The following is a 72089-nucleotide window of genomic DNA, read 5'->3' on the forward strand; positions in this document are numbered from 1 at the left end:
AGGCACAACAATCGATACACCCACTCTGAAGAGACCTTATGCAAATCTAAAGTTGTTTCCTTCACCTTCCTGATACTGAAGCGTAGAATCCATAAGGATATAGAAATATCGAGAGTCCCGACACTCTCCAATGAAGATCTCATTTTCTAACCAGATACAAATCCTGAAAGTTCCTAATTGCTAGATATAAATCTTGAATCCATTAGAACCGTTTTCGAGAGTCATCCATTTTACTCAAATCTCAATTGCACCACCCAAACGGACTGAACGACATGTGCCCCATTAGCATACTAACATCCAAGGGAGTAACCCCACCTTAATGCAACCAAATAAATTCCTGCTCTATGCACATTACACCCTTTACGAATAACAACTCAATCATTCAATATTTCCCATATACCCACAAAACATAATACAACCCGTATATAGAAATTTCTTTACTCGAGTCATCCTTGATCTAAGCCTCTGTAAGCCATAACTGATTCACCAGTGTACCTCAAACCGAAACCAATACAACACATAATCGTGAAATCAACTTATCAATCGCAGACTCCCCCGCTTGGATCAAAGCCATAGATCAAAACACATAATAACTCATGATGCCCATACTTTATTACTGCGAGAAAACTGTGGTGAGATTCCACTAAATTCTCTATAAGCTCATGAAATACAAACCATCTAATATCTCAAATCATCTGCAAATCTCGTATTCTCCCTTGTAATAGTCAAGCCAACTCTCATAAGCGATCTACACTCAGGTTGCAACACATATAATTCACTGGTAAAAGAGAACTTGTTACAAGACAACATAGGGATCACACAACCTCAGGACACCCCGCAGAAGATGACCCACCTGCTGAGCCTCAAACTGACATCTTTCTATACTCTTCCATAGTCTTAACTATTACGCAATCACTTAATCTTCCCGTGTCTGAACTCATATCACGACATGAAAATCTACTTCACTTCTCAACTAAACCACATGAAAAGGTCCTTCAACACGCCCATAACTCGAGACTATACGTCATATCAAGACAGAAACCAAATACCCAATAATCCTTTCTACACCTCACGCAAACCCTTCTCGCCAAATTCAACCCATATGAACACACCTCGCAACCACATCATACTCATCACGTAGTCATCTAGCCACAAACTCTACTAATAGGGACAGTACCGGACAGATAAATCCAAAAACACGTGCTCACACAACTGAAATCCTCGAGCTCGAGCTACAGTCAAAACCCAGCCTCAAGTCCTCCAGACTGGCCTATCATCAGCACACAGAAATCATATCTCGCACCTCATCCATATAATCACAAGCCGTCGATGCACAACTGATACTGAGCGCTCATGTGCGCATATGAATGCATGGAAAAAATTCAAAGAGTTACGCTTCAAGCTGAATCAATGTCACACGATAAGGAAAGAAATATGGAAAGTATATCCTAAATGCCCTGTAGCCTCTCGAAGATAGGTATGGATGTCATCATACTGATCTGCAAGACTCAACTAGACACTTACTCATAACTTGTAGAACCTATGAGCCTAGAGCTCTGATACCAATCTGTCATGACCCAAAATCGACTAGTCGTGATGCCACCTAACCCTAACCCACTAGGTAAGCCAATTTAACAATTATCCATTTCCAATTAAATTAATAAAATAATTAAATGGAAGAAATTATCTAAAACCTATACATTTCCCAAGGACTGGTAGTACAAATCATGAGCTTCTAAGAATAGAGTTTACAAAGCTGATATGAAGTAAGTACATCTTCTGGTTGAAAAGTACATAAACAGAGTTTTATTAATTCTACGACTACCATGAACAAGAGGCAACTACAACAGCAACGCATGTACATCTTCAAATCCAGCTCTCATCGAACACAACAACCTCAGTAGCCAACATATGCACGCAATGTACAGAAGAATAGTATCAGTACAACCGACCCCATCTACTGAGTAAGTAACAAGCCTAACCTTAAGTTAAAAGTAGTGGCGAGCTGGAATATGGCCGGGTCCAATACCAATAATCGACAATAATTCATAACAACGTAAAGCATTTACATAAGGAAGTAACCCAAAGATAAGATACTCGGCTTTTTCACAGTTTTTCGAAAATAGTTCCGCTTTTTAAGAATATTGGTGAAAACTCAAATCCTTTACCGAAATCGTCGAAAAATATGAGATAGTTTGAAAACTATAGTTTTTCCAAAATAAAATAAGACGTTTCATTTTCTTTACAGATGGCAAGTGTGAAATACCTCTATATGCCCACATATCAATATGTATGAAAAGTCATGAATGACGTGATATCGTACAACATGAGGAAAATGCATCCTTATGCATGTATGTCATGTGTGCATGCCAATGACATGTATCCCAGAGATGAATCATGTACTCACACTCTCAGAGTACTTAATCTCATTGTCTCACAATTTCCACTCATCATGCTCAACCACTAGGTACTGTATATGGCCCATACGATCCAGGGAAGATCCATCCCAGAATATATACATCACTGACCATCAGTTACTCAGTACCGAGGAAGGCCAATCCGGCCCTATGGAGAAGATCCATCTCCAGGTATATAAATGCTTCGGACAAGATCTATGTCCAGGGAAGATCCATCCCTCAATATAATCAACTACGCTCACTGGGGTGTGTATAGACTTCGTAGGGGCTCCTACAGCCCAAGCGCTATCATAAGCCAGATCCAGGCATAAATCAACATAATATGCTGCGGCGTGCGGCCCGATCCCATAACTGTCACTTATAATCAAGCTCTCAGCCTCACTCAGTCATCAATCTGTCCAGTCTCACTCACGAGCTCACAATGTCATGAAACTAGCCCGACAACAATGATATGAGGCATCAACAACAATAACTGATACTGAGATAGGATATGAATGCAACAATATGATTGAGTGCGAAATATCAATGAAATCAGTGAGATAACAGCAAGAAACGACCACTATGGGTCCTAACAATATTAGCATAAAGCCTAAACATGATATCTAGCATGATTGACAGCTCCGTTACTTTATCACATGGTGAAAATGCAGATATCAACAAATAGGGCCACCAAACAGTGCCATGAATAACAACAAAGTCACAATTCACAGGGTACACGCCCACACGCCTATCACCTAGCATGTGCGTCACCTCAACATCACTCACGTAGCACGTAATTCGGGGTTTCATACCCTCAACATTAAGTTTAGAAGAGTTACTTACTTCGAACAAGTCAATTTCAATACCGAGCAAGCCAAGCGATACTCCAAAAATGCCATCACTCGTGTAGCGACCTCTGAACGGCTCAAAACTAGCTAAAAGCAACCAAATACATCAAATAAAGCCCAAGAAAACAATTCCAAATGATAAAGATCGAATCCTTAATCAAAACCCAAAACCGGCCAAAAATCACACCCTGGACCACGCCTCGAAGCCTGACAAAACTCACAAAATCCGACAACTCATTCAATTGCGAGTTCAACCATACTACTTTCACTCAAATCCGACTCCAAATCGGTGTTCAAAACTCAAAAAATCATATTATGAAACGTTAAGCCAAAACCCCCAATTTCCTCTTTAAAACTCATCAACCAAAAACTAAAATTGAAGGTAGATTCATGGAATATAACCAAAATCGAGTAGAGAACACTTACCACAATCCTTGTGATGAAATTTGCTCCAAAAATCGCTCCATTCAGAAGTCCATGGATCAATATGTGATAAAAATGACCAACCCTCGAACTTATAACATTCTGCCCAGCGATCCCGCATTTGCGGACAAATTGTCACATCTGCGACCACCGCTTCTGTGGTAAATCGTCGTTTCTGTGAAACAGCCTAACTTAGCAATACCTCTCACTTGTGGTCCTTAAGTCGCTTCTGCGATCGTGCTTCTGCACACTTGAACCGCATCTGCGGTTGCGCAGGTGCGTCCAAGCACCCGTACCTGTGATCCTCACGCCAAGCTTCCTTTCTCGCTTCTGCAATGACACTGCCACTTTTGCGGCTCAGCACCTGCGCCCAACACTCCGCAGGTGCGGTCATACAAGAACCAGAAAATCTTCAGCAATTCCACATGGAATGAAAATGATCTGAACCTCGTCTGAAACTCACCCGAGCCGCTCAGGACCCCGTCTAAATATACCAACAAGTCTCATAACACAACACGGACCTACACGAGGCCTCTGAACAGACATAACAACATCAAAACGATGAATCACACCTCAATTCGAAATCAATGAACTTGAAACTTCAAACTTTCACTACTGATGCCGAAACCTATCAAATCACGTCCGATTGACCTCAATTTTTGCACACAAGTCACATTTGACATTACGGACCTGCTCTAACTTCCAAAATCAGAATCCAGTCCAGATATCAAAAAGTCCACTCCCGGTCAAACTTTTTAAAATTTTAACTTTCACCATTTCAAGCCAAATTCTACTGCGGACCTCCAAATCACAATTCGGACGCGCTCCTAAGTCTAAAATCACCCAACAGAGCTAACGGAACCATCAGAAATCCAATTCGAGGTCAAATACTAAAAAGTCGAACTTGGTCCAACCTTTCAAATTTAAAACTTTTAGCTGAGAATCATTCTTCCAAATCAATTCCGAATAACCTGAAAATCAAAACCGACGATTCACATAAGTCACAATACATCATACGGAGCTACTCATTCCCTCAAACAATCGAGCGAAGTGCAACTGCTCAAAACGACCGGTCGGTCGTTACAAACGTGAAACAACTTCATGCAAGTGTGATTCTAAAGATGAATCTGGACAAGTTTCTGGTTTTTTGATAAAGCTGCTGAGAGGAGAGGAGGAGATCTTTTTTCACGAATGAGGTTGCAGATCACGCGATTAATGCGTGATGCAGGTTTTATATCTTTTGTCATGGGTGTAATTGTCATATTATTACGGATGGCACAAATATAGGGCACATCTGCAAATTCCGTGATCAGATTACCGGGCTAGCCGGATTCCGGTGCATCGATAGCCAAAAAAGGACTGACTCCGTCTGGAACAACCCTTGCCCTAGCCAACCTGTCCCATCTCTTATTGGACCGGACTAAACCGGGCTATTAGTGGGCCGGCCAAACCCGATTACCACCTTTAATTATAAGGATAAGATGCTAAAGCTAGACGGCTTCAAAAGCAAACTACTTCCTAGACACAGACGGATTTAAAACGAGTTATATAGTTTTAGTTAAATTCATTAGATTAGGTTCTCCTCAAATAATGCATACATGTTCAAAACAACACGAAATTATATGTTTAATAACATCATATTCATTCTGAATTTATTAACTTTAAATTCAGAATTTGTCTCTACTTGCAAATTATTGGTTGGAAAATTGAAGGGTAAGCTACTAAATTATTGGCTCTCAATCCATCGATCAACTACTGCAATAATCTACTATTGTCAAATGAACGAATTGAAGTAAACTTAAATGGATCAAAACAAGTAAAATAATAATAATCCACCCTGTCAAAAGTTTACATTAGTCAAAAATTTCACTAAATGGATTATAACCTAATTCATTATTCAAAAAAAAAAAACATTTTTACATTTGTTTGTTCCCATTTTATAAATTGTTTAAACAATAAACCAGAAAAAGTTATTTTTTCCAGTTTAGGGACCAAAAATGTGTGGAAGTATAAAGAAAGAAAATATAAATAACAAACTATTCTACTAGATGCGTCAGGGATAACTCAAGGCAAGCCATCAATCAATATATTCTATTCCAAAACGCCAAGTCTCTAGTTGCTTATCATCTTTTGGCTTTTCCCAAAATAAATATTCTTATTACACAAGTTAAGAAGATTTCCACTTCATAGTCCGTACGGCATCTAAAAACTTCACCAAGATAATCCTTTCAACAATGGTAAATTATATCCAAAAATCTTAACATGAACATAAATGACTAGTAAGTCAATAGTTGTGTGTTACGAACTTCAACAAAATTTCATAGTACTGTTTGACCCAAAATTTAGATTCGATTCAATCAATTAGATTTAAATAACGTACAGTCGATCTCAGCCAATATTAATATCCAAAAAATATGTAACCGATTTTGTAGTAGATAATACGTATGTTTGACTATATGGCAATAAATGTGGACAACACTAACAATATTCAATGACTCAAAAGGAGGATGATAACATTAAATAATAATAACTAGCAATGAATGACATTTAAGTAAATAAAAACATGTGAGTCACCCGAAAAAGGGTGAGATCTGTGGATATTCCTTCTGAAAGTGATGAATGATTGATGAGCTTTCGAATATTCAAGTTGTTTTTGGATCAAGTGGAAAAGTTATGTAAGAATCCTAGTAAAAAAGTATTTCTTGTTTGCTTGCAATAAAGCAAGATTCTCTCTATAAAGTCAATGTGTTTTCTTACAAGTCAATATCTCTTCCCTCCTCTTCTTGTGTCTCTTTCTATTTATAGGGAACATATATCTAGAATACCCTAATAGTACAGGTACAGAGAATAACCACTAGAATAGTCTCATCTGATGTCTTACTCTAAAATTAGCCATTATTCACTTTATTTACGGTGAGTGCTCAACCTCGGCCCTAATCTTCGCTGACTCTTCGATCTCGATCTTTGTTGACTCTTCGACCTTGGTTTTCAATAACTTCACCGGCTCTTCCCTTCACTTCTTAAGAGATCGGTTCGATGTCAGGCATACCTTTTTCAAAATCGTACTGGCGACACGTGGCAATCCGCGAATGCCTCTTTGATGTTAACATGATTTGATCATGCCAAAGGTAATTTTTGACCAATACAAGTACAAGCTTACTGACTAGTAGAAAAGCAAGAAACCTATCAAAAATTATCTGACTACAAACTTCTACTTATCCCAAACCTGCCTCCCAAAAAGAATTACCAACCGTGTCAGTTCCCCCCCAAAAAAAGGCAAAGATCACTTGATCACTTTTAGCCGGCAATTGAAACTGTTTATATTTGATACCGTAAAAGTATATTATATATTTTTCGTACATAAGATAATATATATATATATATACATACTATATTAAAAGCACGAAGGCCTTAGTGAAATGTTGTTCGCCTTTTTTACCCTTTAAAAATAAAGTTTACACTAGACATAATAGTCATTTAATAATTTTTTCATAATATTTAGGATATTGAAAATAAAAAACAACTAATATTTTAATTACTAAATTTTTCCATATTTGAAATATATAGGAAAAATATGTAATATTTGGAAACATAATTAAAGAATCTCGTATGGTACACTTGATGTAGGCGCTTATTTGAGTTCCTACCATATAATTAAAACATAATTAGCATAAAAATACTAAAACTTTAAAATTATAAAATTTAAAGGTTAAATAAAATGTTGAAATAAATATTAAGAGTTCAAAAAAAATCAATTAGATCACTTCGATAGCCGGCGGAAACACCAAAACTCAAAGTCATATTTCTCATTTATTGAGCAAGCTAAATATGATCAATATTTATTATTTTCAGTAACTTATATTTTCAAAAAAAAATTAATTTTATAATGAAAGCATATTATTTTTATACTGAATTAGATTTCGCGCATATCATAAGACTAGTAATACATAAATTCCCGTAATGCATGTATTACTTAATACCGTCAACCATACACTATCACTAATTATGCAAGATAACTTCTTCTTCTTTTATGTAGGCAACCAAATACTGCATTATTCCAAATATCAACCAAACGATCCTTTAACGTATTGGGAAGTTTTGGCCAACCAAATCGTCCGAATGTTCCAATTTTTGAAGGAACTTCTAATCACAATACATATCTTTAAGACAAACAACATCCAACTTGAGACTTCTAGAGAATCATTTGGCTAGTTTAGGAGGAGTCTATGAATTTTAGATTGTTTATTATCTGCAAAAAAAAAAAAATCACATAATATGATAGTCAAGTAGTCAGTTCAATTTAAACGTTCATAATTACGAGTTACAAGGAACCCTAAGTTAGCATATCTGTCAAGATAAAGTGGAATTCCTCTGATTCAAAGAGGTGATGATAAGTCGATAAGTCTATCTCAGATTACATGGAACTCCCCGGTTTTCATCTAAAGCAAGTCGTATTTAAGCCAACCAAACATGAGAAAATTAATACTACTTATTTTCATTTTATCCTTGAGCCGAGGGACTCTAGAAACTGTCTATCTTCACAGGTAGGGATAAGGTACATATTACCCTCCACAGACCCCACTTGTGGAACTATACTGGGTATGTTATTGTAGTAAACACGGGAAAATTGGAAAAAAATTCCACCCTAAGATTTTTATAGTTTTAATTGCAAACATGATGAAATTTTTCGGGAAACATGTGCATGCTGTGATGCTGAGATGATATAAAACTTATTTTTGTTCTCTGCTTTTCCTTTTGTGGCTCCTTCGGGAAAAAAGATTTCTTTCCGCACAGCAATCAGTTTCTGTGCCCATAAAAAGACAACTATCAGATATTATATCACTCAGTGTTTCCACAATATCAGCATTACTAAATTCAAACCTCACAAAGAAATTTTGAAAGACATACCTTAATCAGCACTATGTGTCTCACTGTCGGCGCCAATATAAACATTTTTTTGATCTTTGATCAGCTGCAGTTTCTCAATCTCCTCATCTTTCTGAGATATCGTATCCTTAAGAGAGACAACCTGGAAGATCAAAAATTACAAGAGACTCCAATTCACACCCTACAAAGTAAAGTTAGTCTGCATATCATGTCTCTCATTTTTCTTGCAAACGCAAAACCAAATGGATAGGCATAACATATAGGAGAATAGAGCTGCATAACTCATACGTCGATTGGCTTGTTTTCTCAGCCTTAACCATTTAGGTAATATGATGGAGCATAAAATAGTTTTTCATTTCTAGCACAGAAATTGAAAATATTTAATAAGTATTTCAAGTTAAAAGAATACCTGCTCCATTAAATCTCTTACATCTCTGCCCTCTTTACTACTTCGAGCAGCACCTAACTCTACTCCAGATACTCTTTCAGCAAATTTTAACGTGCTCATGGTTTCTGAATATGAACCAACTTCAGGATTTAACTGCACAAACATAAGTGTCTTGGCTTGGCCACCTGTACAATAAAATCAAATAATAAGTGTGCAACCGCCGAGCACATTAAGTTGCTGCCATGTGACCAGGAGGTCACAAGTTAGAGCCGTGGAAACAGCCTCTTGCAGAAATGCAGGGTAAGGCTGCGTACAATAGACCCTTGTGGTCCGGTCTTTCCCCGAACCCTACTCATAACAGGATCTTAGTGCATCGGGCTGCTCTTAACAGCCAAGGACATCAAGTTGTTGCCATGTGACCAGGATGTCATGGGTTCGAGTCGTGCAAACAGCCTCTTGCAAAAATGCAGGGTAAGACTGCGTATAATAGACCCTTGTGATCCGGCCCTTCCCCCGACCCTGTGCATAGCGGGAAATTAATGCACCGGACTGCCCTTAACAGCCGAGCACATTAACTGTTGAAATATCTCCAATACTACTTGCTTACAATTCATAAGTACCTAATGAAGTCTGAAGGAGTTGAGTCAGCTTGCTGTTTCTGTAAGGGACATGAGCATTTTTTTGTGCCAAAGCAGAAATGACATCTCCTAGGGAAGATAACGACTTATTTATATGTTGTGCCTCTTTCAGTCTATCTCCTGTCACCTCAGAGCGGTCTACTCTTTCACTTCCAGCGAGATCCACCAAATTAAGACTACTACGCATGGATGAACCACTCTTTATATCCATCCCACGAACATGAACAGTGACAACGCTGTGCACGTATTTTAGTTAATTTATTAGTGTATACTATAGAAAAAGCCCCCATCATAAAATGAAAAAAGAGAAGATATGTACTTTAAACTACAAAGTATAGAGATGAACTCTTAAAAGTTGTTATAGGTAACCTGTGTGATCGACTGCTTCTTTCATTTAGGGCAGTGGAACCTTTTGCTCGATTTCTTAATCCAATATCCATCAAATCTAAGACATCAGAGGTCCTGTTTACTGGATGCATGCTCGCTTCAGGAACAACTAAACCGTTAGGTTGGGAGGCGGATACTATCCCAAGTGTGTGCAAATCAAGGAAAACAGTTAACGAAAATCATGTTATATGCAAGTCGGAGATGGTCTTCTGGTAATTATTGTAAATGTAAGACAAAGCAGTATCAGCAAAGAGGAAGGAAGGATATTTCTTTTGTGAACTATCACTTGAGAGTAAGTCACGAACTTGTTCGTTATATATTTCTATCATTTGAACTGTAATTTCATATGTGAAGGTGCTCCCTCTCATTTGAGAAATTCTGAAAAGATCATTTAAAGCTCGATAATTGACACCCAAATTCTCCTCAGTCGCTTTGTCTGGGCCAGTCTGGAGGTCAATTTAATTTGACATCAGGAAAGTGAAACAAATATATACACATATCTAACAAAATTATATACAGAAGTTCTTACCATGGTGTATGTTTTTCCTGATCCAGTCTGACCATAGGCAAATATACATACATTATATCCATCAAGCACAGACTGTATCAAGGGCTGAATATCCGAATAAACCTCAGCTGTAAAGAGTTGGAACGGTGAATTCATTTTAGAGTTCATTATATATGCTGAACCGAGATAAAAGAATTACTAATTAAGATCCGCAATTATATGGAGGAATGTGAAAACCTTGTGTTGCAGCTGGACTGTAGACCTTATTAAACTTGAAAGACCTACGGCCTTCCTTTCCTTGTTTGGAAGGATTTACAACAATAAGCTCCCCATTTTCTCCAATGTATTCAACAACTGATTGTTTTTCCTTTTGTCCACGAAGGAATGGCCTAATCCGACAATATACTCTGATATTTCCTAATTGAAAAATAACCATAAGTAAATAAAAAGGACAGGTAATAAATTTCAGTCCTCAATATTATCGCACCTTTTAGCTCCTGCACCTCATTGTGCAGTTTGCGATTCTCAGCAAGGACTGTGGAGTAGTGTGCAGCTGCATGTCCTAGTGCTCTAACTTTTTCACCTGCAATTGAAATTTGGTTCCATAAGGAAAATCCATTTAAGTCAATATTAAAACTAGTGCTGATATCTTATACTTGTAATGCAATCAATAAACGACGTTATTATAACACTTCAAGCAGCTGAACTGACCTAGTTGATTGAATTCCTCTGCATAGCTCTTTTGTGTTTTTACAACTTCTTGCCTTATTGACTGAGAAGAAAACCTTAGTTCCTGAACATTCATCGAGGTTCAAGTCACACGTGCTACAACACTGACATTTCAGAAAAAGATAGAAATAAAAGAGATCAAGCATACACGAAGTGCGCCTAGCTGGAATTCTGTAAATATTTGGTAGATATGCTCCTTTTTGGTCCAATCCTGAGATTTTTCTTGAGAAAATGTCTCAAGTTCCTTTATCCTATTTCTTGATTCTGTCAAAAGGCTCGTCGCCTCCTTCAACTTCTCCTCGAGCTCTTTTTGGGCTTCTGTAGCCTTTTTGTCCATTTCTAGGGTGTGTTGTTCATATGATTTCTTAGATATTTCCATTTCTTGCTTCAAAGCTGCGATTTCTTGCTTATGATCTTCCTTCTCTTTCAACTCGTACGATTTCTTAGTTATTTCCATTTCTTGCTTCAAAGCTACGATTTCTTGCTTATGATCTTCCTTCTCTTTCAACTCATACGATTTCTTAGCTATTTCCATTTCTTGCTTCAAAGCTGCAATTTCTTGTCTATGATCTTCCTTCTCTTTCAATTCATATGATTTCTTAGCTATTTCCATTTCTTGCTTCAAAGCTTCGATTTCCTGTTTGTGATTTTCCTTCTCTTTCAATTCATATGATTTCTTTACTATTTCTAGTTCTTGCTTCAAAGCTGCGATTTCTTTTCTATGATCTTCCTTCTCTTTCAATTCATACGATTTCTTAACTATTTCCAGCTCTTGCTTCAAAGCTGCGATTTCATGACCGTGATCATCCTTCTCTTTCAATTCATAGGATTTCTTAGCTATTTCCAGCTCTTGCTTCAATGCTGCAATTTGATCATCCTTCTCTGTCAATTTAGGCACATCCTGCTCCTCGTTTTTCTTTTTCTCCTCCATTTTGTTTTTCTCATTCTGCATGTGATTTCAAAAAACAAGGAATAGTAAAATTAAAGATTGTTGAAAAGAATGGTGACAGCTGAAATTTTTTAGGAGTATCTAGTCTTTGACATCATATTCTTTGCAATCAATAACAAATTTTACTTGACACAATTAACGAACAAATTCTAGGAGAAACTTGTAATCATAAGCAAAGAGATTGTTAATCTAAGCAAGTAATGATAATGTCCGCAACCTCTGCACCATCCCACAAGCAAAAGCCAACAAATGGGAGAAAGCATAGGTGGTTTAATGCCCAGGATATCAGTTTTGTATGATTTATAGAGTTAAATGTCACGGGCTTAACTTTTTCCGTACGCTAGCGGCACCAAACTGCCCGTGCGGCATCTGTACTCACCCCGCACTACAGGCAATCCTTTCCTTTTCCCAGGTCTTCTAGCACGATCCTGTGCCTGTGGTGGAGCTTGCCCAAGGGGCTTACTCCAACTGTGCCGCCCATATGATGTCTAGGCTCATAGCCTTGACTAGCTGTGGCGCTTCTCATCTGTTGGATCTTATCCATGCGCACACCTGGGGTTGGCAAAGGACACATACGTCCTCGCCTAGCATTGAGCAACGCTCTCCCGTGAACTGTCTAATGCTCAAGCTTGGAACTCGCCTCGTGCATCCGCACCCAGCTTGTGCTTCGCCAGAGTAGGACAACCTTTAATCCTTGGCCTTTGTCATGTGCATCTTTCGTAGCATGCCTGCCTTTGTCTTATGGCATCACCAATCATAGCCCTCGCGACATACTTCCATCCCGCATAGTGCAGTGTCGCCCCACAACTGCACGTCTAGGCCTACGGACCTTTGCTCGCCTAGCTGAACCCAAGCTAAGCTCACAAGTCGACACATGAGGCCCCTGAGAAAGGTGCGTCAAGTATCCAATCGGCACGGAGGTCTTCATCCATCATTTCAATAGCCCGCAGGGCATAACCGTCCCACATGTCAAGCCTCCAGTACCCGTTTGGTGCCCAACGCGAGCCCTAAGGCGTCGCGCCGTCCATAGAGTTCCCAAACTCGTATGGATACCTTAGACACTCCTTTGAGATGTCCAGGCAGGCCCTTGAGGTTCTTCCCCAAGGTAGCTCACTTGGTGCGGCTGACTGGCAGCACGCACGGGAGAGGCAGGCTGAGCTTCAACACCTATACCCCCCTTATATATGCTTAAAATTAAAAAGCCCAAGATTCAACAATCGTTTAGTTCTGGCCAGAGAATCATAATGGCTCTCCTTCGAGCATATATAAGGGCATACTAGGAACAAGGCCTACGACCGAGATGCCTAGATTCCCGCTAAGTCTCTTGGCACACTTAGGATATGCAACACAACATGTCCTGATGGTTGTTGCCTCATACATAGTCCTTTTGCCGGATGTTCCTTCACAATACTTTGTCAGTGCACGCCGCCTACGCGACTGACATTCGTCCTGGTACATTGTAGCACGCAGAACTCATGGATGACATTACCCCCAAAATGCAGGGTGTGACATCCTCCCACACTTAATCTGTCATCGTCCCCGATGACACAACAATGCCCACGATAACCCGGAGTCTGCCCCCTCAGGGATGTGCACCGGCTCCCTTAATCTTTGTGGGTCGGACTTCCTCAAAGTCCTTCTCAAAATGGAGTCGTGCCCCTTGCACTTCTCCCCCAAGTATCTTCCAAGCGTGCCTCTGCACTTCACCTCTTATCGGTGTTCGCTCGGAAAGTGCCTCCGCACTTGCACCCTCTGGTGTCTAACTTTGTGGCGACCCACACTAGTCAACCACACCATGACCCTCACGGCCTTCATACGTCCGAAGCTCTTCTCTCAATGGTAAGCACATCAGCGTGCTTAGACGTAGCTCGCGCAGTTCAGCAACTCGCGCAGCCCTTTTCTCGCCCTCATTGCCTTGGAAAGTTTAGTTCACTTCAGGACTCACAATTCTGTACCAGCGCCTCTGCATAGGCGGATCCTCCCACACTCAAGGTGGAGGATACTTCTTAATGTACCTGCCCCCTTTTGGCATATCAGCTCGCTCTTTGGGACGTACTCTTGGTGAGTATGGCATTCTCAAAGTTATAGCCTCGCCGCATTCAAGAACAAAGCTCTTTGTTTTCCAACTGTCACTTCCTCAGCAAGTACCCAATGCTCCCGGTAGTACCTCGTACTCACTCTATAGACAAGAACCCTCTCGGTTCTGCTAGCACGGCTTCCCGGTTCGGTGTGCCTCGCACATGGCCCCATCTCAATGGTCCTCGATCATTCGCTGTACTCCTTTCTAGAATGACACCTTCTAACTTGGAATCCTGCTCAATTCAGGAGCTTCGATATTTCCTTCGAATTCGTCTCCTCACCTTGGCAATTCAGCACAATGCCTCTCCATCAAATGGTTCGGCTCTTTTCCACAATCTTGGTGGCTGACTCCACCCCATTGTGACACACATGCACTCCCGCTAAGAAGCCTAGTATAGGTCCTTCTTTGTGGTTGTTAAGGGACTCTCCTGCCATTCATCGCAACCCTTGATATGGCTAGGTACATCTCAATGCCCTTAGGCAGTCCGCAAGTCTATCCCTCGGGAAAGACGCTCAACTGATGCGTTGCTCGCATCCTCGGCAAGATCTCTGCACGATCATGCCCTTTGTTTATAGTCTATGGCTCACACTCTTTGCAATATGGCTGCACGACCTGGCAAACATGGCCCTTTCCTGACCACCCGACTCATCGGCAAATCATCATATTCAACTGAAGCACAGACTTACGAAAGAAACTGGGCTTGTCCATTTCCTTCGTCAAAATGGCCAACAGCTCCAACTTGCTGCTTAACATGAACAAAAACGCCTCAACCTGACAAGCTTCCAATGCTACTGAACCCTCATGGTTCAAACGGTATTCAACCCGCGCAAGGAACACTTTCAGTCCGTTTGACATTCCTTACCATGCCTTGCTTAGCAAAGCTGCTAACCAACTGTTGACAGAGTTTCTGACACACTGTCGGATCATCACAATCAAGACAATTGAGCTTCTGCTAATCGTCTGTCCCTTCTTGTGGAACTATCTCAACAGCATCGCACAATGGCTCTCTTTTCAAACCAAATGTGCCTATATAGATTCCTCTGAAAACAGCACCCGCTGTACGGAAAACATCCCTTACGATATCTCAATCAAATTAGGATGCCCTAAAATCACCTCCCAAGACACAGACGATGGCGGAAACAGCGACTATGAAATGGCCTGATTCTGTAGATCGAAGTTCATGGCTGACAATGCACATTCTAGCTATAACTCACGCAACCGATCCCTTCTTAGACTAGTAGTATCGGGTTCTCGATCTCTGGTGGCATATGAACATCAATCTCTGCTTCAATATGATCTCCACACTGACATCCAAAATGCACTTGCCATCTCAACTTCTGCTTAGATATCATTTGTCATGGCAGAATATGGCCTAACATTGCTCTGATACCACGTGTCATGGGCTTACCTTTTTCCGTAAACTAGCGGCACCAAACTGCTCGTGCGGCGCCTGTAGTCACCCCGCACTACAGGCAAGCCTTTCCTTTTCTCAGGTTTTCTAGCACGATCCTGTGCCTGTGGAGCTTGCCCAAGGGGCTTACTCCAACTGTGCCGCCCGTATGATGTCTAGGCTCATAGCCTTGACTAGCTGTGGTGCTTCTCATCTGTTGGATCTTATCCATGCGCACACCTGGGGTTGGCTAAGGACACATACGTCCTCGCCTAGCACTGAGCAACGCTCTCACGTGCACAGTCTAATCCTCAAGCTTGGCACTCGCCTCGTGCATCCGCATCCAGCTTGTGCTTCGCCAGAGTAGGACAACCTTTAATCCTTGGCCTTTGTCATGTGCATCTTTCGTAGCATGCCTGCCTTTGTCTTATGGCATCACCAATCATAGCCCTCGCGACATACTTCCATCCCGCATAGTGCAGTGTCGCCCCACAACTGCACGTCTAGGCCTACGGACCTTTGCTCGCCTAGCTGAACCCAAGCTAAGCTCACAAGTCGACACATGAGGCCCCTGAAGAAAGGTGCGTCAAGTATCCAATCGGCACGGAGGTCTTCATCCATCATTTCAATAGCCCGCAGGGCATAACCGTCCCACATGTCAAGCCTCCAGTACCCGTTTGGTGCCCAACGCGAGCCCTAAGGCGTCGCGCCGTCCATAGAGTTCCCAAACTCGTATGGATACCTTAGACACTCCTTTGAGATGTCCAGGTAGGCCCTTGAGGTTCTTCCCCAAGGTAGCTCACTTGGTGCGGCTGACTGGCAGCACGCACGGGGGAGGCAGGCTGAGCTTCAACACCTATACCCCCCTTATATATGCTTAAAATTAAAAAGCCCAAGATTCAGCAATCGTCTAGTTCTGGCTAGAGAATCAGAATGGCTCTCCTTCGCGCATATATAAGGGCATACTAGGAACAAGGCCTACGGCCGAGATGCCTAGATTCCCGCTAAGTCTCTTGGCACACTTAGGACATGCAACACAACATGTCTTGATGGTTGTTGCCTCATACATAGTCCTTTTGCCGGATGTTCCTTCACAATACTTTGTCAGTGCACGCCGCCTACGCGACTGACATTCGTCCTGGTGCATTGTAGCACGCAGAACTCATGGATGACATGACCCCCAAAATGCAGGGTGTGACATAAAGCACACAAAAGAGGAGGAAATAAAAGGCAGAGAATGCAAACGTATAGCCCAACATACTGAATATTGAGATAGCAATGCGGCAGAGGAAGCCAAGGAAGGGGAGCCTTGGCGTAACTGGTAAAGTTGCTGCCATGTGACCAGGAGGTCACGGGTTCGAGCCGTGGAAACGGCCACTTGCAGAAATGCAGGGTAAGGCTACGTACAATAGAACCTTGTGGTCCGACCCTTTCCCGGACCCCGCGCATAGCGGGAGCTTAGTGTACCGGGCTCTGCTGAAGCTGGTTCATGACAATCTGAAATGCAGAAGAGTAGAATGTGTAAAGTTAGAAACAAGGGAATAAGATAAAAGTCACAGACTTTGGAACTTTTCCTAGATGGGAAGTCCATAACTACCTGTGTCTCTTCACTAGTCCCAGTTGCAAGGGCTTCTAAGACTCTGATCCTCGACTGGTATTTCTCTTCACGAGTCTTATATAGATTGTTTTGCTGCAGACATTGAAAGAAATATTATATGAACCATATTTGCTGAAAAGAGAAATTGAGAAGACAGTAGCTATATATTATACCGTTCTAAGATGTTCCGCTTGAGTGGATATCCGACGCTCAATTTCTTGCACCACTTTTCTCAATAGGCATGCTACACGCTGACAGATTAGATAACCAACTAATGCATTTCATGTAAAACAGAAATTCTATGAATCAATATGTGTATTTCAAGCGCGCACTTGAGGTATCTCGCCATTCTTCCGCTCAATGCTTTCATCAAGAATCCCATTGACAACACTTAGAAGTGACTGTGTTGGGGCAATCTGAAAGCAATAAAAAATGAAATAAGGGAAAATAAGTATAAATTCAAATCCCAGGTATAGAATTTATCCAACTAACAAGATAGCTTCATTGACAAAAAGGGACTTGTTACTAACATCCAAACTGTTAGATTTCATCATCTCTGAAATCCTTGCAGCAGGAATTTCAGTGTGGCTCCCTTGTTTAAGCTGAAATACTTCGTGGAACTTATGTCCGACGTGATCTAATAATGCAGCTGATGGCTCTACAAAGCTCAGAAAGGAAAATTTAACAGCCTGAGAAAGGGAACATGGCTTGTGGAGTAGCGAGAGCAAACAGTAAGATCACTACTTTAACAATGGATTAACTTTTTAGTACAAAGAAGAACACAGTATGATTGACGGTTCCAAAGCAAATATCAAACAATTGTGCCATGTTTTAACATTCCATTATGTCGCATAGTACATGGTCTGTAATCTACACAGCAATTCAGCTGAAGCAGTTCAATATAGTTATGGCCCTTTTTCTCTTTAAGGGGGAGATTTTGGTTTTGGTTATTGTATTTGGGAGGAGAATGAAACAACAATACCTGCCATTACAGGACTTCTCAATGCACGCTGGAATTTTGAATCTGATCCGTTCTTCTGTCGTTCTCCTGGGGATGGAGAAGACTGAGTTCTTGAAAATTCTTCTCTGTATAAGACATCGCCACATCCAAAATTTTCTCCCAACAATTTCCATCTTCTATTTGCATCAGCTCCAGAGTTACCAGATAATACTGTGCTAGAATTGTGTCCTCCATTATTCGGCGTAAATTCTGCCTGAAGTGTTAAAAGGCACCCCACCACTATTTTCATAGAACCCTGGACAATATATCAGTGTCAGAATATCGAAAACAGAAAATAGATGGCACTTAGATTGCATAAAGGTAAAGACGGATAACACTTTTAATTTGTGCATATGGAAAAAGTTATACAACAAATATGGCCGGCAAAATTAAGACATACAAGCACTTTTGATAATCATAAGTAAACATGAAGTGATCAATATATGTTAGTTAGGACACGACCACGAGTTTATAGTCATGCTATTAACCTGTTCCAAATCTGGTGCCTGAAACCTGGGCATGCCCATTTCATCCATAGCTGACAAAAACCTTTTAATGTTTTCTGATCCCACCTCCGGAGAGTGTTCTGAACCACCACACTAGAACAAACAATACAGTTAAATCAACAAAAGAAAACCATCCTTACTCCTTCATACTGTAAAATCAAAAACGTTATAAACTACCTCTGCTCTCAGCTTATTCAATAATTGGCATAAGACGGTACCATCAACTAAGAAAGCTCGCAAATCCTCATCAGAAGCATTTATTGGGAAACGCAAGTGAGGAAGAACATTGTTTAACCATTCTACCAATTTTGCTCGTTGCCTAGCTGTAGAAACAACAAATTAGAAGAATTAGCCAGAACAAGAGTTTGATCAGAATTACATGGATTGAATGTTTTGCCCATTCAGCCTCACCATTATTACTTGACAAAGGCTCAAAGACGTCCCCACTACTGTAAACACTTGAGCTGCTCCGTCTACCATAATCTTTGGCAACGCGATCCAGAATGGAATTCATGATAGTGCAACATCTGATTCAGAAGATATCTGCATCACGGAGAAGCAGAAATGTTGGATCAATATATCTCTGGACTAATAAAGCAGAAAGAGTTGCATCTTGTTCTAAAACTTCTAAGACTAAGCCGTGCAATCCTAAAATGACTACGTATAGTCTCCAAGTGAATAAATGGATCAAGACATATAATGTGTTAATGTAATAGGGAGGAGGGGCAAAATGACAGGAAAAAGGAAAAAGAGCGAGAAAAATTTATGAGGAACAAGTATATGCATTCTACAAGTCTTTCCAAAAGCCTAATGAGACAGACAATTCAAAAGAATTCAAACTCTTGTAGTAGCTGCATTCTAGCACATAAATAAAAAATAGTTAGAAGAACCAAAACCAAATACTGATTACTCTACATTAACTGATGCAAGCTGGGTGAAAAAACCGACTAGATGAATTTGCAGAATTCAAAAATTAAAATGAGTTGGTCACACAATCTAACATGATATAGAGTCGGAGTTCCTGGACTCGAGTCTCGTCACCAAACATAAGCCAAAAAAAAAAAAAAAGTATCACGCAGTTGGCGGAAGAAAAAATGACTCGGGGCAACTTGTGAGGTGTACATGATAGGACCAAACCTATTGTTGTATGTGAAAGTAGACAAAACAAAAGAAAGAAAAATCAAAAAGAGATGAAAATATGATGTAAGCGCTTACATCGACATTCTTATGATGTAAGCGCTTACCTCGACATTCTTATGATGTAAGCGCTTACCTCTGCAGGGCATTCAAATGCCTATAAATAGGGGTCTACATTTTCATTTGTAGATCATCCCAAAACTTCTTCTTTCTCTCTTCAATTAATAAACAGCTATTCTTTGTGTGGCCGTGGAGTAGGCAAAAATTACCGAACCACGTAAATCTTGTCCTGTCTTGTGCAATTTATTGCTTTTCTCTCTTAAATATATGTTTCTTTCTATTAAATTGACACGCTTCCCAATAACTGGTATCAGAGCACAGACAGTGTATTTCTGGTAGAAAAATACAGTATTGGTGTAGGTACTATTCACAAGAATAGTGCGACATTATTGATCATCGTTACTATTCACAAGCACCATCGGAAGAAAGGAAGGTTAAGATTGACAAGTTCAATGACAAAGATTTTGGATTCTGGAAAATGCAAATATAGGACTATTTGTACCAGAAAAAATTACACTTACCTCTGACCGAGGTGAAACCGGAGACTATGTCCAAAGCGGATTGGGATCTATTAGATCGCCAAGCTCTTGGTGTGATTCGTTTGACGCTAACACGAAATGTGGCGTTTAACATCATTAACGAGAAGACCACTACAGGCCTGATGAAGGCGTTATCAAATATGTACGAGAAGCCATCTGCTTCAAATAAAGTCTATTTGATGCGTCGATTGTTCAACTTAAAGATGACAGAAGGTGGATCAGTCACGGAACATATCAATGAGTTTAATATAATATTAACTCAGTTGAGTTCTGTTAATATAACAATTGATGACGAAATCAGGGCATTGATTCTACTATCATCTCTACCGGAGAGTTGGTCTGCAACAGTAACTACAGTTAGCAGTTCATCAGGAAGTACCAAACTCAAATTGAAGGATATTAGAGACTTGGTTCTAAGCGAAGATATTCGCCGAAGAGAATCAAGTGATTCCCCAGGATCTGCTTTTAGTACCGAAAGCAGGGGGAGAATCAACCAAAGAGGATAAAGTTATGATCGTGGCAGATCAAAGTCAAGGAGAAGAGGACAATCCAAAAATCGCAAGGACATTACTTGTTGGAATTGCGATAAAAAGGGTCACTACAATAGCCAGTGTAGAGAACCAAAGAAGAAGAAGGAAGAAAATTCAGCAAATGTAATTGCTGAACAAGTCGGTGATGCACTAATTTGTTGTGCAGACAGTCTAGTCGAATCTTGGATTCTGGACTCAGGTGCATCCTTTCACTCTACATCATGCAAAGAATTATTGCATAATTATATTGCTGGAAAATTTGGGAAAGTTTATCTAGCAGACGGCGAACCTCTCGAAATTGCCGGAAAAGGTGAAGTTCATATGAAGACTTCACAAGGCACGCCATGGAAATTGCAAAATGTACGACATGTTCCTGGCCTCAAGAAAAATCTAATATCTATGGGTCAGATTGACGGTGAAGGATATACAACAACATTCGACAACGGATCGTGGAAGAAATTTGGTTGTGGCACGGGGCTTCAAAAGGGGAACACTGTATGCAACTGCAATACACAGAGATACTATAGCAACAGTTGATCATGGTCGTGATACAACATTGTGGCACCGGAGGCTCGGGCATATGAGTGAGAAGGGAATGAAGCTTTTGGCATCCAAAGAAAAGTTGCCAAATCTAAAACATGTTGAATTAGGTTTGTGCGAAGATTGAATTTACGGGAAACAAAAGAGAGTTAGTTTCTCAAAGGTGGGAAGGACGCCAAAGAAAGAGAAGTTGGAACTAGTGCATACAGATGTGTGGGGACCAGCTCCTGTAACTTCTCTAGGAGGCTCACGCTATTATGTCACCTTCATTGATGATTCCATAAGAAAGGTATGGGTTTGTTTTCTGAAAAATAAATCTGATGTGTTTGTTACCTTTAAAAGATGGAAAGCTGAAGTTGAAAATCAGACAAGTCTAAAGTTAAAATGTCTGAAATCTGACAATGGAGGAGAGTATGATAGCCAAGAGTTCAAAGCATTTTGCTCGGAGAATGGGATCAGAATGATCAAGACAGTTCCTGGAACACCAGAACAAAATGGTGTTGCTGAGAGGATGAACAGAACCCTGAATGAATGAGCCAGAAGTATGAGAATACATTCTGGATTGCCGAAGTATTTTTGGGCTGAGGCTGTTAACACGGCAGCTTACCTCATAAATAGGGGACCCTCTGTACCGCTGAATTTTGAAATTCCTGAGGAGGTATGGACAGGAAAGGAGGTAACTCTCTCACATCTGAAAATTTTTGGTTGTGTTGCTTATGTGCATGTAAACTCTAATGATAGAGATAAGCTTGATCCTAAAGCAAAGAAATGTTTCTTTATTGGCTATGGTGATGATAATTTTGGTTATCGGTTTTGGGATGATCAGAATAGAAAGATCCTAAGACACAGGAATGTCACATTTAATGAAAATGTGATGTATAAGGACAAGCTTGAAGTAGAACCAACCAACACCGGCAAACAGATAATGTCTGAAACAGTTGAGTTAGAAGAAATCTCGGAAAATGAAGTGGCTAGAGGGATTACAACTGATTCTGAAATTGATGATGAAGAACCAGAAGCCGAATTTGAAGAAGAACTAGAAGTCGAACCTGGATCAGAACCAGAACCGGAACCAGAGATAGAATCAAATGCATAACCAAATCTGGAATCAGGACCTGAATCAAATTCGGATTCTGTTACTCATGAACCTAAATTGAGGAGATCTAAAAGAGTCACGAATGCTCCAGATAGGTTAACTCTCTCTCTTCACTATTTACTTTTAACTGATGTTGGAGAACCAGAGCATTTTGTTGAAGCAATGCAGGTGATAAACTCTGATAAGTGAAAGCTAGCCATGAAAGAAGAGATGAATTCTCTTCAAAAGAATAAAACATGGATACTTACGGAGTTACCAAAAGGAAAGAAGGCATTGCAGAACAAGTGGGTGTACAGAGTCAAGGAAGAGCATGATAGTAAGAAGAGATACAAATCACGATTAGTAGTAAAAAAACTTTCAGCAGAAGGAAAGAATTGACTACACCGAGATCTTCTCTCCTGTAGTCAAATTAACTACTATCAGGTTGGTGCTAAGTATCGTAGCTGCAGAAAATTTGCATTTGGAGCAGCTAGATATTAAAACTGCTTTCTTGCATGGTGACCTTGAAGAAGACATATACATGAAGCAACCTGAAGGTTTTCAAGTTTATGGTAAAGAAAACCTTGTGTGTAAGTTGAAGAAGAGTTTGTATGGTTTGAAACAAGCTCCCCGACAATGGTACAAGAAATTTGATGGATTCATGCATAAAAATGGTTTCACGCGATGTGAGATGGACCATTGTTGTTATATCAAAAATCTTGATGAATCATATATCATTTTACTGTTGTGCGTTGATGATATTCTAATTGCAGGATCTAGCATAAATGAGATCAATTTGGTCAAGCAACAACTGGCGGAGGAGTTTGAAATGAAAGACTTAGGACCAGCTAAGCAAATGCTTGGGATGAAGATTAGCAGATATAGGTCGGAGGGAACCTTAAAGTTGTCTCAAGAAAAGTACATACAGAAGGTACTAAGCAGGTTCAGTCTTCACGATGCAAAGACCAGAAGCACTCCACTCGGAAGCCATCTAAATTTGTCAAAGGACCAATCACCTAAGACAGACGAAGAAAGGAAGTACATGTCCAAAGTTCTGTATGCTTCAGTTAGAGTTGTCAGCAGATACATGTCAGATCCAGGAAAGGAGCATTGGGAAGGTGTAAAATGGATATTGCGATATCTCAAAGGCACCTCATGTATGACACTTTCTTTTAAAAAGAGCAATATGATCTTATAAGGTTTTGCTGATGCAAATTTAGGCGGCGATCTGGATAGTCGAAAAAGTACTACGGGCTACGTGTTCACCTTGGGTGGTACTGCTGTTAGTTGGATGTCCAGACTTCAGAAAAGTGTTGCTTTATCTACCACTGAAGCAGAGTACATGGCAATCTCAAAAGCTGGAAAAGAGATGATTTGGCTCAAGAATTTTCTTAAAGAGCTAGGTAAAGAGCAGGACAATTGTGAGTTTTTCAGCGATATCCAGAGTGCAATTCATCTTGCCAAGAATCCAGTGTTTCATGCAAGATCGAAGCATATCCAGTTGAGGTATTATCATATCCGAGAGTTGATAAATGATGGAACTCTTTCCCTGCAGAAGATACCAGGATCAAAGAACCCATCAGACATGTTGACCAAAGTTGTCGGTGTTGACAAACTGAGGCTGTGCACTGCCTCAGTTAGCCTTCAAGACTGATAGCGTGAAGGCGCCACCAGAGAATAGCAAATCTTTTTTTTCTTTCTTGATGTAACATAGGTTTGAGGGGGAGGTTGATAGGACCAAACCTATTGTTGTATGTGAAAGTAGACAAAACAAAAGAAAGAAAAATCAAAAAGAGATGAAAATATGATGTAAGCGCTTACATCGACATTCTTGTGATGTAAGCGCTTACCTCGACATTCTTATGATGTAAGCGCTTACATCGGCATTCTTATAATGTAAGCGCTTACATCGGCATTCTTATAATGTAAGCACTTACATCGGCATTCTTATGATGTAAGCGCTTATCTCGGCAGGGCATTCAAATGCCTATAAATAAGGGTCTACATTTTTATTTGTAGATCATCCCAAAACTTCTTCTTTCTCTCTTCAATTAATAAAGAGTTATTCTTTGTGTGGCCGTGGAGTAGGCAAAAATTGTCGAACCACGTAAATCTTGTCTTGTCTTGTGCAATTTATTGCTTTTCTCTCTTAAATATTCTTTTCTTTCTATTAAATTGACACGCTTCCCAATAATACATTGGTAGAGCTATAATAAATTAAATAAAAGTTCCATTTGTCTAACAAATTAAACTTTCAGATGAGGTGGTCACAAAATAACCTTGCAATTGCATAAGTAATCAACCATTCTGCTGCAATTTATTCAACCAATTGGACGCAATCAGACTATCAGAGAGGTCATTTGCCCAAAATTCAGGACAAAAAGAAGATTAACTCAACTCAGTAAAATCTTTCACCGCTATTTCTTTTCCGAGATTCGACTGCATGGAGGTTTACATACAAACGTGGAATCAAGAACACAAAAGTTCCAGAATATAAAAACAAGCATTATCAAGCACAACACATAAAACAAATCCACGAATGAAATTAAATGGCTAAAAATCAGCGTATGAAGTAGAATTTCAAACAGAAAAAAAGACTGAAATTGTGAAGAAAAGAAGAACCTGTGAAAGTGCGGAAAGGCATAACCTATGCACGTTCTTATTTATTTAGAGAATATCAACGGGAGTAAGCGTCATTTTGCTATTATCAATAGTGTTTAATTTTTTTGTAGTGAGATGATGTTAGTATTGGAGCTTTCAGTTAGTATTGAATTCCGTGTACCGTTGGATTTCTGTGGAAGGTTGAAAACCTGACCGCTTTCCGTTTAAGTAGGAGATCTCAGGTCCATCTTTTTCCTATTTTTATCTTTTTGATTCAGTGCTGATAGGGGTTCGTTATATGATCTTAACAATAATTAATCACCTTATGAGATGTTACTTTTCTGTTTTCACAAGAATTAATTTGTTGGATTTTTCTTTAAGTGACAAACTTACATACGAAAAATTCTATTCTTTTATTATGAGCCAACAACGAAAGTTACACAAAAATTATTTCAGCTTTTGACATATGGATAGTGGGTACATTTTTACACTTATAAATACAATTTTTTTTGTAGTGCTCTGTGCGAGAAATTTGTAGGTGGTTCAACTGATTCACCATTTGAAGAGGAATGTCATGGCAATATACAGAAAGTTCATGCTCGGAGAAACAATTCAATAGTATGGTGAGAGTTATTAGGAGATGCGATCAAGAAAATAAAGGCCATCATAGAAAAGAGCAATCATTAAGTTAGGGGTTAATTTCACTCATGGTCGTTCAACTATGTTTCGATTTCACTAAAGTCACTCAACTATTTTTTATCACTTAAAAAGTAACTAAACTTTCACATTGTTACTTAAAAGTCATTTTGGCTCAAAACCCTACCATAAATATGGCATGGCATAAGATTTAATGAGAAAAATTCAAAAATAAATACCACATAAGCTTAAATGGACCATACCCACTTTAGATCCATTTCTCCCTTAATGTGATTTGACCCATAACCCAAATGGATTTCAGATGGGCTCTCTGGGAAATTTTATCATTCATGTTGGGACATTATTAAGGAGGACCTATTACTAATAGTTGTTGATTTCTTTGCAGGTAACCAAATTCCAAAGGCAATTACTCACACCTGTCTGACCCTCATTCCTAAAGTGGACAACCCTTAAGCTTTTAATGAATTAAGGTCTATTAGCCTTAGCAACTTCTCCTGCAAGATTATCTCTAGCCTAGTGAAGATCCCTCCTTATCAAACAGGTTTTATCAAGGGAAGATCCATCATTGAAAATATTATGATGACTCAGGATATGGTCCATAATATTACAAAGCCCTCCATCCATGGGAATGTGGTTTTTAAAAGTCGATATGACTAAAGCATAAGACAGAGTCTCATAGGAATACTTGTGCAATATTATGAAGCATTTTGGGTTCAACGAAGCCTGGATTGATATTATCTGGAGGCTTATTTCTTATGTCTGTTACTCTGTAAATATCAATGGAAGTAGACATGGATTTTTTAATTCTACTAGGGGTTTAAGATAAAGGGATCCTCTATCTCCCTCTCTCTTTCTTATTGGGTCTGAACTTCTATCAAGATTAATGGTATCTTTAAACAATCACGATTTTATTCCTTTTTCGATTGATAATTGTAGTCCTATTATATCTCACATATGCTATGTTGATGATACAATTTTGTTTTCCTCAGCTGAACCGGAATCCTTGAAGATGTTGATGGACAAGATGGAGACTTATGAAAATGATGGGCTTAAGGTCTCTTAGTCTATGTTTTGATGATCTAACAAACTTTCTGTATAGAACCAGATAAAGGACTTGATGCATGCCTGGTACAATAATTCAGCAAATGGACTCAAGATAATCTGGGCAGTGTGCCTTTGGATTCACAAGAACCAGTTTAGGGACCCGATCCCTTGGTGTTTCCCTAGAAGTATAAGTCAACTCTACAATTGGAAAGCAACTACAGAAAGTGACTGTCTGTAACTGTGTACACTACAGTGAAGGAGTCACTTCCCATTAGGAAGAGGCGTATACCAACCAAGAATAGACATCATCCTTAGGATGTCTTTTCAAGTATAAGAACATGGTATAAGGCAACAAGATATTTACTTGAGCATTTAGTGATATTCTCTTAAACATTGAAGATCTGATCCAGCATTGAAGTCACAAGTGTGTCAAGAATAAGAAGATAACTCCACTACGGACCAATTTCACTATGAGTCTATGTGTGTCCTTAGTTGAGTTGTAATCTTGTGTTTTGTTCTTCATTGTAACTCATATCTTTCTTTCTTAGAAGCTTTGTTTTAGGAAACTCAAAATCATAAACCAACTGAGTTTGTGTTGTGACTAGAGTTAGTCATAGGTTGAAGTCTTTGTAACTAGTGAGTGACAAAGTGGTTTGTGATAAGTGTATTACAAGTTAAAGTAATTGAAGTCTTTGTAATAGAGTCATTACAAAGTGACTTGTAATAGTGTAGTTACAAGTTAGTGAAGTTGAAATCCTACCAGTGTAGGTCGTAGTTTTTGTCCCCTTGAGTTGGGATTTTTCCACGTAAAAATCATGTGTCTCATTTACATACTATTTCAGTAGTTAGCACTGAGGGAACTAATATAGGACCAGGTCCCTATATAGTTGGTGGACTCATATAAACTATCAATTGGTATCAGAACGAGTTCTTTCTAAAAGGTTAACACCTAGAAAGGATCTTAATGGCTGCTCCGCCTAACTTTGAGGAAGGATAATCAACCTACAGGCCTCCTAGATTCAATGGGCAGTATTACGGCTGGTGGAAGACTCGTATGCATGATTGTATAATGGCAGAAGACTCCGAGATGTGGGACATCATTTGTGATGGTCCACATGTTCCTATGAAGAAAGTTGGAGACTCTAGAGTGATGGTGCCGAAAACCAGAAAAGAATACAACGATATTGATAGAAAAGTTGTTGAGAAGAACTTTCGTGCCAAGAAGATCTTGGTATGTGGTATAGGACCTGATGAGTACAATAGAATCCCAGCATGTCAATCTGCCAAGACAACATGGGAAGCATTGCAAATGGAACATGTAGGAACTACTCAGGTTAAACAGTCTAAGATTGACATGCTCACCACCGAGTATGAGCTTTTCAAGATGAAAGATGATGAGTCTATACAAGATATGCACACTAGATTCACATCTATCATAAATGAGCTTTATTCACTTGGAGAAATTATTCCTAGAAACAAGCTTGTAAGGAAGATTCTTAGTGTTCTACCTAGCTCTTGGGAGAGTAAGGTGAATGCCATTAGTAAAGTTAAAGATTTACAAGCTCTAACCATGGATGAGCTGATTGGAAATTTGAAGACATATGAGATGAAAAGAAAGAAAGACAGTGAAAGAAGAAAGCCAAAGAAGGAGAAGAACCTGGTACTCAAGGCTGAAAACAATGACTCAAGTGAAGAAGATAGTGATATGGCCTATCTCACTAAAAGATTTCAAAAGATGGTTCGAAGAAATGGTGGTATACCAAAGAGGGGCAGTTCAAGTAAACCAAGGAACTATGATCTCTGTCACAAGTGCAGAAAGCCAGGGCATTTCATCAAAGACTGCCCACTTCTGAAACAGGAGCATTACAAACACAACTCTAACAAAGCAGCAAAAAGGAACCTGGTTCCTAACAAATGATTCAGCCGAAAAAGTGCAGTTGACAATGTTGTGAAGCAAGCTCTTACTACATGGGGAGACTCCTCTAGTGAATCAGAAGGGGAACCAGATGCAGAAAACAGTCCCATGATGGCAGTGGAAAATGAAGCAAAGGAATATGATTCATTGTTTGCACTGATGGCTCAGTCCAATGATGATGAAGAGGATAACAATGATGAAGTAAATTTTAGGGATGTTTAGAGAAATCTGAAGTCCTACTCTTCTAAGAAATTAATGTCATTAGCAAATGTTCTAATTGATGCATATTATAGTCTTGGTAATGATAAGGATGCCCTGGCCATAGAGCTAGGAGATGTTGAACAATCTAGAGATGATCTGGTGGTCTGTGTGGTTTATTTAAATGAGACCATGGGCAGTTTTGAAAAAGAAAAAGAAGTTCTAACTGAAAAAATAAATAGTGTAGAAAATAAGAGAGATGACTTGATGGTAGTGGTTGTTGACTTGAAGGAACTCATAGAGAACCTTAGCAAAGAAAAGAATACTCTAGCATAGAAAATTCCAGCTACTGAGCAAGAAAGGGATGACTTTTTGGTGATAATCACAGGCCTAGAGGAAACAATTGAGAGACTCAAATCAGAACATAGGCCTGTAAGTATTGAGAAAGGGAATGAAGTAGCTAGTGAGACACACATCAAGCTTGAAAAGGAATTAAATGATGTGAAAACTAGTCTATGTGGTGAACTTGAGAAATATAGGCAACTTCAAACTGAATTGGAGAAAGTAAAAATTGATCTTGAAAAATCTCTTAAGTGGACCTGGTCCTCAGATGTTGTCAATGCCATGTACTTCAACAATAGTGGACACAGGTAGGGAATTGGATTCCAAAAGGAGAAAAATCCTTACAACCCTCACAACAAGTATGTCACTATTTCTGATAACTGGTTTTGTACCCAGTGTGGGAAAAACGGGCACTTCAAAGAAAATTGCCAGGCCAGGGTTCAATCTGTTCAGAAAAACAAAGTGTTTGCTAAAAAAGTGACTACTAAAGGGGGGACCAGGTACCACTTGCAAAAATCCCGTATTGTCTGCATGGACTAGAAAAGCTCTTATCCACCACTTTCCTCATTACAAGGGACTCAAACTAGTTTGGGTTCCTAAATCTAACCCATAATTTATATGTGCAGGGAACAGTGAGAGGAAGCGGACTGTCATAGATCATGGACAGTGGATGCTCAAAGCACATGACTGGAAACACCATGGATTTTCTCTCACTAAAAGCCCTGCAGGGAGGGAATGTATCCTTTGAAAATGGAAAAAAGGGGTACATTCTCGGTGTCAGAAAGGTTGGAAAGTCTCTTTCACACTCAATTGAGTACGTGTACTATGTGGATGGCCTGAAGTACAGTCTCTTGAGTGTCTCTAAAATCTGTGATAAAGGGAACAAAGTAGAGTTCTTGTCTAAAGTGTGCACAATTACTAATCTTGTAACTGGTGAAGTGGTTTTAGTAACCAAAAGATACAAGAACATCTATGTTGTTGATTTTGAATCTCTGTAAGCTTGTGATATGATCTGCTTGAAGGCAGTGGATAATGATGCATAACTGTGGCATAGAAGATTGGGGCATGCAAGCTTCTCACTTCTGAATAAATTGATACAAAAGGACCTGGTTTGTGGTCTGCCAAATTCAAAGTTCAAGGAGCACCGAGTGTGTGATGCATGTGCTAGAGGAAAACATGTGAAATCATCCTTTAAGCCAAAAAAGGATGTTAGCACATAAAAACCACTCAAATTCCTTCATATGGATCTATGTGGTCCTATAAGAATACCAAGCAGAGGTGGAAAGAAGTATATTTTTGTAATTGTGGACGACTATTCAAGATTCACTTGGACACTGTTTCTTAGAACAAAAGGTGAGACCTTCAAGGTATTTGTGGCCTTTGTCAAGAAAATCCAAGTGAAGATGGACTTGAAAGTGGCATGCATCAGATCTGATCATGGGACAGAATTCAAAAATGCCAAATTAATGAGTTTTGCAATGAAAATGGGATTACTCACAACTTCTCAACCCCAAGGACTCCACATCAAAATAGTGTTGTTGAAAGAAAGAACAGAACTTTGGAAGACATGGCATGGACAATGCTTATTGACAGTGGAATTGCCAAAAATTTCTGGCAGAGGCAATAAACACTGCATGCTACTTGGTGAACAGGTGCATGATCAGGTCCCTCTTGAAAAAAACCCCATATGAGCTACTTAATGGAAGAAAACCAAAGATAACTCATCTGAGAACCTTTGGAAGCAAATGTTATGTTCTCAACAATGGGAAGGACCAGCTTGGGAAGTTTGATGCAAAAAGTGATGAAGGAATCTTTCTAGGATATTCCTCTCAAAGCAAAGCCTACAAAATCTACAACAAAAGGACACAATGTGTGGAAGAAAGTGTTCATGTGATATTTAACGAGACACCCTCTTCTAGCAAGGAAGGAAACAATGATGAACAAGACAATGAATCATTTTCGGTTCCTGGGAAATATTTGATGTTTCAAATGGCAAGGCCGATATGATGAGCCAGATGAATGAGGCAGGTGAAGACAATGTAACATCCTCTTCTACTTCTCAAGAGGAACCTGGTACGCCAATCACTACCACTGAAGCTGAAGAAAGAGTTGGAGATGCAGTGCAAGGCATTCCACAGGTAGCAGAAAGATGAGTGCAGGGAAATCCATCCAATTTACCCAGTTTCTATACCAATCAAACTTCAGTCCCAAACTGGAAACACAAAATCTCCCATCCACTTGATAATATAATCACCCCCCTTGATTCTGGAGTACAGAAAAGATAAAAAACCAGAAATTCCCAAGCCTTCTCAGGATTTCTATCCCAAATAGAACCCAAAAATATCAAGGAAACCCTGAAGGATGCAGACTGGATTATGGAAATGCAAGAGGAACTACATCAATTTGAAATAAACAAGGTATGGCACCTGGTACCTAGATCCTCAGACATAACCATCATAGGGACCATGTGGGTATCAGGAATAAGCTGGATGAACATGGAAATACTATAAGGAACAAACCAAAACTTGTTGTCCATGGATACAATCAGGAGGAAGAGATCGATTATGATGAGAATTTTAACCCAGTTGCTCGCATAGAAGCTATTAGGATCCTCATTACCTTTGCATCACATATTGAATTCATTTTATTCCAAATGGATGTGAAGAGTGCCTTCCTGAATGGTTTTCTTAAGGATGAAGTCTATGTCAAGCAACCTCCAGGCTTTGAATATCATGTACATCCTGAACATGTATTCAAATTGGATAAAACACTGTATGGATTGAAGCAGGCCCCTAGAGCCTGGTATGAGAGGCTATCCAAGTTTCTCTTGGAAAATGGTTTCATAAGAGGAAAGATTGACAATACATTATTTTTGAAAAAAGTGGGGAAGGAACCTGCTCATTGTTCAGGTTTATGTGGATGACATCATATTTGGGGCTACAACAGACTCATCATGTGAAGAATTTGCTAAACTCATGGGAAGTGAGTTTGAAATGAGTAAGATGGGGGAACTGAACTTCTTCCTGGGTCTTCAAGTGAAGCAGTCCATAAATGGAACGTGTATCAGTCAGCAGAAATACATTAAAAACTTCTGAAAAGGTTTGATATGGAAGCAACAAAGGTGATCGATCCCACTATTTATACCGCTACTAATCTAGACATGGATGAGTCTGGATCATCTATAAATCAAACAATGTATCAGGGAATCATTGGATCTCTACTCTACCTTACTGCCAGCAGGACAGACATTGTATTTAGTGTGGGATTATGTGCAAGGTTTCAATCAAATCCTAAGGAATCTCATCTGAAGGCTGCTAAGAGAATTCTGAGATATCTTAAGGGCACACAGGACCTGGTTCTTTATTATCCTTTAGGTGACAATTTCAACCTTATTAGTTATGCTGACGCTAATTATGCAGGTTATCTGGTGGACAAGAAAAGTACATCTGGAATGGCTCATTTCCTTGGATCATGTTAATCTCATGGGGTACAAGGAAACAAAACTCAGTGGCTCTCTCAACAGCTGAAGCAAAACATGTTGCAGTTGCCTCGTGTTGTGCTCAGTTACTGTGGATCAAACAACAATTGGAAGACTTTGGCATATACATTGATTGTGTACCGCTACTATGTGATAACAACAGTGCTCTTAACATGGCAAAGAACCCGGTTCAACACAAGAGAACCAAACACATTGATGTCAGACACCATTTTCTTAGAGACAATGTGGAAAAAGGACTTATTTGTATGAGATTTTGCTACACGGAAGATCAAATTACAGATATCTTCACCAAAGCTCTAAGCATGGAACACTTTGAGAGAAATAGGATGTCACTGGGGTTAGTTAAATCTAACTGAGAACCTGGTTCTGCTCATATGGCTATGAACGTCATACTTAGGTAAAATTAGCTAAAGTATTTTCTGACCAGGCCTAACTCACATCTATACTGTTGTAGGTAAACACGCATGATGATCATAGAAGCTAAAGGTATAGTGTTGAACTGCGAAAGAGACCTGTAAAATACTTTTACAAAAAATAGGTCAGGAACCTGGTTCTTGTATCTCAGGTTAGTAGTAATGTGTTTTTCTCATACTTTTTCGAAAGACAACAAAATTAATGTAACTTCCACATCATCCAACTTTTTAGTGTATGTATATCACGTCGTGTCTCTCAAATCCTTTCACTCCCTCTACACGTTGCGTATTCCCACAAACCTACCGTCGTTTCGAAATTCTTCAGAACTCGTTCCTCTCCCCTCTCATTATTAGATCTTCCTTAAATAAAACCCTCACACTCCCATCAGTTCTGAACCATTATCTCTTATTGCTCTCTGTAATTTCTTTTCAGAACCCTCTAACACTTCTCTCACAATGTCCAACGAATAAATTTCTCCTTCTCCTGTCATCAACACAACTCCCACATCTCCACCTTCCTTAGCATCACCATCGGAAATCCACTTCTCCACTATCCCTGATACTAGTGTCCCCATACCGGTTCCTTCTTCATCTCTGGTCGCCTTTACTCCTCCGTCAAACCCTGCCTCACTTCCATCTCCTCCTTCTTCTGATCAAATCAAAGAACAACTGGAGAGTGCTACCCCTCAGGCATCAAAGGTCTCTAAGGAAGATACCGTTTAATACTTGAACTCCTCTATTCTAGAATTAGTGGCTCCCATGGAGTCACCAGAAAAGGAAGCGGCACAAAATATCATGGCTATCGCTGTTGAGAGTCTTATGAATGAAGGAGCCTCGCCTCTGCCTGAGTCTCAGGAGGGAAGAAACTCCATTCTTAGGGGATGAAAGGACTATGATGCTTTTCGAGTCTCCGATTCATGACACAGTCACAGCAAAACCTGTTGGAGAACCTGATTCTCCTTCAGCCGAAACAAACTAGGAGCTCATCTTCTATACCTAGCCCTTGGAGTCCACTCCTCCTATTGTGGTACCTTTTGATGAAGATGACATGGTTCTCAGTGCCCGTTTTAAGATACACAAACCAGCAGTTACTCCTGAGTCTTCTTCCAAGTGACCCACTACAAGGTTACAGAAGAAAGAGGCTTCTAAGTCTACCTTGCAGAGGAGTAAGCGGAGTATTAAGAAAAAGAAAAAGAGGTTGATGAAACAGGGGGAAGTTGTGGCTAACAAAAACATTCCAATGGTTGAGGTTGAGGAAGATGCTGTAAAGGAACCTAGTTCCTTAGTGAAAAGATCTACAAAAGTCCAAAAGTCTATGGTTGAAGCTTCAGAGGAAGCTGAGGAAAAACAAAGTGGAACATTTGTGAAGAGTGGTGGTAAATCTAAGAAGGTTGTGGTTGAGAAAGATTTGTCTGAAGGTGATACTGTGGCTGTTACAAGCAGGAAAGGGAAGTCTGTTGAAATATCTAGAAAATGAAAGCGGGAAACTGTGGGAGGACATGGCTCAATGAAGACCATACCAAGTGACAGTGGACTTGGGCAAGAGAGATTGAGAACTCAGAAAGTCTTGTGGGGTCGCATGTTTGACCCTGCAATCTCGAAGATGGCAGGTATGAGGCAAGTTTTTGAGATGGTGGAATTCCAGCAATGGGGTCACTTGTTTAAGGAGGATGTGCCTAAGGTATATGAAGATGAGGTGCAAAACTTCTATGCAACTCCCTTCACTATTGAAGGGGATCATATCCGCATGTTGGTAAATGGAGTTGACATTGTGCTTGACGCTTCAACATTGGGGAAAGCTCCCCAAATTCCATATGAAGGGATGTCCTCAGTCAAGGATGCTTGTGGAGCTAACTTTAGGAGAGCCATTGTGAAAGAGCAGGCTATCCAGCAGGGGGACCGGGTGCATAAGAAGGCACTACTTCCGGTGTATCATATTCTCTTTGAATTGGTCAATAAGGTTTTTTTACCTCATGCTGATATGAGCTCTATCGCTTCCAAGGCTGATCTGGTCTTAATGGAGGCTCTTGATGAGTTCACACCGATAAATCTGCCAGCAATTATGATAGCACATATGCAAAAAGTGGCAAACTTTCAAGATGGCAATCATGGGCTTCCATACGGATTTCTCCTCACTCGGGTGTTCCAGTTTTACAAGGTACCTTTGGCCAATCCAAAAGTAGGTACCCACAAACAAACCTTCTCCAAAACAACTCTGGAAGAGTGTGAGTGTGTAGAAAAGGTTGGGGGAAGCACTTTGACAATTTCTTAGCTGATAAATGCTCAAAATGCTGCTACTGAAGAAATCAGAAGGTTGAGGGCTCAGAATGCCATACTGGAAACTCAGCTCAGTCAAGCTGTTGAAGCACCTGGTTCTGTTAATTCTTCCCATGAAGAAGTTGCCCGCTTGACTAAGGAGAATATTGAGCTTAGGCAACAGGTGGAGAACCTGCGGGAGAAACTGCTTGAGGAACAGCTGTATGCAAATGCCCGCATGGACCTGGTTCTCAAAACCATTGTTGCCTCCTCCTCCAAGCCTCCTTATTCTAGTGCCCCCTAGGATCCTCTCAATGACCAGTTGTCTTATGTTCTGATATTTTTTGGCTGTTGTTTTCTTTTTGTTTTTCTTTTTGTGATGGCATGTTGGATTCCACCGTTACTGCTGCCGTTGAAATAGTCTAATTTATTATCAATGAAACAACTCTTCTTTTGCTAGTACAATGCTTGTTTTCCTTCTACTTCTCTTTTCTATCATGTTGTGTGCACATATGGGGCATGGGTTAACTGTGTTAGACTTCTTTATGTGTTTTTACCTGTTGTGCATTTTTAATGATGCCAAAAGGGGGAAGAGTTGGTTAACTTGAACAATTGAAGCAGGTGATTAAGGGGGAAGCATAGAGTTAGGGGAAACATACGCGGTTACTGGTACTTTATCTGGTTAAGTTAAGCTCTATAAATAGTCATCAATATTAAAAGTTTGTCATCATCAAAAAGGGAGAAATTGGTGGGCTTAAGGTCTCTTAGTCTATGTTTTGATGATCTAACAAACTTTCTGTATAGAACCAGATAAAGGACCTGATGCATGCCTGGTACAATCATTCAGCAAATGGACTCAAGATAATCTGGGCAGTGTGCTTTTGGATTCACAAGAACCAGTTTAGGGACCCGATCCCTTGGTGTTTCCCTAATAGAAGTATAAGTCAACTCTACAGTTGGAAAGCAACTACAGAAAGTGACTGCCTGCAACTGTGCACGCTACAGTGCAAGAGTCACTTCTCATTAGGAAGAGGCGTGTACCAACCAAGAATAGACATCCTTCTTAGGGTGTCTTTTGAAGTATAAGAACATGGTGTAAGGCAACAAGATATTTACTTGAGTATTTAGTGATATTCTCTCAAGCATTGAAGATCTGATCCAATATTGAAGTCACAAGTGTGTCAAGAATAAGAAGACAACTCCACTACGGACCAATTTCACTATGAGTCTATGTGTGTCCTTAGTTGAGTTGTAATCTTGTGTTTTGTTCTTTATTGCAACTCCTATCTTGCTTTCTTAGAATCTTTGTTTTAGGAAACTCAAAATCATAAACCATCTGAGTTTGTGTTGTGACTAGAGTTAGTCATAGGTTGAAGTCTTTGTAACTAGTGAGTGACAAAGTAGCTTGTGATAAGTATATTACAAGTTAGAGTGATTGAAGTCTTTGTAATAGAGTCATTACAAAGTGACTTGTAATAGTGTAGTTACAAGTTAGTGAAGTTGAAATCCTACCAGTGTAGGTCGTGGTTTTTGTCCCCTTGAGTTGGGATTTTTTCACGTAAAAATCTTGTGTCTTATTTACATATTGTTTCAGTAGTTAGTACTGAGGAAACTGATATAGGACTAGGTCTCTATACAATTGGTGGACTCATATAAACTATCAGAAAAGATATCAGGACAATTAGTAAATAAATCTAAATCTGGTTTCTATGTCAACTTCAAAGATGATAATCCGAGAATCAACCAAATCATGCAGATCACTGGTTACAAGCATTGCCAATTTCCGAAGCAATATTTAGGATGTCCTATCTACATAGGGAGGAAAAAAGTCATTTACTTCAACAACATGGTGGCTAACATAGCAAAAAGACTCCAAGGTTGGCAAGGTAAATTTCTATCTTATGGTGGCAAAGCTGTGCTTATCAAATCTGTTTTGCAAGTTATCCCGCTCCATATTCTATCAGCAGTTCACCATCCTAAGACGACTTTCTACCAGATTGAGAAGATCATCTCCAACTTCTTCTAAAGTATGGATGGTAACAATAATAAAAAGCACTGGATTGCTTGGAAATACATGTGTTTTCCAATCGAGGAAGGGGGAGTTGGCTTCAGATCTCTCACAGACACATGTGATGCCTTCTCTACTAAGTTATGGTGGAAATTCAGAACTCAACTTTCTCTTCTTAAAGACTTTCTCGAAGCTAAGTATTGTAAAAGTTTTTATCTTGTTGCAAGAAAGAAAGTTCTCGGCCAATATCATACTTGGAGAAGAATGATGGACGTCAAAGACAAGGTGGAACCTTATATTTCATGGAGGCTTGGAAGGGGGAAATTTCATTCTGGTGGGACTCTTGGACTGACTTTGGACCTCTAGCTCATCTGGTTCAACAACTACCTCATAGTCTCCGAAACACCGCCTGGACTGGAAGGATCAGCACTTAGGAGCGGGACCCGCTACGCCTGAATCTGCACACACGGTACAGGGAGTAATGTGAGTACTCCGACCTAGTGCGTAATAAATATAAATAATGACTGAAAGTAAGAAAGCACGTAAAACACAAGGCATTCTATACCGAAGCAGTAAAATCACTTAAAATCAGTAAATCAATGAAGAATCAAGTAAAACCCCTTTTTCAACAAGTAAAACAAGTAATTAACAGGTAAATAACAAGTAAAAGTTCGCCCCTCGGGCACAGTATCAACAAAACCGCCCCTCGGGCAACATCTCAGAATAGTACCAGCCTCTCGGGCTTAATCTCATAACAGTGCTAGCCCCTCGGGCTCAATCTCAGAACAGTGCCAGCCCCTCGGGCTCAATCTCAGAATAGTGCCAGCCCCTTAGGCTCAATCTCACATCATAATAGGTACCCGCACTCACTGGGGGTGTACAAACTCCGGGATGGGCCCCTTACGGCCCAAGCGCAATATCAAGCCATCTTGTGGCATCAAATCTAGGCCCTCGGCCTCATGTCAATCAAGCCATCTCGTGGCGTATATATGTATATCAGGCCCTCGGCCTCATATCAGTCAAGCCATCTCATGGCGTATATATGTATCTCAGGCCTTCGGCCTCATATCAGTATCAATGTATCCTCACATTTGGCCCTCGGCCGTACTCAGTCCGAAAATTATCACAAGCCCCTCGGGCATTAGTAAAACAATAGTTCTCAGCCCAAAACATCATTTGAGTCTCAAAGCTGAGTAAAAATGGCTGAGTATTAAAACAGTGGAAAATAACATGACTGAGTTCAAGTAATAAGTCAAAACAGTGAGGAAATAGTGATAAAAATCCACGAAGGGTTCAAATAGTTGGCACGAAGTCCAAATATGGCAATCAACCCAAAATATGATGATAGCAAATAAGTTTCAGTCAAATACGCGGTAAAATCATCAATCGAGACGGACCAAGTCACAATCCCCAATAGTGCACGACCCCACGCTCGTCATCAAGCGCGTGTCTCACCTCGATATAGCACTACGATGTGCAAATCCGGGGTTTCAAACCCTCAGAGCACCATTTACAAACATTACTCACCTCAAACCGGCTAACTCTCTAGCTCGCGACGTCTTTACCCCTCGAATCGGCCTCCATGTGCATCGATCTATCCAAAATCAGAACGAATACGTCACAATATGCTAAGGGAACAAAGCCCAAGCCAAAACAATCGAAAAATACCAAAAATCCCAAAATTAGAAAAACCCGAGTCCCGAGCCCACTTCTCGAAACTCAGAAATTTTCACATCATTAGATTCTTTATCACCCCATGAGTTCATACATATCAAAAGTTCTTAAATCCGACCTCAAATGGTCCTTCAAATCCCAATTCAAAAGTCTAAAATCCCAAGCCCTAGTTCTTCCATTTTTAGCTTAAGTTCCATGATTTTCTAGGTAGATTTTACAATAGAATCAAGTTTTGAGTCCAAAATTCTTACCTCCAATCGTTTCCCCTTGAATCCCTCTTTAATTTCCTTAAAAAATTTCTCAAAATGAGCAGCTATGGGTGAAAATAGACCCACATTCTCGAACAAGACGACTTTAAAACATTCTGTCCAGGCCTTATTTTCTTCATCGCGATCGCGAAGCACAAAAATCTCAGCTCCCAAAATAACTCTATGCGATCGCGTCCAAGACCCTGCGATCGCAATGCCTGAGCCACTGACCCTACGCAATCGCGGACCACCTCACGTGTTCGCGTTGAACAAATTCCTTTCCAGACCCTTGGTCCATTTAACACTATGGGATCGCGACCCCTTACACGCGTTTGCGATGCACACTCTCCCCAAACAATGCGATCGCAAGCCAAGCTCTGCGAATACGAAGAGCAACTGGGCCACTTCCTCAATTCCTTCTATGCGATCGTAGGACTCCCCTCGCGATCGCGAAGGGCAAAACCCTGCAACAGCTGAACCTGAACTTCTGCAATTTTTCCAACTTAGAAACGGTCCGATTGACCACCCGAAACTCACCTGAGGCCCCCGGGATCTCAACCAAAGGCACCAACACATCCTAAAACCTTATTCAAACTTGTTCCAATCATCAAATCACCTCAAACAACATCAAATCACTCAAAACACATTGGATTCAAGCCTAAGTTCCTAAAATCTTCTGAAATACACTTTTGATCAAAAACCCAACCAAACCACGCCCGAATGACCTGAAATTTTGCACACACATCCCAAATGACACAACAAAGCTACTGCAACTCTCGAAATTCCATTCCGACCCTTATATCAAAATCTCGCCTATCAACCGGAAATCGCCAAAATATCAATTTCGCTAATTCAAGCCTAATTCTACTCCGGACCTCAAAAACCCATTCCGATCACACTCTTAAGTCATAAATTACCTCTCGAAGCTAAATGAACTATCGAAACTCGCATCCGAGCCCTCTAACAGAATAGTCAACATCCGGTTGACTTTTCCAACTTAAATCTTCTTAAAAGAGACTAAGTGTCTCATACTTCACCAAACTCATTCCGGACTCGATCCGACCAACCCGATATCACAAAACACAGATAACGAAGCATAAAGAAGTAGAAATGGGAGAAACAGAGCTGTAACTCATGAGACGAGTGGCTGGGTCGTCAAACCAGCAAGTGATCAAGATGATAAATATGCTTATCCATACGAGTTTCCCAAATTTGCAATTGACCAACATATGACATGATACTTACAACAAAATTGAGAAGCTCTCCCCTGCTATTCACTGTCAAATTGTTTATTGGCATAAACCTCCAACAGGCTGGTTTAAACTCAATACTGATGGTTGCAACAATGGTAATCCAGGCTCAGCAGGTGGTGGTGGTCTTATCAGAGATCACAATGGTGTGTTGATAGGTGTTTTTGCAGAATTCTATGGAGATTGTAGTTGCAATATCGCGGAAGCTAAAGCTATAAGGTGAGGCATCAAAATGTGTATTACAAGGGGCCTCACAAATGTTATAGTCGAATCTGACTCGGCGATTGTTCTCAACTTGATCAAAAGAATCAGGAAACCACCCTGGAGATTTAATGATATTATTGAGCAGATTCAAACCATGACCAATGATCGTAACTTTGTATTTTGCCACACCTTAAGGGAAGGAAACAACTCTGCTGACAAGCTTACTAACATGGGTGAAGAATCTAAAACTGTTTCTATCTTCAATGAGGTTGTATCATTACCATTGAATGTTAGAGCTTCAATGAAGTTAGAAGGTGATGGGATACCTAACTTCAGATTCAGACAAAAGAAAAACAAGTTTGTTATCAATGACAACACCTAACAATAAGCTCCTCTCTGGCACCTTTTTGTACATATCATCCATGTGTGTTGCTACAAACTCCCGGAGGAAGAGCAACCTTCTTCTTACTCATTCTAATTTATTTTGTTCAATCATGTATCATAGGGTGAGTCCAATCACCTACCTCACTGTTCTGGAGGCCAAGGCCTATGTCCCCCCCCCCTCCGTGTAATTATGATTTTTGATATATATACAGGTTGGAGTCATGCCTTAACTCCTCCATCATGATGATGGAATTATTAAAAAAAAGTTGCTAGTTTTTTTTTTACAAAAGGCCCTTACTGTATTATAATTGGCATTTTATCTCCTAATCTCTTTTTTATATGAAAGAAACCGGTGAAACTTTTATTTAGGATTCCAATTAAATTAGGTAGGGTTTTATCTTGTACAAGAATTGCAAGAAGGAAATCCACCTTATCATGAATATTGTATTAAAAGGATTTGTACAAATATTAGACATTTAATGTTATTGATGAGTTTTCTTCACAAAAATGAATAAATTATTATGAGATTATATATGGTCCTTAAAAAGGCTAACAAATGAGTCGTGTGCATGTATTGTGCATTTTTTCCTTCCTAATCATCATCCTTGAGATGTTGTTCTCTTTTTGCACAAAAATGCCATAATTAAGATAATATTTACATAACTCAAAAAAGTAGGGAAAGAAAATACACGAAACATAGGGAAAGAAAATACACAAAACATAAAAAACTAAGTTCAAAACTAATATTTTGTATGTTATAGTGGTCCAAAACAATAAAACGCTATAATTCAACCAACTAAAAAGAAGAAAAATTGTGCACACACTGCCATAGTGGCTGCAATAGATATTTCAAAAGAAGATGGTGTAGACGTTACTTTGATGCTTTCTCTCTTCCTTGGTGGACCTTTTTCAACTTTTTTATGATGAGAGTATTGCTACTAGTTCTTTTATTGCAATTCAGAAGAGTATTATTGTGATTACTTCTGCTAATAACTGTGAATTGGTGAATGTTACAATCTAATGAGGAAGTTCTTAAATTGTCATAGTTGACTTTAGCATGCATCATAGGAAAAGATGGTAGCAGTAATTGTGCTAAGAAATACGAAATTATATGATGACAAGGCAATTAACCAACCTTAAGACTTCCGATGTACCTTATTTCCTTGGTATACCTTATCATGTACAATTAAGAAACTGCACAATGTCTACCAAAATCGTTGCACAACATTGATGTTAAAGGCAAGATTGTGGTGTGTGATAATGGTTCGAGCCGTGTAACTTATCAAGGTCAAATGGTAAAAGATGTGGGAATATTATTATGATTCTTGCGAATGATGAGGTCTTTGAAGATGATACTTTTGATGTTGTTCATGTCCTTCCAGCAGCTAATTTGGATTTTACTGGAGGAGAAAAGATTAAATCCTACGTCAACTCATCCTCCAGGCTCATGGCAACAATGCATTTCAAAGGAATAAGGATAGGGTTTATGAATGAATCATGTGTAGTATTTTTTATTCACAGATTCAAACTCAACAAGTCCAAGCATACCTCAAGCCTATCATTATTGGCCTGGAGAAATATTTTTGCTACATGATATTTCTCATTAGATAAAATAACGTGCACATATTCGAGATGAAACATCATCTCGAGTATCTCAATATTTTATCCCCACATGAATGGCATTGATGCTTTGTTCAAAAGTGAAGACCCAGATTGGTCACACGCTACAAATAATTCTGTAATTATGAGTACAGGTGGTCAATCTAACCTCAAGGGTCAACTCATCCTTGATGAAAGGAAACTTCTTGCCTATACCTTTTTTTTATTGGTGTCGGTTATGTGAATCCATCAAAAGCTAATAGTCTAGGACTTATTTATGATATTCACACCGTTAATTACATTCCATACTTGTGCTGCCTAGGTGACACAAAGGTAGATCGAGCGCATTGTGCATTAAAGTATCAAGTGCTCGTTACAATTGAGCACATATGATGCATAGCTGATATATCCTTCTTTCTCCATTATACTTGGAGCAGAGAATCAAAACTAGATAAGATTAGTTATAAACATTGGTGAACTTCTTATATTATTAGCATCACTCAAATTCCAAGAGTTCTTGAACCTATCAGGCTTGTCTTCACCAAGGTGAACCAAACAAATCATATATATGACAAAAAAACTAAATTATTTTAAGGTGTGATATTGGACTTCTGAAAATTGGGAACATGTGTCATCCCCTCTCGCCCCCCCCCCCCACCCACAAATTAATAATAAAAAAGTACGAGTTCACAAAAATTATAACATGCAACAAAAAGCTCATTTGTGCGAGAAAGTTTTTGTTTGGTTCAATTGATCAACCACTTGATGAGAAAGGGCATGAATATATACAAATTATTAAGAAAAATTATTCAATAGCGTGTTGGAGTTGGTATGATTTGGGATCATGAAAACAAAGACCATCATAGAATAAATAAATTATTATGTTGTGGTTTTCCTAAAAAAGACCCCCGCTATATTATAATTGGGATTTCATCTCCTAAGATCTTTATTATATAAAATAAAGAGGTTAAACATTTGTTAGAATTTTCAGTTAACTTAGGTAGAGTTTCCTCTTTATAAGAATTGCTCAAAATAAAATAAATATATTACAATAATTTATATGAATATTAAAGATTTATTGTTAAATGATGAGTTTTGTTCAAAATAAATAAATAAGTATATATGAGATTACAATCCTTAAAAATACTAAGAAATGAGTCATGTGCAAGTATTGTGCATCCTCCCCCCCCCCCCTATAAATCGTTACTATTACGAGGTTCTATTTTTTACGAAAAATGTCATGGTTACGATAATATGTGCATCACTCAAAAAGGGGGCAAAAATGCACGACCCTTAAAAACTAACTATAAAACTGATATTTATATTTTATAGCAGTCCAAAACATTAAACCTCTATATTTAAACAACTTAAGAAGAAAACATGGAGTCATCCAATAAGTTTTGATGGATATTGCAATAGACGATAGTATAGACGTACTCTCTATCTCTCTCTGTCATTCTTCTTCTATTTTTTTTATGATGATAATATTGCTACAAGTTCTTTGGTTGTAATTCAAGGGGTATCATTGTGACCGCCCTATATTGATAACTGGAATTCAGTCAATGCTTTATTGTCCACTTAACAAGGCGCCTTAAATTCTCACAGTTGGCTTTAGCACTCATTATATACAGATAGTGGCAATGGTTGTGCTAGAAAATGAGAAAGTATATGATGGCGAGTCAGTTGTCAAACCTAAAAACTTTCCTTATACGTTGTTCCGTTGATATACATTATTATGCGTAATTTAACTGCATAAAGTCTACAAGGATTGATGCAAAGCATTAACATTCAAGGTTGTAATGTGTAATAATGTTGAAACTAACCAAGGGCAAATAGTAAAGAATATGGGTGATGTTGCCATGATTTTGATGAATCAAGAGGTCTTTGGCGATACCGCTTTTGATGTTGCTCATGTCTTTCCAATAACTAACTTGGGTTATACTAAAGGGAAATAAAACTAAAACCTACATTAACTTATCCTTCATGACAAGGAAGAAATTCACTTTAAAGAAACAAGAATAGGGTTTATAGATGCACCATGTGGTAGCATTTTGCCTAAACATGGCAAATGTAGGCATATGCAAAACTGACATTATTGGCACTGGAGTAAATGTTGTTGATGCATGACCTTTGTAATAGTAGATTAACAAGCACATATTCAACATTTAACATTATCTCAGATATCTTAATGTCTTGCCCCTACCTGAGTAGCATCGCAACTTGCACAAAAGTACATATCGAGGTTGATCTCGATTCTCGAGTTATAATTAAGCCCGTGATTATAACTATAGATGATCAATACAACTTCAAGGGCCCGTCTATCCTTGATGAACGGGGACGTCTTGCTGATATTCTTTTTGTTGGTATCGACTAATTAAGTGAATCCATCAAAAGTAAGTAGTTTAGGCTTATTTATGATATCCATCCCGTAAAATACATTCAATACATATGTGGACTTGGTTACATAGGAAAAGAGATTGAGCGCGTTGTGCATCAATGTACCAATTGTCATTACAATCGAGTTTATTTGAGGCAGAGCTGAATTATCCTTCTTTTTTCATTATACTTGGACTAAAGAATTAATATTATGCACGGATAACATAAATATTGTTGATGAAAAATCCACATAGTATGTCGTTTTTATCACCCAAATTAGTTCGTAGGATGGTTGAACCTATTACACTTTTCTTTACCAAAATAAATTAACAAAATACCTAAAATATGAGTTTCGACAAGAATCAAGTTGTTATAAGGGGTGATCATTGTGCTTCTGGATACCGGGATTACTCCATCTTTTAATGATGATAATATGTTATTTCCACTGAAAAAATTAATGGCAAGAAAAATGCTAGTTTAAAGAAAATATAACGTGTAACAGGAAATCAAAATGGGTGGTTCAACTGATCTATGGAAGGCCACTACTGTTATAGGTGAACAACTGTTTAAAATAGTCCAATTTTTTTGACAGTGCTATGCATCATGCTGTAAAAGGTCTAAGACCAGCAATAACTACCTTTGTAATTTCTTTTTTCTGGAGGTCTTGGTTTTATGTCCCCCTCCAATGTACTAATCTCATATTAATATACGAGATAGGGGATAATGCCAAACACCACAAATTAACAGAGCCTGATAAATGGCTTAAAAAAAAATTACTAGGAGAGATAATTTAATAGTGTACTCAGAGCTTGCATCATGATAGGAATGACCACTATAGAAAAGATGAATCATTTAAGTTACTATATTTTCTAGAAAGGGACCTCTTCATTAATTTTTTGTATAACCATCGCCATAATTAAGAAGTCTTCAAAATTCAAGATTATTTTTTATACCAAGCTGAAGATTACTTTCTATATAAGTTGAATATCTTAACCTCTTATTGAGTGACTATGATTGTATACTTCCTAAGATTTCCATTACACATGACATTCCTTGTTATTTTCAAAAAATTTATGCAGCTCTATATAGTTCGTGGACATTCACCATTAAGGAAGGAAAATCTTTATCGAAGATATCTATCAACTCCGTTTTCTATTATATTATTGAGTTCCCATTGACTTTTAAGGAATGAGATGGTCTCCTTTTATGGTCTTGGTCAATCATCACCTTATGAGCTAACTTTCGGAAATGACTTAGGCCAAGCTCTATTTTTTTTATATGGTATCAGATTCAGGCCCATCCTAATTTATTGTTTACGCGATATTAAGTCTCCATCTTATATTGTCCGCGCTCCAGATGTTCAGTCTTGAACGCGAGAGGGTGTTGAGTCTCACATCAGCACTTTAGGGATAAGACAGTCTCCTTTTATGACCTTAAGCAATTATCACCTCGTGAATTAGCTTTGGGGTTGAGTTAAATAATGTCCATTTCTTTATCATCTGTCCAACTAACTTCTACTACTATTTTTGTTTTCATCAACATACTCCCACAATTGACAATTCTCCTTTTAAGTTAATAGAACTAGTTGTTTGACTTTAAAAACAACAACAATAATAACAACGACGACGACCTGGTAAAATCTCACAAAGTGAGGTGTGGAGAAGATTGCGTGTACGCAGACCTTACCCCTACCCCGATGGGGTAGAGAGGTTGTTTCCGATAAACCCTCGGCTTAAGAAGACGAAAAGAAAACAAGAAGAGACAATATACCAGTATCGTCAATAGAAACCATAGAAATAATAACAATATCATAAAAACCATAAAATAGATGACACGTAATATCAATAACTAGTAATTAAGGCCCGGAGCTATGAAAAGCAGAAAGGATAGTGTGGACACAACATTAACCACTAGCCGTCTAAGATCAATCATATCAAACCAGCCTCACCCCCGGTACGAGTAGAAAAAGCTCGATTACTTCATAGCCTACAACCTTAATGCTCGACCTCCACACCTTCCTATCAATGGCCATCTCCTTGGAAATCTACAGTCGTGCCATGTCCTGTCTGATTACCTCTCCATAATACTTCTTAGGCCGCCCTCTACCTTTTCTCATACCCACCAAAGCCAACAACCATCCGAGCCCCGCATCTTGTCATCTACAGGGGCCACCGCCACCTTCTCCCGAATATTTTCATTCCTAATCTTATCCATCCTAGTGTGCCCGCACATCTACCTCAACATCCTCATCTCTGTTACCTTCATCTTCTGGATATGAGAGTTCTTAACCGGCTAACATTCTGCCCCATACAACATGGACGGTCTAACCACCGCTCTATAAAACTTACCTTTGTGTATCAGTGGCACTTTCTTGTCACACAGGACTCCAGATGCTAGCCTCCATTTCATCCACCACACCCCTATACGGTGTGTGACGTCCTCGTCGATCTCTCTGTCCCTTGTATAACCGACCCAAAGTACTTGAAACTACCTCTCTTGGGGATGACTTGTGATCCAAGCCTCACGTTCATGCCTACTTCCCTCGACTCAGCGCTTAACTTGCACTCCAGGTACTCTGTCTTAGTCCTGCTCAACTTGAAACCCTTAGACTCGAGGACCTGTCTCCATACCTCCAACCTCTCGTTAACACCGCTTCGCATTTTATCAAGTAACAAAGTTATTAATTATAACTTTATAAACGTACATTATTAATTATAACAAGGGACAAAGTTATTCTCGTTCAAGGGAGTCATTTGACACCCTTGTCGGAGAATTATACAATATAGACATGTTAATTTTTTTGGAAAAGGGGTCAAATTAATGTCTTTAAACTATGCGAAATGGATTAAATTTACCGGTCGTTAATAGTTGGGATCACATATATCTCGGGTCATAAATGAGTTCAGATATACCGTTATTGATTAACGATGAATCATTAAAAATTGATTAATTTTTAAAAATCCGATTAACACCAGCAATTGCCACGTGTTGGCTTAAAAAGGAGAAGTGCAATAAGTTGGGCCTAATTAACGCGTTGGAGTAGGTCAACTTAAATCAAATTCAACCCAGGCCCAAACAGTTCAACCCAAACCCATCTTCACAAACCACACACCCCCTTTCCCCAAATTCACTCACCATTTCGGTCTAATCCCTACACTGCAAAAATCAGTTCACACACAGGAGAAGATTTCAAGCTGAAAAAAAATGGGGAGGAAAAAAGGAGTAGAGTTCGATGAAGGAGCACCCGATGACTTCGACCCGAATAACCCGTACAAGGACCCGGTTGCTTTCTTCGAGATGAGGGAGCATTTGGTGAGGGAGAAATGGATCGACATTGAAAAGGCTAAGATCCTCCGTGAAAAGCTCCGTTGGTGCTATCGTATCGAAGGTGTTAATCACCTTCAGAAGTGTCGTCACCTTGTTCAGCAGTACCTTGATGCTACACGTGGCATTGGGTGGGGCAAGGACCTTCGTCCTCCCTTTATGCACGGTCTCTACTAAAAGCCCTAACACGATTTAGTGCTATTTTTAGGTTAAAAGTTTAGTTTTTTAATTTGTATTGTCTTGTGAATTGCAGGCCCGAAGGTTGTTGAAGCTGTCGAATCCGAATGAGACCCTTTCCGGTCTGTAATCTCAGGCATTTTACTCTTTCCCTTTTATTAGATTGGATCATTGGAAATGTTTTTTTGTCTTTGATTCGCTGATGTTGTCTATTATTTACAATTTATATGACACAGTTAGCATTTTTGGACACTAAAATATGTTGAAATTTTGTTAATAAGACGTCCTCCTATAAAATACTCCTTCCGTCCCAATTTATTTTAGGGTGTTTGACCTGAGAGTTTTAAGAAAGAAAGAAAGACATTTTATGAGAAGGTAAAAGTTAAAAGTTAAATGAGAAGTTACAACAACAACAAACCTACTGAAATTCCAGAAGCGGGGTCTGGGGAGGGTAATGTGTATGCAGTCCTTACCCCTACCTTGACAAAGTAGAGTGACTGTTTTCGGTAGACCCTCGGCTCAGAAGAGATTAAATGAGAAGTTAAAAGTTAATTTTTTTAGATATTGAAAGGTGCCATTTTTTTTGGATAGACTAAAAAGGAAAGGTGTAACATAAATTGGGACACCGGGAGTATAAAAGAAATTGCAAAATAGCTCCCGCAGTGGAATGTTGGGCTTACCAGAGAGTTGTGTGCTACTTGCTCACCGCTCAGCCTTGTTGTGTATTGCTGAATCTGAAATCCTGAAATATGAAAGAATGAGGTACGGGTCCAATGAAGAATAATGCCATCTATAACTGTTGGGACAAGAAGACTTAAAGCATGATATGTACTATGCCTTAAACTCATAGCTGGTATGAGTGCTACTGGAGGGCATATCTCATAAGTGAGTCTGTTTTCATTTTTATCTGACCACTGAAGCACAACAGATGCTAGGGAGGATCACTTTACTAGTGTCTGACACCACTCGCACTGTGGATGCTGGCACAATAATTTGATTCCAATCCTAACAGCTAGGTATCTATTTGCCCAGTTTGTACATTATGAGAGTCTGAATCCATCTTCTTCCAGCGTCAGCTAGGAGTTTTGCCACAATCTGAATCTATAGCTACACTCTGTTGGTTGCATAAGCTATAACCGCCATATTTGTGTTTGTTTTTGCGATGTCAACCCTTTTAGGGTAGTGTCAGTGTTGTCAAAGGCTAAAAGCGTTAAAATACGCACGAAGTCTATCAGGTTTTAAGCGCAAGCACGATCAAAGTGAGAGCTTTAGTTAAAAAGGCGCAACAAAAAAATTGTTTATGAAGTTAGTGGTGTATTAATAACAAAAGCATCCGGTGGATGCATGTATTACAGAATAAAAGAAGATATCAGCTCCTAAGAAGAAATGTATACATGATGCAAGAACAAATAACAACCTCATTCATAATGATTTCCATTGCAATTAATATATCTTTTTTCCAACTATATTTATTGTTTAGTACCATTCTATTCAGGGTAGAATTTTTATGGGCATGAGGCGCACACCTTAGTGCTTTGCCTACACTGAAGCACAACCTAAGTGACGCGAACTCGTGAAGCGCCAACCGTGACCTTCTTTGAGCATCGGGGCTTAAGCTTAGCTCAAATGAGCCTTTGACAACACTGGGTAGTGTATATCAACTTAGATCCTTCAACCTTCCTCCCAAAAATATTTTCTCATCTTAGGCATATAGCTAATTATATAGCATATGAAATACTTCATAAAATTACATAAGACAGCATATATCAACTGTATCTTGCAAAAAATTCACATACAACAACAAAAAACCCAGTTAATCCCATAAGTGGGGTGTGGGAAGGGTAGAGTGTAGGCTGTTTCTGATAGACCCTCTTGTACACATGCACTGTCATGAAAACTCTATATCTTTAGCATAATCATGCTAGCTATTCAAGATAAGGTAAGAAAATCATGTCCGCATTTCCATGCACTTGTCTCCATACATGCATATATGTGAAGGACATATATATACTATACTTCTAGAACATTGAATTCAATAATTCTGTCTGAACCTGCATACATTAGATTTGAATCATGCCTTTTGATATAGAACCAGTTACGAACACATTATTACTCACTAGGTCTTCGATCTTGCTTGGACTTGACTCCAATTGATTCAATTAGGGAAAATCTTCAATGATCTATGAAAGGAACAATGAAATTGCTCAGCCATTTAAGTTCATGATTCAGCTATTCAATCTATATCCAGAGAACCTTATTGTATCTACACTTAATTCCAGCCCTAATACCCTATCAAATTGCAAGCTCCTCAAAACCATGCTGAAATCTAACTCAAAATAATAAGAATTAGAGTTAATTCCTACCTTTGGGCTTAGGAAATCCTTGTTAAGCGACAAGTCTTCTTAAATCTTCCTTTCACAGTGATTGTTCGTCCCTAATCACGTACTACAATGCCTTAGAATGAATTAGAACTTATATTTTTATACTCATAATATAAACTATAAATAAAGTATGTTGTTGTTGTAATATAAACTATTCAAATGCTACTGGTTCCATGAATCTGGTTCATCTACTGGGCTGAGACACAGTAGATCCTTCAGGTTTCTGAACTTTTCATGTGTGTACCGTGACGCGATAAACTTGAAGACTTTCTGAAGTTTCTTTGAGTTTTACTGCAACAGGGTAAAACTTCCGTAGCTACACCAGGCTTCTCTTCCTTACTATTTGGTTCCATCACAGTTTTTCTAATTCACTCACAATGTAATTCTTGGCTTCTTTCCCTTATTATTCAAGCTCGGTATGCCAAGCTTTATCCATGTACAAGATTAAAGTCAAAACATGGTTAGGAGCCGGGGTACCACAGTGATTCTGTTTTTGCTCTTTTTTCTTTCTTTTTTATTTTATATACAGTAATTGGAATCATAAATTATCTAATTGTCCTCCAGGTTCTGTATTTTAAGCAAAAGAACTAGCTGCATTCCAGTATCATTTTGCTCATTTTGATTGGTTATTTATCTATTACTATGATAGCCCCACCCACAGTAGTTACTTTCAAATAAAACAAAAAGGGGAAAATAACTACCAGAAAACTCACACAAGAAATGCATTTGATAGTGTAGAGTAAAATGCCAAAATGGCTCATAATTAGAGGTAAACAAATGTTTTAGATGACCTCTTTCCCCTCTTTATTCTTCCTCTTCCTTTATACAGCGACGCTATTGCATTATACAATTCAACTATCAGTTGAAACCTTTTTTTATAGGGTTTATCAGTTGAAACCCTTTGTACCTTCTTAACACCTTTCATACTAGAGAATACCAAGCCAATAGGAAGAGTTATTTAACCCGTAATATTTCTGATAATACAATTTTCACAAAAGCTTTCTGTTTTCTCTAGAGAATTGCTGTCATCTCCACACACTGCCCTATACTGATGGTTAGGGGCAAAGCTAATAGAAGAAGGTGGCAGTGTTGATACTTTGTTAACAGTAATTTTTATTTTTATTTTTCACCTTGTCACATCTACAGCTACTCGAACACTCCGAAAATGTCGTCGGGTGCGTGTCAGATACTATAAAGTAGTGCATTTTTGGAGGGTCCGACACGGGAGTCTGCTCGGCATAGATTTATAGGCCGCCAAATGCACTGCTATGTAGATGCGACACTATGGTGAGTAAAAGTGTTAAAAGGGACGAGGTAGACCTAAAATACTTGGAAGGAAATTGTATCGGAGGACATCCAATCTCTTGGAATCCATGTAGACTTAGCGAAAGATAGGATACAATGGAAGAAAAAGACTTATAGAAGATAGACTTATTAGTTGAGAATATCTACTATTTACTTTATTTTTATTTTATTTTGTATATTATTGGTTTGCGATGAGTTTATATGAAGTAACATGGTCAATGAGGATCATATAGCTGACTCTAACTTGTTTGAGACTGAGGCTTAGTTGTTGTTGTTTAGGTTAATCCGGTTCTTGTCCTTGTATTATAGTGCTCAAAACTCTAAAACTTTCCATTTATGGTGAACTTCACCATTTAGTTATGGAATCAGCCAATTAACATAATAAATCTCATATACTTGGCTTCCACCTCAATCCTCCTCCTTTAATATGCCCTATGTGCCATCATCCCTCTTATACACTCTGTGATCTTGCCTCCAGCCCCTACACTGCCTTCCTAGCCAGTTCATGAAGAGTTGAGCAGGGATTCATGAAGATACTACAAACTTTGTAACCATCTGGAGGTGCTAAAAATATACATTCAAAAGGGAGAAAGTGCAGTAAAATATCGAGCTTGTTTTTATAATAAAAGAAAAGATTGAGCTTGTTAATATCCTATTGGAATTTGTTGATTCTAGTAGGCGAAGGACTAAAGTTGCATCTTTACAAATTGAAGATCACTATACTACATGGAAACAGAAATTAAATTCGGTCTAAAAGAGGAAGAGAAGTGCAATTTACTTAAGAAATATGCAGAACTCAGAATTTCAGCATCTTCTCGTTACCACTTTCATTAGGTTCTTTAACACTTCATATCACCATTCAGGTCAATTGAGGAAATCATGTGTTCCCATTGCCATTGCCACTGCTTGTTTTTGCACTTGCAGCACAATTGCGATGACAAAGCAAGATTCACTAGCCTTGTCATGTACTATAATTACCTTGAACTATATTGTTTGGTAAGGGTGAAAGAGGATGGGCTTTATCAAATAAAGAAAAGAAAAGGGAACGAAAGAGGAGAGTTTGCAGGAGAGGAAGTAACAGAGTGTCTGGATTATTTCCTTCATATAGTTGCAGCACAAGAAAGGAGCAATGAAGGTGGAAGGTTATCCTTTCCTTCCATATGAGTGTTTTCATCCTTCCTAAAAGGCCTAAACTGGATACAAAGGAATATATAAATGTCTTACTTTCATACCATATGTGGAACAAAATCAAGAAGTCAGTCTTCTTTTTCCTTTCCTTGAACCCAACAAGTTCTTGGATAGAATGCTTTCTTAACATTTTGTTAAATGTGCTCAAGGCAAGTTGGCAAGTTTGTGCGGATTCATCAAAAGTTGAAATATTTCTATTTGTTTGTCCGATGAGACTATAATTTCCAAAGAATCTACGCCATTTGAATAGTGATAACAAATTGTTGTGAGCCATCTAACATGTATTGTTCGGGCAAAAGTTTGCAACTCAAATTTTGTATTGTAGTTCTGTTCTCATGTTGTATATTGTAATGGTTCCTAGTCCACTTCTACACAAATTTTCTGCAATTTCTCAAATTTGCAATATATTCTTGGTTTGTTGTACATACAAAGCTTAGTGCCTTTAAGTATGACTTTCAGCGGGTAGAAGCTCACTCCTCTCGTTTTTTGCAGGTTTGTCTTTCCAGTTAAAAGTATAAACTTCAGAGCTTGTTGGGCTACCAACCGGTGAATTTGAGTGTATCACTTTCTGTCATTCGCTGCTCTAAGACCTGTTTTATAGTTTCCTGTCTTGTGAAAGATGCCAATGGTTTGCATTGGCTTTACTTCAGCCTTTTACTCTTTTTGGGGAACATTTAATTCATACTGGAAATAAAGAAGAAATGTTCATGCTCTTTCCTTGTTGGTCTCAGCTTTTACTCCATATTTGCCCTATATGTGATAGCATATCCAGTGTGTCATGTTTGTCAAGACAGAATAACACTATGAATATTCTAGTTTGAGAATCTCTTCAAGTGGGGCTGTCTTTTTCTATTCCGTCACTATTGTCAGGTGGAGCCTTTTATTGAATATTTTTTGATCTATAGTTGAATGGGAAGTTCCAGAAAACTAGTCATGCAGGGATCAGGAGCATATTTTGCGGTTGTGTGCCTTTTTGCTGAGCCATTATCAACTTTCTTTCAGTGGTTTTGCCAAAGACGAGAATGTGGTAGCTCATGTGTTCTCATTCTCATACTCGTAGGATGGTATCATGTTAAGAGCCCAGATATTTTTTTCTTACCTGTCCTTGCAAGAAATATTCAATGGATCACTTGTGTTAAGACAGTTCCTATTTGACTTTAGAAAGCCATTTCTTTATACAAGTCCAATTTAGAAGCTCGGACCTTCGAACTTGAGCCTTTTTCTGGATCTGGCAGATTGTTTCTGTTGACTTCATTAGTTAGGATCATAAGCTAACTCCCCCATACTATGTCAATAGAGCGATGTATCCTCCATGACTGAATGTTGTACTTCTGGGATCCGTATCTGAATCTAAGAAAATGTTATCATCAAAGCCTGAAAGCTTCAAGTCATTTCCAGACTGCATCTCCTCAAAGATAAACTTCAGCTCTCTACTAGCGGAAGGTGCCATGGGAGGATTTTTCCATTAACCCGAAAATGGACTGATTCCTATCTCATTGTCAAATAACTGGCAGTCCTTAAATCCCTTACAGAACTTTTGACTAATTAAGGACTGAGTTGATTGTTCTATGAATTCCAGTGTAGGCTCTTGGGATTCCATTTTCTTTATGGGATTGGCTTAAAAAGCCAAAGAGTATCCAGCCGCACTTGAATTCTTGTCCCTTTCGAATTTAGCCATTCTGTCAAACTCAGCCCCTTATCCTCTTCCACAGTGCTGAAAGTACCAAGGGTCTCTAATCTCGGTTGTATATGGCAATACTACTTGGAGTTCAATTAAATACTCCTAACAAAGAATTAATTTAAATTATAATTTTGAGTCTTTTGATAGAAGAAAAATACACAAGTCAGACTAGTCACATAGAATGTGTTCGTTCATTAGTTAAGAGGAATTTTTTTTTATGAATAAAAGTAATTTAACAACTCAAATTTTGTATGAGTAAGCAGTATATAAATTAAATTTTAAATAAGCATATCAATCATTTTGGGATGCTCCAAAATAAAAAGGAGAAAACATCACTTAAAAATCACGTAAAGAATTGGTAAACGAGGACTCATGCAAAGTGAAATAGCCAAAGATAAGGATCGAAAAAATAATTTGATATCATGAGAATAAAGATCAATTTTCCTCATTACGGGATAATTAGCGAGCGTGTTGTCAAATTAGAGTTAATAACTTAATAGAATATTTGTCATTTGCGCAAGAAATACAGTTAACAGCTTGTTTGGATGATTGTTATCTACTGTATTGTATCGTATTGTTACTTTAAATATGTTATTTGTTTTGATTGTTACTTAAATTTTATTGTATCGTATCATTAAATTTGTCATTACGTAACGACGAAAAGTCACTTTATCGAACGACGGTATTGGTGTGGTGGCATCGTTTCCTTGCTTTTTCTCTCATCTTGCCCTTTCTTATTAAATAATCATATTTTATCATTTTTTTTTTCTTACTCCCTCCGTTCACTTTTACTTGACACGTTTTGACTTTTTACGCTCCTTAAGAAATAATAAATGAAGTGCATAATTTACCATGACACCCATATTAATTGATGCATATTTTATTGGATTTGAGAAAATGATTTGAAATGAGAAATAAATACTATGGGTAAAACAGAAAAAAAAATTGTCTTCTCTTGATATGCGTAAAACGACAAGTAAAAATGAAAATCTATTTTTAGTATACATGCCAAGTAAAAGTGAACGAAGGGAGTATATAATAATTCTACTTCATATCCTATTTTTTCTTAGTAATGTTACAAGTTTATTCTTCATATTGTTGATGCGTGACATTATGAACCGACGACAAATGATACAATGTATCCAAATGTTATATTCATCAAACAATATAATACAATGTAGTACAATAGAATACGATACATTATGAAATAATATGTAACAACAATCCAAACAAGCTGTAAAATATATGGAAGCCTTTTCTTCTTCTTGGCCTTTGTTTCTTGAGAAAATTTCATAAAGCACTATCTTTTAGTAGTAATTAGCCATCTATAGATACCATTTGCTATATTATGGATTATAGAAACCTTTTATGTGGTTATAAGATGTATTTGATGTATTTAAGCTATTATATTCATGAATACAGTAGCAAAAATAGGTGTGAATCAGGAAGTCCAGCTAATCAGTTGTTGTATTCGAGTGTATTCGACTGTATTCATGGAATGAAACATGGGATTACAGCTGGACAGATTATTGTATTCGACTGTATTCACGGCGTGAAATAGGGGATTACACTATTTTTAAAACGGAAAGTGAATCAATTAACATAATAGACTCTTAATATAATTCAACAAACTCAATTATAACACACAAAATTTGTATTTTCAGTTATAAAAAAGATTCTCAACCGAAAAATACCCCAAAAATATAGCAGTCTTCAGAGAAATTATATAATACATCTGAATACATAAATTATATTAATTAAAAAAACATATGAATACATTCATGACATATAGCGAGACATTGAATACAATGAAATACATAGAATATAGCGGGATACATTGAAATACAATGTAAAAAAGACAGTGAATACAATGAAATACATGAAATATAACGAGATACATTAAATTACAATGAAAAGAAAGACAATGAATACAATGAAATACATGAAAATACATTGAAATATATTAACAGAAAATAAATTGCTCAGCCCCAAACTCCGTCGTCTTTGTTCAAGAACAAACCCTAATTTCCGGCGAATCCGCCGCAACAACGTTTGAAGGTAATAACATGCGACACCTTTGAGATTTGAAGGTACAACACGCGTCTTCTTATTTTCATTACCTGCTTTTAGTGATTTGGTTAGGGATTTGATTTGCTTTTAGTGACCTTAACAGAGAAATCTCCTATCTTGATCTCGTGCCCTCTAACATTGGCAGCAATCAACAGATGAAGAATGAACAAAGAGATAAACAGATTAACCTTTGAATACATAGTAAACTCAAGTGGTTTTAAGACTTTAGAGAGAGTGTATTGATGACAGAGAAATCGCAATTCAAATATTCTGTGCAAGAATTGATCGAAATGAAAAGAAAATAGTGTGGGTGAGAGGAATTTTGAGATTGAACATCGTATTTTCAGAGAATGGGGGAAGAAAATGGGATGTATCAAAGTAGAGAGAGAAAGAAAATAGTGTAACTGAATAGCGTATTTAGTGGCTTAGGGCTAGGAGGTAACCAAAATTAAATATTTTGCTATAAACTTTAAAAGGTATCTATAAAATATAATTTTTTTAAATAATATTTATTTAAAATCAATAAGGTGTTAACCTTTGCTATAGGAGGTAAAAATTCCTTATTTGGACAGAGTCCATCTCTACCTACTTTGAATTGTTTATCTTATAGTTACGACTTTACTACTACTATATTATAATATAATAATATTAGTATAACAGAAGTTTTTAGTGAATAGCTTGATCACGATGACCACAACCAAGCTCATTTTTTCTATTTCTTTCTTCATCTCTACTTATTAAAATTTTGGCGCTTGGTTAGACAATTGGTGAAAGACTTTTTGCAATTTTTTTTAATTTTTTTTTTCAAACTTTGTTTATTTCCCAAGCTTCTTGAAAAAACAAGTACTCCCTTCATTTCATTTTAAGTGAAAGTGTTTGATTGGTTACCAAATTTAAGAAAAAAATTTAGAACTTATTATCTAAATTTCTATAACTATAAAAATTTATTATTAAAAGTAAAATAAGAAAGGTAAAGTTAATTATTTTTAAATATAAAAAGGCATAGTGTTATTCTATTTTGAATTATTTAAAAAGAACATTTATCACATAAAATGAATACAGAAGTAATTTCTTTCAAAGCTTAGAGAAAAGTTTGATTTTTCTTTTTAATTTTGCACGAAATATATTCTTAAATTTTTTCAAAAAACATTTTCACTATATTACAAAATAATTGCCAATTTACGAAAGAACTCCATAAACCACCCCAATAATAACATCTTTTTCTTTTTCAACCCAATAATAACATGTTTAATTTAGTAACTTTGACTCACTGGAGCCATCGATCTGATTTCATCCTAGAAGTTTCGAGTAACGCGAAAGAAACAATAAAAAACGACAATGGTGTGCGAAGAGTCTGAGCTGCACCTTACCGAAACGTAAACTTCAATCGCCTGCCGACAAGATGATCATTCACATAGCTCTTAAAAATATATCTTCACTTACTTGTCAATTTTAGCAAATTAAAGGATGATCATTTCATTTTTTCTGTTTTTCCCTTATCATTAATTATTTTTCATAAATTACTTCTCAAGGCTTCTATCATTATTACGGGTACTATGATAAAATATGCACTTCATTTTTTATTTTTTAAGGGGCGTGTAAAATCCATTCTGGATAAGTAAAAATGAATGGAAGGAGTACATATTTAATTATAGTTATTAGTGTATGATTCAAAATCCCACCGAAGAAATTCAGTATGAAGAGGTGATTATCATAAGTAATTTGTAACTTATCATGGACAATTTGGTCGAGATCGACCAAAGCTCGACAGAACGAGTTGCCAAGCGATCAACCACGACAGAGATCGAGTAGAGCAGATAGTAGTAACGGTTAGTTTCATATTGGGATCTTCAGAGGGAATATTCTTTTGAATATTCTCTCTGTTTGTACTTTTAAGGTTCTTTGGGAATACCCCATATAAATAGAACGAGAGATAGGAAAAAAGGCAGGTAATATTCTAGGTGATAAGAACTCTTTTGAAAAGCAAGCTCTCTAGATAAATACAAAGAATATCTTTCTAAAGAGATTCGACTTTTCGATTATTCCTTATCATTTCCACCAGATCCGAGAAAGTCTTCAATATTCTTATAGTTACTTGACATTCATCATTGTCAGAGGAAGGAATCATCCACCTCATTCAATATTGGGTGAATCTTCTTCTTTATTTATATTGGGTTCCATTTATTGCCATTTAATATTTAACACTTCTAGCATATTGTTGCATCTGAAGCATTTAATATACAATGCATTAAATCTGCCTCATCCCTTTCTATATCTTCTACATAATTTATATTAGATCTGAAGTTATTACATTTAATAAAATTAACCTCTTAAATATCGATTAATTAGTTTAGCCAAAGATAATTTATTTTTGGTCAAACAATTTGGGGCCGTCTGTGGGGATTTTCTAGTTAAAATTTTAGTTTCTTCTGGATCTATAATCAACCAAAAAGGGGCAAAACCCTACACTTTCTTGTGCACATAGATCTAACATGGCAGGTACAACAACACCAACAACCCAATATAATCTCACTTAGTGGGGTCTGGGGAGGGTAGTGTGTACGCAGACCTTACCCCTACCATGGGGTTGAGAGGCTGTTTCCAAATAGACCCTCGACATCCTTCCCTCCAAGAACTTCCCACATTGCTCTTGGGGAGACTCGAACTCACAACCTCTTGGTTGGAAGTGGAAGTTGCTTACCATCAGAGCAACTCCTCTTGTCTTAACATGGCAGGTAATGTAGAAGAAAGGATGAAGGCAGTAGCCGACCTCACCGCCAACCTCTTTAACACCATATGAGGAAGACAATAACCGACCTCACTACCAACCTCCTTAACACTATCAACGAGGTCTCCGAAACAGAGGGTGAGGAAATGACACCAAACATCTCTCCCAGGCGGAACGGCTCACCCTCTCCTCATGGTAGCATTACAACGTCCCACGGTAAATGAGCCTCCACATCCACAATGGAAGAAGTGCCACCAGCGGTGAAAAAATTGCTCGAGGCTTGGCTAACTAATGCACTGACCAACATCCTTGACAAACCCTAACTGAAGAGGGCGCAAGAACCTGTGTCACACCAACAACAGTCGAACATCACGGCCACCTCCGTTTGCAGCAGGTATCACTCACAATGTTAATGATGCAGGTAACGACGACCTCACAACCATTTTAAAGAAAATGGAAAGATGGAAAACAAAAATAAAATGCTCCGAGATCAAATGAAAGAACATCAAGAAAGGGTAGACAAAATATCGGGCGCCCCAAAACTCTTGCCAAAAAGAGACGCTGACTGGTTTATCGAGCAACCGTACAGTGACAAAGCTGCACCGTATACCATACCTAAAACCTTCAAAATGCCTCCATACCTAAAAATATATGACGGCAGGACAGACCCTGAGGATCATGTGACTCACTATGTTATCACAGTAAAATGTAACGATCTCGCTAAAGAGCAAGTACCCTCCATCTTATTGAAAAAGTTTAGCAAAACCCTTACCGGGAGCATGTTAACTTGGTATTCACAGCTGCCTACGTACTCTAATGAAACATTTGAGGAGATGTCCGACAAGTTCGTAACGGCCCATGCCGGAGCCAAGAAGGCGGAGGCATGAGTAAATGATATATTTGCCATCAAACAATCACCCGGAGAGGGGCTGAGGTACTTCCTTGCTCGATTAACCGCGTAAGGATGGCCTTACAAAACATATCAGAAGGAATGGCCGTGGCAGCTTTCCAGAATGGGCTGAACAGAAGTGGTTCAAGGGCAACCAAAAAGCTGTTGAGTCGGCTCATGAAATATCCCCCAATCACTTGGGATGAAATACACATTGCCTATTATGCCGAAGTTTGAGCTGACGAAGATGACCTAAATGGACCAACCCAACTGCTGACTTCAGTACAAGCCGAGTCCAGAAAGGATTGGAGAAATGAAAATAGGATAGATTTAGCAGGTCCCCGACCCAACCAAGAAAGACATTAACCTTACGTCAGAGGCGCCCTCATGCCGCCTTCCCGTCATGATGAAGGCCCATCTAGGCCACGAACAGGGACACACTGAAGAGAGCGAGGTATGTCTCCCTTACTATCTACTCATAATTTCTGTGTTTCTCCCTCAGAAATAGTCGACGCACTGGAGAAGCTCGGCCCAAAAGTGAAGTGGCCGCATAAGATGAGGTCTGAATCGAGCATAAGAAAGTCAAACGTCCTCTACGAATTCCATCAGTAACGGGGTCACAAAACCAAAGACTGTATCGCCCTAATGCAGGAGGTCGTGAACATACTTCACCAAGGGCACTTGAAAGAGCTGATGAGCGACCAATGAAGAGCCAACTTCGCTCAAGGACGTGAACAACACTAGGGCCCACCAAAACCACCTTTCCCTACTCGAACCATTCAAATGATCATCGGAGGGAGCGACGATGCTTCGATCAATAGCGTGAAGTTCACCACCACCCACAAACTCAAACGGTCGATCACTCATGAACAATACGATGGACTTGAAGAAAGTATCATCTTCGATCAGTCTGATACCAACAGTTTGGTCTTTCCTCACTATGATGCTCTTGTTATCACTTTACGTATATTGGATACAGATGTGAGATAAATTATGGTGGACAATGGGAGCAGCGCGTGCATTATCCACCCTCGAGTACTTTCACAGATGAGACTCAAGGATAAGATAGTGCCACGCTACATCACACTAACCGGTTTTAACAATGCAGTTGAGTGAACCTCCGGATAAATCACACTTCCCATTTTGGCCAGTGGCATCACCTTGGAAACCACATTCCACATCATAGAACAGGACACGACATACAACGCCATAATTGGTTAGCCTTGGATACACGCCATGAAGGCCATTCCCTCCATCTTGTACCAAATCATCAAATTTCCCACCCCATGGTGGGTACACAACATTCGAGGAGAAAAATGCACTTCCTGGGAATGCTATCGCATTGCCTAGGTTGCACATACACCCAACAGATGAAGGGTAAAGCTAAAGAAGCATAGAAATCAACAAGGACGAGGTCGAGCGGTGATGAGAAGAAGGACGTGATCAAAGACCCCAAAGTCGTAGAAGCCACATGATAAACCATAGAAGATCTTGACCCCGTCTAACTTGATGATAACAACCACAACAAGAAAGCTTACATCGGTCACAAACTTCAAGAACCAGGTAAATTCCATCAATTCTTAAACAATAATGCAGACTTGTTTGCTTTTTCCCATGTAAACATGCCAGATATCCCAAAGGATATAGCGACACACAAGCTAAACTTCAATCCATTCTACCCCCCGATAAGACAAATTAGGCGGAAGCTCAATTCCGCAATAAACGACGCAGTTCACAAAGAGGTTGAAAAGTTGTTGGAAAACGGCTCCACCAGGGAGTCAAAAATACCCCCAATGGGTCGCCAACATGGTCATGGTGAAAAAGAAGAATGGAAAATGGTGAATGTGTGTGGACTTCACAGATCTAAACAAGGCCTGCCAAAAAGACTCATTTCTGCTTCCTCACATCGCCCAGCTCATTGATGCAATAGCCGAGCACAAGCTGTGAAGCTTCCTAGACGCATACTCGGGTTATAACCAAATCCTCATAGAGGAGTAAGACTAGGAGAAGACCACCTTCATCACCTACCAAGGAACGTACTGCTATAGGGTGATGCCTTTCGGACTGAAAAATGCGGGGGCGACATATCAGAGGTTGGTGACAAAAATGTTCAAATATCAACTCGGCAAAATCATGGAAGTTTATATAGACGATATGTTAGTCAAATCCAAAAGGAAAGAGGATCACATCGACCACATGAAAGAAGCTTTCGACATACTCAGGCGATACAGAATGAAATTGAATCCTGAAAAATGCGTATTTGGTGTGACCTCGGGTAAATTCCTGGGCTTCTTAGTATCACAATGAGGTATCAAGGTCAACCTCGACCAAATCAAAGCTATAGAGGGGATACCAGAGAACTTAACCAACAAAAAGCAAGTTCAAAGGTTGACCGGCCGCATATAAGTTGAGATTTATCTCGCGGTCCTCCGATAGGTGTCATAAGTTCTTTGGCGTACTGAAAAAAGACAGTGGCCTCCAATGGACCGAAAAATGCATCGATGCCCTAAAATAACTAAAGACCTACCTATCATCGCCCCCACTGCTCTCCAAAGCAGAACATGGAGAGCGCCTCATCGTCAATTTGGCTGTATCCTAAGTGGCGGTGAGTGCAGTCATGGTCCAAGAAAATAAAGGTATGCAGTCTCCCATCTATTATATTAGCAAAACTTTAGTCGACACCAAAATGAGGTACCCCCACCTCGAAAAGTTGGCTCTGGCCTTGGTCGTAGCTTCACGGAAGCTTAGACCTTACTTTCAATGCCACCCCATCTCGGTAGTCACGACTTTTCCCTTAAGGAGTATTTTGCATAAGCCCTAACTATCAGGAAGACTAGCCAAATAGGCCATAGAGTTAAGCGAACATGATATAACATATCAACCGCGAATGGCGATAAAGTCGCAAGAACTTGCTGACTTCGGCGCTGACTTCAGCATAAAAAAATGCCTAAAGTCGAAAAAGAAGCTGCTAACACCTCTCCCCAAATACAAGACCTATGGATTTTGTAAAGTGATGGCGCTTTTAATGCATCATGGTCCGGACTTGGGACCTCGTACTCGAGGTCCCAACTGGTGAAGTAATTCGCCAGTCCATCAGATGCCAGGACATGACTAACAATAAGGCTGAGTATGAGGCCATGATTGCAGGAATAAGACCAGCCCTCAAATATGGAGCAAGATGGGTCATCTTATGCTGCGACTCTCAGCTCGTAGTCAACCAAGTCATAGGGACTTTCCAAATCAAAGAGCAAAAGGATACAAAAGTATCAGGCCGAGATCTGCAAGCTGCTACTCGAATTTGAGGAATGCCAACTCGACCAGGTCCCTCGAGCACAAAATGTCGAAGCAGACGGCGTCGCCAAGCTAGAGGCAGCCACTAAAAACATAACCGGAGAAGGAAACGTGGTCACGCTCCTCCACTCATCAATCCTCCCGGGGAGGAAAACAGAAAATGGTAAGATTGACTGCTTAAGCCCGACAAAACATTAAAAACATGAGAAGATGATTAAAGTTGCTGATAGGGCCATTGACATGTCTGGGAGTGAGTACGCGCCCTCCCAAGAGATATCTTTAGACTCAATCCCAGAGTACATCCCTGACTGGCCGGAGAGAAACAGACTAAGAGACACTCCTCCAACTTCCCCCGCTGCCCAAGCGTCAGTAAATGTATCTTCTGGGTTGTCTGAGGACTCAGGTGAAGGCAGTGGAGATGAATACTCCACCTCTCCCACAGCTTAATTATCAAGAGAGGGTGCAGTAGGAGAAGAGGTAGTAGGAGAAGGGGTGAGCCCCAGGTTGGCGGGGTAGAATGAACTAGAAACCCGGAGGTGTGGCAAGACCGGTTTGTGAGCGAGGTAGATTATCACAAATTTAGGACAAGCAAAAGCTTAAGATTGGGGGAGTTGATAACTAGGGATTATTATGCATTTTACACTCCTTCTTGCTTAAGTTTTGAATAGAAATGTGTACAAAATAGTTCCAAAGACTCACATGTTGTACTTGATTGCAGGGTTTGGTCAACAAGGTGACAATTTGTCAAAACCAGCTCAAAAAGGAGTGAAACATGCACAAGTACCAAGAACAAGGCCAAGCTCAGTATAACAGGACTAGTGCGGTTGCACACCATTCTGTGCAGTCCGCAAAGAGGAGGTTCAAAGAGTGTGCATTTTAGGCAGCCAAGCAATGCGGCCGCAAAGTATTTTGTGCGGACCGCATTGAATTTATTGCGGCCGCACTCAACTTTGTGCAGTCTGCAAAGCCCAAGATCAGAGAGTTGCCAAGTTGGAGGAATATGTCCAGTGCGGTCCGCGGTCCATTTTGTGTGGACCGTAATAGAAGCCACCGCGGCCGCGGTGCATTTTGTGTGGCCCGCGGTGGCCAACTTCAGAGAGCAGATTATTTCAGCCAAGAGCCTCAGTGCGGCCGCACTTGATTTTGTGCGGTCCGCACTAGCCCCGCAAGGGTATTTTTGACCAAAATTTTCGGCCTAGTATAAATAGTTTATTTTTCCATTTTTAGGTCATCAGTTGTATTTTGACGAAGAGCTGCTCTCGTGAACAATACTCCTTTTCTATTTTGAGTAATTTTAGCTTAGTTTCATCATTGAATCTTCAAGTTTTATCTAGTAATTAAATATTGTGGGTTTTTCTTCATCTATTTCTTTGTTTTCTTCTATAATCATGAGTAGCTAGACCCATTAGATAGGGTTTTGGCTCAACTCTAGTGTGGGTAATTGATGGGTCTTGTGTTTTAAGGATTGAATGTCTATGGGTGTTTGATATTTGGACTAATTTATGGTTTAAATGTTGAATTAAAGGTTGCAAACACTAGTTTATGCCTAGTTGATTTTGGCTCTTCTTGAGAAAGAGAGCCTAAGTCCATGAAATTGGTCCAACAAGTAATTGGAGTGTATTCAAGAGATTGATAGCCCCAATTAAAGGGTTAAACCTAGAGATAGTAATACCCGACTTGAACCTCTATTGCTTGCACAAATTATAATACCCAATTGGTCTTGAGAAAGTCAATTAGGCAAAATCACTCAAACTACCGAGAGGTATAGAGTGAGTCGAATCGTGCATTGGTTATATCATCTTCCCAAATATGACAATCTAGCCTTAGATTCGAGAATTCGTCAATCACCCACCAAGGAGAAAGTCACTTCCCTAGTGCCTTTTACCAATTTAGACAACCTTCAATAGTTTACTCTTAGCTTCACTTAGCCTAATTTAGCATCCTAGTAGTATAAAATTTGAAGTAATATCAAAACCAATTATGAATAGAAGTGTAATTAGGAACAATTATGCAACTCCAATTTAGATAGAAACTCAACTCCAATCTCTAGCTCCTTGTTGAAATCGATCCCGACCTTCTCGGGTAAAAGCTGCTTCGATCACTCTTTCTACTTTGTAGTAGTATAGGGTTGGCCTCGATCACTTTTTGGCGCCGTTGCCGGAGATGTGCCCTAGGGTGACCCCACGGTCACTCATTTGCACAAAGAGCTACATGACCATGGATAGGCTATAGTTGAGCTGACAACTATAATGAACCAACTAGCAAAGGCACAGTTGCAGCAAGTTGAAAATCCTTGCCAAGTGAATGCCATGGATGGTGTCAACATGCTAGTCAACAAAAGAAGACAAAGAGGTTAATAGAACCAAGGAAATTCATAGCAATTTGACAATGATTGTGATGGATTCCAAGATGATGGCTATGATGGGCAGAATGAAGATGTGCAACAAGTAAACAACAATCAAGGCCAAAGGGGCAATTCTTCCAACCAACAAAAATGGACACCCCAAGGCAATCGGGGCAATCAACAACAACAAGGCAATGGTAATTGGGGGAACAACAACCAAAATTCCAATTGGGGCAACCAGAACAATCAGGGTAATTGGAATGACAACAACAACAACTGGGGTGGTAACAATTATCAGGGAGGTTGGAACAATGGTAATCAAGGAAATTGGGGGAAAGGCTTCCAAAGTCCCCCAATGTACCAACAACCGAACAATCCACCCCCATTTCCATTCCAAGGTCATAGTTCTTCCAACAATGATATGGGGAGAATTGAAATGATGTTTGAATAGATGATGAAAAAGAATGCGGACTCTGATGCCCAGTTGTCTTCCCACAATACTTCAATTAGAAATTTGGAGGTTCTATTAGGCCAAATCTCACAATCCTTGAATAATCGCCCTAAGAGAGCTCTACCAAGTGATATGGTAGTAAACCCGAAGCATGGGAACAATCATGTTATGGCGGTAACTACAAGGAGTGGATGAGGCAGTGATGTGAATGCCTCCAAGCAAAAGCAAATTTTGAGTGATGAAGTTGAGTTTCAAGAAGAGGAAATTCCTTTGGTGGTTGAAAATGTGATTGATGAGAATATAAATGAAGAAGTGAGGATTGATATTCAAGATGCCAAGGTGGAAAATCAATATGACGTGAACCCGTCTAGGGAACACGTAATAGACATGCCGGAGCCGGTTGTGTCTAAAGCCAAGGCTCCTTTGCCAAGGCCACCTCCACCTTATCCTCAAAGGCTCGTGAACCAAAAAAATGAGAATCGGTTTAAAAAGTTTATTGATATGATGAAAAGTTTATCCATTAATGTGCCTTTAGTGGAGGATCTTGAGCAAATGTCGAGCTATGCTAAATTCATGAAGGACTTGGTGACAAAGAAACGATCCATGGATTGTGAAACTATAAAGATGACCTACCAAGTTAGTGTAATAGTGTATTCAATGGCCCCGAAGCTTGAAGATCCCGGTGCTTTCACCATTCCTTGCACCATTGGGAGTGCGGACTTTACTAAGGCTCTATGTTATTTTGGGGCAAGTATCAACTTGATGCCCTACTCATATTTCAAAACTTTGGGTATTGGGCAACCGAGTCTGACTTCCATGAGATTGCAAATGGCGGATAGAACTATGAAGAGACCATGGGGTATTATTGATGATGTGCTTGTCCGGGTGGACAAATTTATCTTGCCAGCTGATTTTGTGATCTTGGATTGTGAGATGGATTATGAAGTTCCAATCATATTGGGGAGATCTTTCCTTGCTACTAGGAAGGCCTTAGTTGATGTGGAAGCAGGGGAACTCACCTTCCGGGTGGGTGATGAAAAAGTGATCTTTCATATGTGCAAGTCAATGAAGCAACCCAAGAGTTTCGAGGTGTGCTCTTTTGTGGACTTTGTCACAGCAGTGATAGTTGATGATACAAGTGCAATGATCAATGTGGAGGACCCTCTAGAGGCCGTATTGTTGAATCTTGATGTCAATGAGGATGAGGTCCTAGTGGAGTGTGTGAATGCTTTACATGGGAAGGACTCTTACTCTTATGAACCTAGGAAATTATCTTTAGACCTAGAGAATAGGAAGACTTCACCAACAAAGCCTTCAATTGAGGAACCTCCGGTGTTGGAGTTGAAGTCGTTGCCTCCACACCTCAGGTATGAGTTCTTAGGCCCTAGTTCTACTTTGCTAGTTATTCTTTGCTCTTGTCTTACTAACATACAGGTTGATGCCACATTGGTGGTGCTTCAAAAGTGGAAAAGGTAATTGGATGGACTTTAGCTAATATTCAGGGGATAAGCCCTGTATTTTGTATGCACAAGATTATTTTGGAAGATGATGCAAAGCCCTTATTGGAACATCAAAGGAGGTTGAACGAGGCAATGCAGGAAGTTGTGAAAAAGGAGGTGATCAAGTGGTTGGATTCCAGGGTTGTGTACCCTATCTCTGATAGCTCTTGGACTTTGCCGGTGCAATGTGTACCGAAGAAGGGTGGCATGACCGTGGTTGCAAATTCACAAAATGAGTTGATTCCTACCAGAACAGTCACCGATTGGAGGGTATGCATGGACTAACGCAAGTTGAACAAAGTGATCCGCAAGGATCACTTTCCATTGCCTTTTCTTGATCAGATGTTAGATCGACTTGTTGGGCGTGCCTTCTACTATTTATTGGATGGGTATTCTGGGTATAGCCAAATCTTGATTGCTCCGAAAGATCAGAGAAGACCACATTCACTTGTCCATATGGCACCTTTGCCTTTTCTCGGATGTCTTTTAGGTTGTGTAATGCACCGGCTACATTTCAGCGGTGTATGATGGCCATTTTCACCGATATGGTGGAAGATATTTTGGAGGTGTTAATGGACGACTTTAGTGTTGTGGATGATTCATTTGAAGAGTGTCTGAAAAATCTTGATAGAGTGTTAGCCTGTTGTGAAGAAACCAAGCTTGTTCTTAATTGGGAGAAATGTCACTTCATGGTGGAAGAGGGCATAGTTCTTGGACATAAAATTTCAAAGCATGGTATCGAGGTGGACAAAGCAAAAATTGATGTAATTTCAACGCTCCCTCCCCTACCTCTGTCAAGGGAATTAGAAGTTTTCTTGGGCATGCAGAGTTCTACCGGAGATTTATCAAAGACTGTTTGAAGGTAGTGAACCCCTTATGCAAGTTATTGGAAAAAGATGCCATGTTTGTGTTCGATGAGAGATGTATGCAAGCCTTTGAACTTCTCAAGCACAAGTTGACCACCACTCTTATCATTACCGCACCTAATTGGAGCTTACCCTTTGAGCTCATGTGTGATGCAAGCGATATTGTGGTTGGGGCGGTTTTGGGTCAAAGAGTGAACAAAATATTTCATCCGGTGTACTATGCGAGTAAGATAATGAACGATGCTCAAGTGAACTACATGGTGACCAAGAAAGAACTTTTGGCTATTGTGTTTGTCATGGAGAAATTTTGGCTGTATCTTATGGGTGCCAAGGTCATAGTCCAAACCGATCATGTCGCACTCTGGTACTTGATGATGAAGAAGGATTCCAAAGCTAGACTGATGCGATGGGTCTTGTTACTTCAAGAGTTTGATTTGGAAATTATGTATCGGAAGGGTAGTGAGAACCAAGTGGCGGACCACTTGTCCCGCTTGGAGGAGGAGGGGAGGCCTCATGATGTCCTAGTGATCAATGATTCATTTCCCGACGAACAACTCCTTTCGGTGTCGGTGAATGGTATGCCATGGTTTGCGGACGTTGCTAATTTCCTTATGACTGGTATAATCTCGTGTGAGCTCTCTTCTAACCAAAAGAAGAAGCTCAAACGGGATAGTTTGGATTTCTATTGGGATGAGTTGTACTTGTTCAAGATTTGCACGGATGGTGTGATCCGAAGGTGTGTCCCAGAGGAAGAGCAATTGAGTATCTTGGAGGATTGTCATTCCTCTCCCTATGGTGGCCATCATGGCGGGGCGAGGACGGCTTCCAAATTTCTTAGTTGTGGGTTTTATTGGCCAACTTTGTGCAAAGATGCAAGTGAACTTGTGAAGAGGTGTGACGAGTGTCAAAGAGCGGGTGAAATTTCAAAGAAAGATGAGATGTCTCTCAATACCATCTTTGAAGTTGATATTTTTGATGTATGGGCCATCAATTTTATGGGCCCATTTGTTAGCTCGTGTGGGGACACAAACATTCTTGTAGCGGTTGACTATGTTTCAAAATGGGTTGAAGACGTGGCTTTACCTAACAATGAGGGCCGAAGTGTTGTTGTGTTTCTCAAGAAGAGCAATTTTACAAGGTTTGGCACTCCTCGTGCAATCATAGGTGATGGGGGGTCTCATTTTTGTAATAGAGCTTTTGACACTTTGCTTGAAAAGTATGGTGTCAACCACAAAGTTTCTACTCCTTATCATCCTCAAGAGAGCGGCCAAGTTGAAGTCTCAAACAGGGAAATCAAGATCATATTGTCAAAAACGGTCAATACAAATAGGATCGATTGGTCAAAGAAGTTGGATGATGCTCTATGGGCTTATAGGACTGCTTACAAGACTTCGATTGGTATACCTTCATATCGGTTGGTGTTTGGGAAAGCATGCCATCTACCGGTTGAGTTAGAGCACAAAGACATGTGGGCTTTGAGGAAGCTGAATCTTGAATGGGATGTGGTAGCAAATCTTCGTGTGGAGCAGCTTAATGAACTTGATGAATTCCGATTCCATGCCTACTCCAGTGCGTCCTTGTACAAGGAAAAGATGAAGTACCTTCATGATAAATATGCTCGTAGCAAGGAGTTCAAAGTGTGTGATTTGGTTCTCTTGTTCAACTCTCAATTACGTCTGTTTCCGGGAAAGCTTAAGTTAAAATGGAGTGGACCTTTTGAAGTGGTGTTTGTGATCCCATTTGGTGCACTTGACTTGAAGAACAAAAATGGGGAAGTTTTCAGAGTGAATTGGCGCAAGGTCAAGCACTATCTGGGCAAGATTGATGAAAGCCACGTTGTGTCACTTCTTCATCTCAAGTGATTTGATGGTAACCTACGTCGTGCCGCGACGTTAAATCAGGCGCTTTTTGGGAGGCAACTCATGTGTCTTTCTTCTTGATTTTCTTTAATTTTCATTATAGTGTAGGATTTATTTTTGGACTGACTGGTTGTGAGATGTTGTAGGATTGTGTTGATGCAATGCAGGAATAAGTTGAAAAATGCTCACTCTCTGAAGATTGGCAATGCAGACCACACTCATTTTGTAAGGTCCGCGATGGTCAACTTGTCAGTGCCTCGTGGTTTTGAGCACCGCGGACCGCGGAGCCATTTTGTGCGGTCCGCGGTGGGTAGGTAAGCTGGGGCTCAGGACCTTTTTCTATAAATAGGACCTGAGGCCCTACATTTAAACTTTTCGATCCTTTTAATCTCAGAAGCACAAAACTATTGTTCATCTCTCTAAATTGCATGCAATTAACTGCTAAGACTCTTCAATCATCACTACATCTCGTATCTGGTAACTTTAATTCCTTCTCATTTGTTTAATGTTGTTATTTTCTTTGGATTTTTGTTTTTCTTAGTTCCCTTTTTCTTTCCTTCCTGTTTTTCTTGCAATATTGTAGCATAGGTTAGTTAAATACTATTTTAATTAGGACTAGGTAGTTAAAACACTGAACCAACACTTAGGGAATCACTAATAGGTGAACAAGTGGACTAAAAATGAACAAAACATGAACCCTAGGTTGGTATTGTTGCTGGTCACTCAGTGCGGACCGCGGTGGATTTTGTGCGGTGCCCCTG

At 39.2% G+C, this 72089-nt stretch overlaps 2 protein-coding genes across 3 annotated transcripts; one reads left to right on the forward strand and one right to left on the reverse strand.

The window, feature by feature from the left end:
• Positions 1-8138: 8138 nt before the first annotated feature.
• Positions 8139-25496, reverse strand: LOC107811983 (kinesin-like protein KIN-14K). The gene is made up of 22 exons (XM_075241283.1): positions 25230-25496; positions 19138-19269; positions 18904-19049; positions 18709-18819; positions 18203-18476; positions 17751-17878; positions 17553-17636; positions 17394-17471; positions 17221-17313; positions 17091-17120; positions 12090-12150; positions 11353-11633; positions 11187-11268; positions 10963-11058; positions 10713-10892; positions 10497-10603; positions 10235-10413; positions 9950-10114; positions 9563-9816; positions 8964-9127; positions 8576-8696; positions 8139-8471 (listed from the first exon to the last, which is right to left on the reverse strand). The coding sequence occupies exons 2-21, from the start codon at positions 19238-19240 to the stop codon at positions 8577-8579; spliced, it is 2736 nt and encodes a 911-aa protein (XP_075097384.1). The 5' UTR covers positions 19241-19269; positions 25230-25496; the 3' UTR covers positions 8139-8471; position 8576.
• Positions 25497-48372: 22876 nt separating this feature from the next.
• Positions 48373-54367, forward strand: LOC107811984 (NADH dehydrogenase [ubiquinone] 1 beta subcomplex subunit 10-A-like). Of its 2 annotated transcripts, none has more exons than XM_016636990.2 (3): positions 48373-48765; positions 48853-48912; positions 54143-54367. In XM_016636990.2, exons 1-2 carry the CDS (start codon positions 48480-48482, stop codon positions 48885-48887), a joined length of 321 nt encoding a protein of 106 aa, XP_016492476.1. In that variant the 5' UTR covers positions 48373-48479; the 3' UTR covers positions 48888-48912; positions 54143-54367. The 2 variants fall into 2 exon arrangements, with proteins under 2 accessions (XP_016492476.1, XP_016492475.1); XM_016636989.2 differs by having other exon boundaries at positions 48376-48765; positions 48853-48898.
• The last annotated feature ends 17722 nt before the right edge of the window (positions 54368-72089 follow it).

The sequence above is a fragment of the Nicotiana tabacum genome, chromosome 20, assembly GCF_000715075.1.
Source record: "Nicotiana tabacum cultivar K326 chromosome 20, ASM71507v2, whole genome shotgun sequence".
Taxonomy (NCBI): domain Eukaryota; kingdom Viridiplantae; phylum Streptophyta; class Magnoliopsida; order Solanales; family Solanaceae; genus Nicotiana; species Nicotiana tabacum.

What these genes read in the sequence shown, in the direction of transcription:
- LOC107811984 (XM_016636990.2), top strand. Translation starts at nt 48,480, where the DNA reads ATGGGGAGGAAAAAAGGAGTAGAGTTCGATGAAGGAGCACCCGATGAC. An exon ending in TCGTCCTCCCTTTATGCACG is followed by an intron (nt 48,766 to 48,852) that starts GTCTCTACTAAA and finishes TGTGAATTGCAG; the next exon opens with GCCCGAAGGTTGTTGAAGCT.
- LOC107811983 (XM_075241283.1), bottom strand. Translation starts at nt 19,240, where the DNA reads ATGAATTCCATTCTGGATCGCGTTGCCAAAGATTATGGTAGACGGAGC. An exon ending in AGGCACCAGATTTGGAACAG is followed by an intron (nt 18,477 to 18,708) that starts GTTAATAGCATG and finishes TATATTGTCCAG; the next exon opens with GGTTCTATGAAAATAGTGGT. An exon ending in AGAAGCAGTCGATCACACAG is followed by an intron (nt 9,817 to 9,949) that starts GTTACCTATAAC and finishes ATACGTGCACAG; the next exon opens with CGTTGTCACTGTTCATGTTC.